This window comes from Erigeron canadensis, chromosome 3 (assembly GCF_010389155.1).
Source record: "Erigeron canadensis isolate Cc75 chromosome 3, C_canadensis_v1, whole genome shotgun sequence".
NCBI classification, from domain to species: Eukaryota; Viridiplantae; Streptophyta; class Magnoliopsida; order Asterales; family Asteraceae; genus Erigeron; species Erigeron canadensis.
In genome coordinates this window covers 15,642,339-15,714,427 of record NC_057763.1, presented here as the reverse complement: position 1 = coordinate 15,714,427, position 72,089 = coordinate 15,642,339, and the positions used below count along the sequence as shown (strand labels likewise).

The following is a 72,089-nucleotide window of genomic DNA, read 5'->3' as shown; positions in this document are numbered from 1 at the left end:
GCTTTCACCATCCTGGAAGTTCTTTATGGTTCACTTGGTGGAGAGTTTGGGAGGGAGTTCTGCTGGATTGGACCAGATAAACTCCTTTCAGGCAGAGATGGCTTACTGCCTCTGGAATGGACTGAGGGTGGACTTTGCAGGTATTCTGTTCAGAAGCCTGGTGTTTAAACTGAAGGGCAACAGGGGTCCTTGTGTCCCCTTTTCAAGATTCCTGTCCCTTTGTTTCATTCAGATTCTGGGCAGAGACGCAAACAACAACACTCAATCCTTGTTCTCTGTGCCAGAACTATTGAGGAATCTAGACAACCTGGTGTCCACTTCTGATGAAGTCCAGATGTCCCCGAGAATGATCTTTGCATTCTCTAAAACTGATGCACCACAATCTGGTGAGTCAGAAAGGCAACTGGGCGGGCCTCAAAATAATGAGGGACCCACCGGTTCGTCTACTGGAGCGGTAACTGTGGCTGAAGCAGGAGTCCAGGCGATTCCTAAAGCAAGAAGATCTTCTAAAAGCAGGAGATGAAGATCTGGACTTGCTGCACCTGACCAGTCACAATCTGTGATAGTGGTCTCTGAAGCCCATGCCTGTGATATTGCAACTGAGGATAGAGCAGTTGTAGTTGAGGCACCAGTCACCTCTGTCCAGGGAGAAGATGCTTCGGCAACGGATCCTAGAACTGATGATACTATTGAGGCAACTCAAACTGGTCATCAGGAGTCTGAACAACTTGTTTAGCCACCCCCAACATTTATAGATCTTGGCATAAATGAGGGTGTGTTTCAGCTTGAGTCTTCGGACTCATCTGAGACGGAATCTGACCAGGAGATGGCTGATGCAATTGTACTTGATCAGCTTAGATATACCTCCAAGAACCACATGTTTCAGTTTTCCCAACTAATGTACAAAGCTTAGATATACCTCCAACATTCGCCTCTCGCCAACTACTCTCTTCTATGGGTGTGCCTAGAAATAGACACATCCTAACCCCACCGTCGCCGTCGTTCACACCTGAGCATTCTCAGCATGAATGACACATTGAATCTCTTCCCTTCATTTCTACAACCCCTCATCTTCTATCAACTGATGCTACCGCAACTGGTGAACCAAATATTGTCATACCTCGTCCAGTTGCACCTGTAGCTTTTTCGGCTGGTCCAGTGACACCTTCTCCTCCATCATTGGACAGCCAATTCGTGTCTTTTCAAGCCGATCTCTCGAACCTTCTCGCGAGGGTGGAAGAGATTCAAAAGACACTCGATCGGAACACCAAGTCCCTCTCCAGGTACCACAAGGATCACTTGCAAAACATTAAAGTGGTTGACCTGGGGATCAACAAGTTCTCTGCCAATGAGGACTTGGTGTTTGGCATGCTGAACGAGTTAGTGGAATCCTCCAATCAACTGGCAACATCTTTAAGGGAGGCATTCGCACTGACTCAATCTGGAGTCACATCTTCAATATCCAACCTGTTGAACAGTATTGTCAGATCTTCAGAGGTTGATATTAAGAATCTGTAAAGGCAGGTGCAAGATTTGTGTAACAAACCTGGCCTAGATGTGACAGAGCTTGGAAATCAGTTGGCCTCTTCAGTTGGTCTCAAGATCGAAGAAACTTTGGCTGCCAGTGAGAACAATTTGATTGAAAAGGTGATGTCTGAGATCACTAAGAAATCTTCCAACCCCTGGTCAAAGAAAGGAAGAAACAAATGAAGGTGAACCAATTTGAATCTAGGAGAAATCTTCCAACCCCTCTTGTTGATATCACTGATGCTCAACTCCTTGGATTGACACTTGTTGAATACAAAAAGATCAAAGAAGATCCAAGAATAGTCAATGCACTGAAGGAGATGCTTGAAGTGGAACTGGACAAACACTACTAGGATGATGAGGCTGAACTGGATGCAAAGTGTTTGAATGTGTCGGTGGAGAAGGCCAGAGAGATTAGGTCTGAAGGGATTCTCAAGAGGACTAAACAAGTAAAGAAGGCAGTCACCAAAGTGTTGAATCCACCCAAGTCCAAAGGAAGAAAACAAAAAGCCTTGCCAAGAGATGAAAACAAAAGCACTTGACTTCAATTCTCTTAGAAGGTCCTTATGTTCCTATAAATGTTTCAACCGTTGTCTTAAACCAAGATGGGACCCCTAGGTTAACACCAAAGGAAAAAGATCATTGGTCAGAAGAAGACCATAGACTGGCTGACCTAGATTTAAAATTGCAAAACATAATACTTTTTGTTGTCCTTGAAAGTTTAAAACCCACTCTTGTTTTACTTGATAGTTCTAAGTTAATGTGGGAAGAGTTAATGTGGGAAGAGTTGTTTTACTTGATTGTTCAAAGAATTTTATTTTATTTTTTTTTTTTGAGGGGGAATTTTTGCCTCAGAAAATATTTTGTCTGAAATGATTCAGAAACTGAAAGACTTCAGAGTTTCAGAAAATGAGAAGGTTCAAATTGCACTTCCTTAACCTTTCTCAGAACTTTAAATTATTTAATCTGAAGTTCATCAAAACCTTTTATTACACAATGGATACCTAGCTGGCAAGTGGACACGTGATTTTTACTGTTCCAGGATACCTTTTTGCTGACGTGTCATACCACTTGCGCCGTAAAGAAAAATGATCATTGCTTTTGCATTAAAAACTGTTGAATATTTTTTGAAAAAGTGGGGTCATGGCCGTTGTTGCATTAAATGCGGACATGTCACCAAAAATTATTTCGGATTTCAAACCCGATCAAAATTACTTTCAATAAAATATCATTATATTTTATTGGGTGTGAATTTCAAAATCATTTTATTTATTTTCTTTGGAAAATCCTTTCGTATTCCTTTGAAAATATAAACCTTTTTCCAAAAACATTCCATCATTTATTTCATTTTTCATTTACTCCTAATCATATTTCTCTCTCATTCTCTCAACACTCAATCACTTTCCTTCATAATTTTCCAAACCCTAAATTCCTTCAAACACTTTCATTCTATCTTATATTTCAATGGCTACATCATCCACTGTAAAAGAACCCAAAACCCTTATTGCTTTTGAATATTCACCACCCAAATCGGCGGTAAAACCCAGTTCTCAATGGGCAAAGGACTTTGAGTCCAAAACTATCCGATTCAATATGAACAACTATAAGGCCGCATTAAATGTTAAATCTGATGGTTTGATGGGCAGGCTAAACACTTTTCTCCAAAGATGCTCAATTTCATATGCTCTTACCGCCGATCCAGAGCAGTTATATCATCGATATTTGTTGGAATTTTGGTATATGGCAGAAGTTGCCAAGGATGATAAGTCGATAGCATTCACGTTGAAAGAGGGTACGGTGAAGTGCGTATTGACACTTGATGGTTTCCGGGAGGCACTCCGGTTAAATTATTTGCCTCCCAACACCCCATATACAAAAAGACGAAAAGGGGTTAATTTTAGAGAGGTTTTGCTTGTCACCGGCCACAACCAAATTCTTGATGATGATGGCAACTTGAAGACATCGGCCACATCTTCATTGCGGGCTTCAAGAATTGTTGGAGATATTTCTGGACACAGATTATGGAGTGTCTTGGAGGAAATAGTTGCGGATTATATCAGATTTCCTTGATCCAAGTTGAGATGGGTTACTATTTGTGGCATGGGATGAAGGTAGATTTTGCTGAGATGTTCTTCGCTCAGTTATTGACAAAGTTGAAGGGGGAGAGGAGCATTCACATTGCCTTCCGAAGATTTCTGAGCTTGTGCTTTCTAGCAATTCTGGGAGAAGGATATTCTGACATCCTTCAGGAGAGCTCTCAGACTGAATTCTGCAAGGATCTCTCCAAACTCTCTGAGTCTGAGGATGAACCTGAGCTTTCCCCTGCTATGCTTCAGGTAATTGGTAATATTGATAAAACTGACGCAGCACGACCAACTGGCTCAAAAAGATCACTGAGCGGGTCACAAAAGAATGTGAGACCCATCAGTCGATCTGGTGGCAAAATGTTACACTTGTTTGAACCCAAAACAAGTTCTTCCCAGCCACCTTCATCTTCCACCGACCAACCTGAGGATCTCCAAAAGGGTTACTTAAACTGCGTCCTTATAGGCCATCCTTATAACCCGGGGATATTAGTACCCAAGCTCAGCCTTCTGAGATCTCAAAACAGGTCTCAGAAGAAGGTCAAATGGAAACTTGCAAGCAACCATCTTCGAAATTTCTTTAGGAGGAGATGGTGAAGATATAAGTGTGCCAGCCCAACACACATTAGAAGTTGAGTCTGCACGTGCACCCCCTGTAACTTCACAAATCTTACACTCTGCAAATGCACAAACTTTTGATGTTTCTCAGGTGATACCCAGAGAGATGAAGGTTTCAACTTCTGCGGCCGATGAAGGGACTCTTGGAACCAACACAGGAGTTACTGAGGCAACCCCGGTATCGACTGCAGCAGTTCTACTTCCGACCAATGACGATGCATTTGCTGAAGCAGCTGCTGAACTGGGTGCTGGCTTGGTTTCTGGGAATCAAGACCAGAGCATATCTGACCAAATAGTTAATATCTGGGATGACAATGAGCTTCCTGAGGGAAACCTCGAGGACTTTGAATTTGATGAGGATCTATTGGGGGAGAATCATTCGGATTCTGAGCCAACCCTCAACCTCATTGATGAACCTCTTTCTGAACAACAACAACAACAACAACAACAACAACAAAACATCCCACTCATTCCTCAAAATGTTATCAATCTTGATCCACCTTATCAACCACCACCAATTTCACATCAACATCCCTTGTTTCCCCAAGGCACAATACCAGCATATGTCACCTCTGCCGTTTTTCGACCACCACTTCAGTTTCTTCACCCTCAAATTCATGATGTTCCACCAAGGAGGACTTATGATCTGCCAGAAGATCAAGAAAAGGAATTGGATTCTGAGACCGAGTCTGATGGTCCCTCAGAAAGGATATTGGAGAAAACTCTGGCAGGCATCAAGACAGCTCCCTTTGTTGCTTCAGCTTCCACTTCATCTGCTGCACCTCTGAGCATGGAAGCTCAGCTAGAGAAATCACAAACCGAAGTCCAAAACCTACTTATTAAGGTTGAGGGCTTATCTAAATCTCTGGCTGCCAACACCAAGTCTCTGGCCGATCTGAAAGGTGCCCAGGTTGCTATGGGTACTGAATTTACCAAAGTTGCAGTTAATGAGAGCTTGGTGGTTGGGAAGTTACATGAATTGGTATCGGCATGTAATGGTTTGAGTAGGGCTATTGGTGAAGTTTTCAAGTTGAACAAGAGGGATGTGCAGATTTCAGTTGTTGCGAAGCTGCCATCCTGGATTCAAATGATTCAAAGATCATTCTTGTCTGTTGAAAAAGAAGTGGGTGAGTTGGTAAAAAAGCCAAGTGTGGATGAGAAAGTACTTGGTGAAAATATTAGTGAAAAGGTGTCTGAGACACTGAAATCTGTAATCACTCAGGATCTCATCTCTAAGATTTCAGTGTTGGTTTTTGAGAAGGTTGAAGAGAAGGTCAGGTTGCTGGTTTCTGAGCTCTCAAAAGAAGACTTCAGTGTCAACTCTTGATCAATCTGTTCAGAACCAGTCAAAGCAACTGGATGAAATCCTGGCCTTGCTCAAGAAAGAGCCTAAAGTTGTTACTCTTCCCCCTTCTGGTACATTATTTGAAGAAGAAAGGGAGTTACTGAAGGGAGTACTTGAGCATGAAAAGCTGAATCTGAACTCCTCTTTCAGATTGGGATCCCAGTTTGCAGCTATGGGAAAGGGATTCTCAGATATTGTTCTTGAACAAAGTTGGGAACCTCTCAGAGGCATGCAGAAGTCCATCGATTTATTTGCTCAGCTGCCTGTCAAGGTCCCCAAAGGGGGAAGTGAAATGCCTATTGGTTTGCTGTCTAGTACTCAAGAACTGAAGGAAGCAACCAAGAAGCAATCTGAGGGGGAACAACAGAAGAAACAATCTGAACCCCAACCATCTGAGCAAGCAAAGAAAGATAAAGGTAAAGCTCACATGGTTGAGGAACCAAAGAAAGGTGCCAAGGATTCTGGTTTGGTATCCATTGCCAGACTTAACTGCAGATGGAAAGAAGTTGGAAGCCCTTCAAAAACAAGTCTCCAATCAGTTTATCATCTGGAGAGAAAACAAAGAAAGGAAAAGGGCCCAACACTTGGCAATGGGTACCATTGATCTGATTGATGTTGCAGCTCTTGGTCTGACTGTGGAGCGTTATCAGAAGATCATACATTATCAAAGAGTGCAGAAGGCGTTGGAGGAAATGGCAGAGTATGAGTATGGGATGAAGTATTCTCCCATGGAACAAAAGCTGGACCATCTCACTTTCAAGTTGTCAATTGAAGACCTAGTAAGTCAAAGAAAGAAGGAGATGGAGATCAAAAAGAAGGAAGTCCTGGTGGAGAAGGAAATTTGCAAGCCTCCTCAGAAGCCTAAAGAAACTGGCACAAGGACCTCAAAGAAACAAGCTCGGGATTCTGACCTTTCTACCTTTAAGTCGATCTTAGAAGAAGCCTCCCAGGTCAAGGAAAAGCATGAAAGGGATCAGTATGATTATTTCATGAAGTATAGATGCAACCCTACAAAAATCCTTGATGTGCAGATTCTGAAGGAGGATGGTCTCAAAATGTTCAATCTGATTGTGAAAAGGGAAGCAAGGGTTGAGGAAGAGTACGAGCAGGTTTTGGTGTATAAGTTTGGGTACACTAAACATAAGGAAATGATCAATGCTTTAAAGGGAAAACCAAAGTCTTACTTAATTGGCGCCTGGATGCTGAAGATCCAACATAAAATGAAGGCCAAGGTTGAGATGGAGGAAAGACTATTTGGAAGGATCAGCTCTCCAAAGAGAAAGGCTACTGAAGCACCTTCTGGCTCAAGGCCTGCGAAGAAGTAGTTTTATCTCTTTTGTAAATATTTTTCCATTTTCATTTCTGTACTTGTAACTGAACAATCATCTCAGTATCTTTTATATAGTAGCAAGTTACTTCATATTATTTAACAAATAAGTTTAAGTTAGAAAACATCAAGTAAAATTTTCTTAAGGCATCATGATCTATGAGATGTCCTTAGAAATATTTTTACATCTTAAACAAACACTTGTAGTTTTAGACTTACAAACTTGTATAGATAGAAGTCTAAAATACATGAACTATTTTAGAACAAATAGGGGGAATTTGCTAGGTCGAAAATCGACCAAGTAAGATTTATTCAAAATAGTTGAAGTTCAGTGAAGAAAGCTTGCTCAGGATTCTGAAGGCATTTAGAATAAAGCTCACTGAAGCTTCACTTCAGATTCAGAATCAACCAACACTGAAGACGTTCAGACTAAGTCAAATACTGAAGATTGAAGAAGAAGATCATCTCAGAAGCAGAGCTCAGAGAAGATCTTACCTGATTGAAGAATCTGAAGAGGCTCAGTGAAAAAGTATTTACAACACTTTTTCACTGATTACGAGAAAAGTCTTTTTGCAGCTTTAACTACCTTTACCCGGTTAATTACCTTATACCTGGGATTGGGAAAGTTTTAGCAAAAGGTTGGGAATAAATTATGTCAAGTCACATCAAAGAAACTTACATACTTTACCTTAAACAAGCATGTTATGGATTTGTCCCACAAATCCATAAATCCATCCAACCATATTTGTACGGCATATTGCCATGTCATCAAGACATGTTTGCCTATAAATATAAGACTTCTCACACTTGTAAATTAGCTTGGAACTTTGGCAATTGCAACGTGTGATATTACTCTAAGTATTCTTACGAGTAATTCCTCGTCGCATAGATCATTTGTATTTCTAGGGTTGTTTAGATATTTTCACAAGTGTGATTATCTTTGTTCCGCGACAACTCTTGTATTTTGTTTATACAAATAAATAAAATACAATGAAAAATACATCTCGACTCATTGCCATAATACTTGAATATAAGTAGTATTTATATAGTTTCAAGCACTTGTTCTTTGTTGTTCATATCCATATTTGGATCGTGGTTCATAACTAGTCGTTATCTAGATTGGAACCACTTGCCAGTCGGGTTACTTGATATACTTGTGTTTATTATTAACCTATTTTATATCTTGTTATATCTTGTTCTCATTGTACATCTTGTGTAGTTGGACTCACATTTGGTATCAGAGCATCCCAGGTTGAATCAATAACTTGTTATACCTGTTTTGATCCTACAAGATGTCTGGAACTGAACAAACAAATCCAAACCCTAATGCTAATCCCAATGTCAACCAAAATCCACCACCACCACCAGCTCAACCTAGCCTACATGTTCACTTTCCAAATAATCCGGTACCAAAATTTAATGGAAATAGTTACACGTTTATTACTTGGAAGGCATGTATGCTCAAGTACATTGCTGGAGTTGAAAGGCACTTGACTTCAATTCTCTTAGAAGGTCCTTATGTTCCTATGAATGTTTCAACCGTTGTCTTAAACCAAGATGGGACCCCTAGGTTAACACCAAAGGAAAAAGATCATTGGTCAGAAGAAGACCATAGACTGGCTGACCTAGATTCAAAATTGCAAAACATAATACTTTTTGCTGTCCTTGAAAGTTTAAAACCCACTCTTGTTTTACTTGATAGTTCTAAGTTAATGTGGGAAGAGTTAATGTGGGAAGAGTTGTTTTACTTGATAATTCAAAGAAAAAAAATTTTTTTTTTTTTTGAGGGGAAATTTTTGCCTCAGAAAATATTTTGTCTGAAATGATTCAGAAACTGAAAGACTTCAGAGTTTCAGAAAATGAGAAGGTTCAGATTACACTTCCTTAACCTTTCTCAGAACTTTAAATTATTTAATCTGAAGTTCATCAAAACCTTTTATTACACAATGGATACCTAGCTGGCAAGTGGACACGTGATTTTTACTGTTCCAGGATACCTTTTTGCTGACGTGTCATACCACTTGCGCCGTAAAGAAAAATGATCATTGCTTTTGCATTAAAAACGGTTGAATATTTTTCGAAAAAGAGGGGTCATGGCCGTTGTTGCATTAAATGCGGACATGTCACCAAAAATTATTTCGGATTTCAAACCCGATCAAAATTACTTTCAATAAAATATCATTATATTTTATTGGGTTTGAATGTCAAAATCATTTTATTTATTTTCTTTGGAAAATCCTTTCGTATTCCTTTTAAAATATAAACCTTTTTCCAAAAACATTCTATCATTTATTTCATTTTTCATTTACTCCTAATCATATTTCTCTTTCATTCTCTCAACACTCAATCACTTTCCTTCATAATTTTCCAAACCCTAAATTCCTTCAAACACTTTCATTCTATCTTATATTTCAATGGCTACATCATCCACTGTAAAAGAACCCAAAACCCTTATTATTTTTGAATATTCACCACCCAAATCGGCGGTAAAACCCAGTTCTCAATGGGCAAAGGACTTTGAGTCCAAAACTATCCGATTCAATATGAACAACTATAAGGCCGCATTAAATGTTAAATCTGATGGTTTGATGGGCAGACTAAACACTTTTCTCCAAAGATGCCAAATTTCATATGCTCTTACCGCCGATCCAGAGCAGTTATATCATCGATATTTGTTGGAATTTTGGTATACGGCAGAAGTTGCCAAGGATGATAAGTCGATAGCATTCACGTTGAAAGAGGGTACGGTGAAGTGCGTATTGACACTTGATGGTTTCCGGGAGGCACTCCGGTTAAATTATTTGCCTCCGAACACCTCATATATAAAAAGACGAAAAGGGGTTAATTTTAGAGAGGTTTTGCTTGTCGCCGGCCACAACCAAATTCTTGATGATGATGGCAACTTGAAGACATCCGGCCACATCTTCATTGCGGGCTTCAAGAATTGTTGGAGATAATTCTGGACACAGATTGTGGAGTATCTTGGAGGAAATAGTGGCGGATTGGATCAGATTTCCTTGATCCAAGTTGAGATGGGTTACTATTTGTGGCATGGGATGAAGGTAGATTTTGCTGAGATGCTCTTCGCTCACTTATTGACAAAGTTGAAGGGGAAGAGGAGCATTCACATTGCCTTCCCAAGATTTCTGAGCTTGTGCTTTCTAGCAATTCTGGGAGAAGGATATTCTGACATCCTTCAGGAGAGCTCTCAGACTGAATTCTGCAAGGATCTCTCCAAACTCTCTGAGTCTGAGGATGAACCTGAGCTTTCCCCTGCTATGCTTCAGGTAATTGGTAATATTGATAAAACTGACGTAGCACGACCAACTGGCTCAAAAAGATCACTGAGCGGGTCACAAAAGAATGTGAGACCCATCAGTCGATCTGGTGGCAAAATGTTACACTTGTTTGAACCCAAAACAAGTTCTTCCCAGCCACCTTCATCTTCCACTGACCAACCTGAGGATCTCCCAAGAGACTCCTCAGGATCTCCAAAAGGGTTACTTAAACTGCGTCCTTATAGGCCATCCTTATAACCCGGGGATATTAGAACCCAAGCTCAGCCTTCTGAGATCTCAAAACAGGTCTCAGAAGAAGGTCAAATGGGAAACTTGCAAGCAACCATCTCTGAAACTTCACACATTAACTTCACAAATCTTAGTTGAGTCTGCACGTGCACCCCCTGTAACTTCACAAATCTTACACTCTGCAAATGTACAAACTTTTGATGTTTCTCAAGTGATACCCAGAGAGATGGAGGTTTCAACTTCTGCGGCCGATGAAGGGACTCTTGGAACCACCACAAGAGTTACTGAGGCAACCCCGGTATCGACTGAAGCAGTTCTACTTCCGACCAGTGATGATGCAACTGCTGAAGCAGCTGCTGAACTGGGTGCTGGCTTGGTTTCTGGGAATCAAGACCAGAGCATATCTAACTAGATAGTTAATATCTAGGATGACGATGAGCTTCCTGAGGGAAACCTCGAGGACTTTGAATTTGCTGAGGATCTATTGGGGGAGAATCATTCGGATTCTGAGCCAACCCTCAACCTCATTGATGAACCTCTTTTTGAACAACAACAACAACAACAACAACAACAAAACATCCCACTCATTCCTCAAAATGTTATCGATCTTGATCCACCTTATCAACCACCACAAATTTCACACCAACATCCTTTGTTTCCCCAAGGCACAACACCAACATATGTCACCTCCGCCGTTTTTCGACCACCACTTCAATTTCTTTACCCTCAAATTCATGATGTTCCACCAAGGAGGACTTATGATCTGCCAGAAGATCAAGAAAAGGAATTGGATTCTGAGACCGAGTCTGATGGTCCCTCAGAAAGGATATTGGAGAAAACTCTGGTAGGCCTCAAGACAACTCCCTTTGTTGCTTAGCTTCCACCTCATCTGCTGCACCTCTAAGCATGGAAGCTCAGCTAGAGAAATCACAAACCGTAGTCCAAAACCTACTTATTCAAGTTGAGGGCTTATCTAAATCTCTGGCTGCCAACACCAAGTCTCTGGCCGATCTGAAAGATGCCCAGGTTGCTATGGGTACTGAATTTACCAAAGTTGCAGTTAATGAGAGCTTGGTGGTTGGGAAGTTACATGAATTGGTATCGGCATGCAATAGTTTGAGTAGCGCTATTGGTGAAGCTTTCAAGTTGAACAAGAGGGATGTCCAGAGTTCAGTTGTTGCGAATCTGCCATCCTGGATTAAAATGATTCAAAGATCATTCTTGTCTGTTGAAAAAGAAGTGGGTGAGTTGGTAAAAAAGCCAAGTGTGGATGAGAAAGTACTTGGTGAAAATATTAGTGAAAAGGTGTCTGAGACACTGAAATCTGTAATCACTCAGGATCTCATCTCTAAGATTTCAGTGTCGGTTTCTGAGAAGGTTGAAGAGAAGGTCAGGTTGCTGGTTTCTGAGCTCTCAAAAGAAACATCTGACAAGGTTGACAAAGCCATCTCTGAAATGAAGACTTCAAAGTCAACTCTTGATCAATCTGTTCAGAACCAGTCAAAGCAACTGGATGAAATCCTGGCCTTGCTTAAGAAAGAGCCTAAAGTTGTTACTCTTCCCCCCTATGGTACATTATCTAAAGAAGAAAGGGAGTTACTGAAGGGAGTACTTGAGCATGAAAAGCTGAATCTGAACTCTTTCAGATTGAGATCCCAGTTTGCAGCTATGACAGAGGGATTCTCAGATAATGTTCTTGAACAAAGTTGGGAACCTCTCAGAGGCATGCAGAAGTCCATCGATTTATTTGCTCAGCTGCCTGTGAAGGTCCCCAAAGGGGGAAGTGAAATGCCTATTGGTTTGCTGTCAAGTACTCAAGAACTGAAGGAAGCAACCAAGAAGTAATCTGAGGGGGAACAACTGAAGAAACAATCTGAACCCCAACCATCTGAGCAAGCAAAGAAAGATAAAGGTAAAGCTCACATGGTTGACGAACCAAAGAAAGGTGCCAAGGATTCTGGTTTGGTGGTAGGTGAAAATGTTGATGAATATGGTTATCCATTGCCAGACTTAACTGCAAATGGAAAGAAGTTGGAAGCCCTTCAAAAACAAGTCTCCAATCAGTTTATCATGTGGAGAGAAAACAAAGAAAGGAAAAGGGCCCAACACTTGGCAATGGGTACCATTGATCTGATTGATGCTGCAGCTCTTGGTCTGACTGTGGAACGTTATCAGAAGATCAAGCATTATCAAAGAGTGCAGAAGGCATTGGAGGAAATGGCAGAGTATGAGTATGGGATGAAAAAGGCTACTGAAGCACCTTTTGGCTCAAGGCCTGCAAAGAAGTAGTTTTATCTCTTTTGTAAATATTTGTACTTGTAAATATTTTTCCATTTTCATCTCAGTATCTTTTATATAACTGTTACTTCATATTATTAGGAAATAAGTTTAGGTTAGAAAACATCAAGTAAAATTTTGTTAAGGCATCATGATCTATGAGATGTTCTTAGAAATATTTTTACAACTTAAACAAAAACTTGTATTTTTAGACTTACAAACTTATATAGATAGAAGTCTAAAATACATGAACTATTTTAGAACAAATAGGGGGATTTTGTTAGGTCAAAAATCGACCAAGTAAGATTTGTTCAAAATAGTTGAAGTTCAGTGAAGAAAGCTTGCTCAGGATTCTGAAGGCATTCAGAATAAAGCTCACTGAAGCTTTACTTCAGATTCAGAATCAACCAACACTGAAGACGTTCAGACTAAGTCAAAGACTAAAGACTGAAGAAGAAGATCATCTCAGAAGCAGAGCTCAGAGAAGATCTTACCTGATTGAATAATCTGAAGAGGCTCAGTGAAAAAGTATTTACAACACTTTTTCACTGATTACGAGGAAAGTCTTTTTGCAGCTTTAACTACCTTTACCCGGTTAATTACCTTATACCTGGGATTGGGAAAGTTTTAGCAAAAGGTTGGGAATAAAGTATGTCAAGTCACATCAAATAAACTTACATACTTTACTTTAAACAAGCATGTTATGAATTTGTCCCACAAATCCATAAATGCATCCAACCATATTTGTACGGCATATTGCCATGTCATCAAGACATGTTTGCCTATAAATATAAGACTTCTCACACTTGCAAATTAGCTTGGAACTTTGGCAAATGCAACGTGTGATATTACTCTAAGTATTCTTACGAGTAATTCCTCGTCGCAAGATCATTTGTATTTTTAGGGTTGTTTAGATATTTTCACAAGTGTGATTATCTTTGTTCCGCAACAACTCATGTATTTTGTTTATACAAATAAATAAAATACATTGAAAAATACATCTCGACTAATTGCCATAATACTTGTATATAATTAGTATTTATATAGTTTCAAGCACTTGTTCTTTGTTGTTCATATCCATATCTGGATCGTGGTTCATAACTAGTCGTTATCTAGATTCGAACCACTTGCCAGTCGGGTTACTTGATATACTTGTGTTTATTATTAACCTATTTTATATCTTGTTATATCTTGTTCTCATTGTACATCTTGTGTAGGTGGACTCACAGAAGGCCATAACTAATCCACACCTAACACCCGCACTTTCTCAATTCTTTACCGATCTCATTTTTTAATCGTTTAATTTCATCGACCATTATATCAAGAGCTGTCACAGATACAACACAAAGCAGGTCTTTCAAACATGGGTAGTTGTGTTTACCAGCTCTATAAATCCTGCTTTCCTCCAGTTGGCCCTTGATTTCTGTATCTTGTCCGAGGAGGATATCATTAACAAAATGAAACATTCTTTGAAATGTACATCTCCCCTGCAACTCGGACTTGAGGAGTGAATGCTCAGCCTCAACTCTGTTGGTAGTGTAGTTACGGTAGTTGAGGTGCTGATCGACCCAAAAGGACACAAACTTTTCCTTGTACGGGAAAAGCCACTCCTTCTGCAGGTACTTGTAAACCTCTGTCAATTTAACATTTGATTAGCTTGTGTGGGTATATGTGATTTACCAAAAATTAAAAAATTAAAAACTTCAAAAGCACTTCACTTACTGTCTAAACGGGGACCCATCTTCTCTTTCAAATCTTTTTCGTTGTTGGTGTACTCTTCTAGTGTGCGGGACTCGTAAAGTTTTTTCCACCATCCGTAAAAATGCCCCCATTTCCCTTCCCCTTTTAACGATGGCATGCTAAATTTGTCTATGTTCCTCCATATGTGCACTCTACACAGTAAATGGTATGCTTCAGGCATAACGGTTTTGCATGCTTTCATTAGCGCCAGATCCCTATCCATGAGTACCACGCGCACAACAAACCCTTCACCTAACGTCGACTTCAAACACTCCAACACCCATCTATAATTATGCTCTTGTTTGCTTATGATAAACGCATATGATATGCTAAAGGTCCTGTTTGTTAGAGTGACACCAACGATCTTGACCAACGGCATGTTGTACAAGTTGGTTTTGTACGTGGCGTCTATTTGGATAACATAAGGAAATGCACGCCACAACTTAAATGATGTCAGGTGTATAAAAAACAAATTCTCCAACCGACCAGATACACTGTTTGTTGTATGATAATACAAGTAATTATGCTCCTTAAGCAAACTGAACATAACCTGTTTCGTTTGAACAATATGGCGTACGTATATCGTTTCAGATACTCTATCATAGTAAATAAATAAAAAGATATGTAAATTTGATATAATATACCTGCATTGGAGTGTTCCCATGTTTTTCGGCCGCCTTCTTCCGCATAGCTTTTTGGAAATTGTAAATGTCATCACTGCGGGTCAAGTTTCCTGGAAATCTTTCTTTCAATAGCTTTAACATCTTACGGGGCATAGAACCGCGATGATATTCATCTTCCAGAAATGATCTCTCATCTTCAGTCAACCTTCTTGCGTACGCGTAACCCTCCAGATTCTCAGCTGGATAGTGATTATGTGTGTCGTCTATAACAGTTACCCTCCAACCATCATCAGTCAAAGGGCCGATTAATCTAAAGGGGCACTGACATTTAAGTGTCTTTTTAACGAGCCCGCTTTTCCTATCATCCATTTTCCCAGAAAGATTACAGACTATCGTCACTTTATTTTTTACACCAGCTAAGTTGGAATTTGTTTGTCGTTTGATTAACACATAACCAAGCTGCAATCCTGTACTTTTGGCCCAGTTGAACAATTCTTCGTGTGAATCGAACACCTAAATTAGTTTTTTTTTTTTAAATTATCATTAATTTGTATACTTATAAATATCTAACATTTTAAATATGCAATAAATTTAACAATGAAACACAAAATAAATAGTACTAAAATATAAATTGTTTAATGATATTTGGTATAAAAAGTAACGTGATTTCTTTTAATGCAAGTATTCTTTATATTAAGTGGGAAAGTAAGTGATTATAAAAGTTAACAAGGATACCTGATCGGTGTGGAAAACCCTAGCGTCATAGTCAAAATGAGGGGCCGCCTCTGATATCTCAAATTCTAAGTGAAGCTCAAAACCTTCCGCACCCATTTCGCCCCATATACTTTCAAAATCCATCTGAAATATATATACGTATACGTAAACAGGGGGAAAAAGAGGAATTTTAACTTGGATGGATTTTTTATTAAACTTCTGTTTTTCTATTAAATTGAAAATGTAACCACCTATTTTAATTCCTTGTACGTAAGAAAGAAACTACCATCCCTACTCTTCAATTTTAACTTGGATGCACATTTCGTTTGATATTAATTAATTAATAAAAACCAGAGGATGTATAAATGGCACAGATACAAAAACTTAAGAGAGGGTGTCATGTGTCCATGTACATCAATCGACTTTGTCAGAAATTAATAATTGATAGACAATTTATAGTATAGAGTCTGCCATATATTGAAAATCTAATGTATATCTATGTATCTATATCTATATATATAAATGAAAACAATAACATATACATTTATATATATATTGAAAACTATAGATTGAAAATGAAAATAATAGAACATACCTGTGGGAAAATGAAAATGATAGAAAGAACTGCCTGAAAACGATTGTGGGAAAATGACGCTACGAGTTTACATAGATAGAACTGCCCGTACATTGTGGACTTGATGGTCCACAGTGGACTTTTGTCTTTATTCACTTTTTGCAGCGAGGGTCGCTGCAATAAGTGGATAAAAACAAAAGTCCACTGTGGACCATCAAGTCCACAATGTACGGTTACGTACGATGCAATAAGTGTGGTCATTTTACTAAAAAACTGGTCGGGTCACCAGGAGCCATTATTAAAGAAAATGATATTTGTACCATAAATATTCATATATTTAGAATTTAGTACACCTTATATATGGTCTTGGTGCTTTGTTTAGCGAAATTTCTACTAAAAAAGGCAAGGGGTTATCCAACTAAATAAATCCTACCTTTTTTTTATAAAAAAAGGTGAATTTCGCTTTAAATTCGTGTTGCAATTCGACAGCGAGAGATCTAGCATACGTTGTCTTAACCGAATTCACGCTAGAAAGCTCTCTCGAAGTAGAAATGTCTATTTTAAATACCCAATAAGGGAAAAACCCCTACTAATCCACTTGAAGGCACGACAATTAATAGGGGTAAACCCTGTCTCCTCAGACTTGAACCTAGATATACTCAAGCCAAGCCTTTATAGAAGGAATACCTATCTCAAAGTTGGTGGAATGTAGATTCGAACCTAGGACTTATAGGTAACCATGAGAACTCCAAACCATGTGGGGCTTAGGCATAGGACGAAGTGGATGACCGGCTGAGGTCCGATTTTTTAGGGGTAAGTACAACTTACACATGTGTAAAATGAACATGATAAAAAAAATTAAATTTAAAAAGTCGTCAAAAGTATATCGAATCGCATCTCTAATGAAAGAGCACGAAGTTCTAAGACTATCCACGCTTTTCTTTTCGTCTAACGATTTACGGTTTGTGAAAAAAAAGTTTTTTAGTGAATTAGATAGAATTCTATTAAAGTAAGAGAGAGAGAAAAAAAGAGCTGACGAAAATACCCCTCTAGTGTTGAGAGGGGTTTTTTATTTTTAATCTTGTCCATCCATTTTCTTTAATTCAAGGTGTAGAAGAGTTCTTGGGTTCTTTTTTTTAGAAGTCCTCAAATAATCCTTCCTATATATATATATATATTGTTAACTAAGCTCGTTACAAATTTTAACAATTATCCAAAAATTAAACAATAGTACTTAGCAAAAATAACTCACCTACCAATTTGCTATAACATTTATCATCGTTTTTGTATTGTAGTTTGTATAATTATGATTATTGCACCAATCCTTAGAGACGGCGTTGCTCCAAACCACTACACCAACTTATCATCGATAAAATAAATCCTACTTAGTTTAAGTTAATAAACACAACACATCGATCCTTTAAGAGTTTAAGATGTACACGATCATAAAAAGCCGAGAACTGAAAATTCTATCTTAAAGACTTAAATTAATTGTACTCAAGAAACAAGCTTAACGTTTTCTGATCAAATTTGAGAAGGATCATGAGCTGGATTTTGTCCTAATTTTGCATAATACAATTCTCACCCAGAGATTCATGCATCCTGTATCGATATATCTGTTTGTGCACCGAATCACACTAGGGATTGATGGGGGGAAGGTTTGTGGCTTGATTGTTAGCGGTTCCCTGAAGGTAGAGTGTAAGCCTCTTTACGACAATCAAAGCCGCAGTGTAATGTGTGTGTTTTTCCTCTCGTATGCCTTTGTAAAGGTCTTATGTCTCTTTTTATAGTGGAAGAATCGTTGATAGAAAGGAGAGTCCATAGGAGGATGGAAATCTCCTTGTAGATAGGTTTTCCCATGATTAAAGGGATAGATTTAGCTTCCCAAATTAGTTGGAACTGATCGTCCTTATTTTAGGGAAGAAGAGATTTAGGCAATCTCTTCTTTATTTGTGTATTATTTCCAGCTGGGCGCCTTTCCCACGCAGGTTCCTTCATAACGTTGCGGGTTAGCACTTGTTCGTTTGACAGGCCTTTCGTAGCATAATATGGATATGCCATCAAGCCCCCCAAGTCCAAGGGGATGATTTTTGCCAAATAAACATTCCCTTGGACTATACTTTATAAATATTGATGTTTTTCAGGGACTTTCTTGCAAGTTTTCTGATTCTGAATTAATCCCTTGATTTGAAAGGTGTTAATTAGTATTTAAAAGTTGTAGTTCGGCGCGTATCTCAAGGCACGATTTCGACGTCCCTGATTAGCATGCAGCCTTCCATATAAAGCCGATTTTCATCTTCTTTTTGATTTTATTTTCGACTTCCACTTATTTATTTTTTCAAAACAAAATCCCTTTTTTTTCTAGGGTTTTCTGAACTTGTCTTCTCCAGTCATCACAGTAGGTACGCCATTCCTTTCCTTTAATTCTTCTATTTTTGTTCATCGTTTCTCTGTTCTGATGTCGAAAGAGGGTATAAAAATTACTGAGTCCACCGTTATTCGATCAAAGCTAACTGCTTTTGTTGATAAGTTCTTTCCTGGAAAAATATATTTGTTTAAAATACCTTCTGACGGTGACATCGTTTTGACCCCCCCTAACGGGTATCTAGGTTTTTATTTACAGTCAGTATCTGAGGGTAATGTTAGGTACCCCTTTTCTGCTTTTATGCTTGAAGTCCTTGACTTCTTTGAAATCCATATCTCCACCATCACTCCTTTAGGTTTATCTAGGATTATTGCTTTCGAGGTGATGTGTAGGGCATATGGTGGAGAGCCGTCATTAGATTTGTTTAGGTACTTTGTTCAAACTTGCCCCTCTGGTGATTGGACTACAGTAGGCAATCGCTCCAAGGCGGGTTGTTTTAAGAGGGGTGGTTTAGATATTCGTGACTGGAAAAGTCAATTTGTTTTCATGAAATCATCGTTAATTCCTAAGGAATACGAGTCTGTCACCGATAAAAAGTTACTGTGTGTCCATGCCAAATATGACAACCCTTTCCCAGACTATGCCGTTGATACATTGTGTCGAGAAATTCGGTTGCATCCCATAACAGTTGTAGCATATCCTGATGTTGTTTTGTATAAAGCCAAACTGATACCATCTCTGCCTGGTGGTGTGAATATTGATGGTAAGTATCACATCATCCTTTTTACCGCCTTTTTTGTTAATATTAAGTTTTTGATATCTGTTTTTGCAGATATGACATTTAGGAAATTTGTAAGGAAGGGAGTAAAGGAGGTTACTGTTGTGCCTCGCATTGAAGGAGAGGGGAGTGGTACTACTGATGCTCCTTCTCAGAATGCAGGATCTTCTAGCGTTCATAATGACAATCCTGAGGTGCAAAGTTCTGCAAATCCACCAATCCTGAATGTGGATTACTCTGATGTTGAAGTTCTTGAAGTGTCTGCTACTGATAGGAAGAAGAAGAAGTCAACTCCAAGTGCAAGTGTCCGTCAGTCTGTTGCAGGTCGATTGAAAAGAAGGAAGGTAGGTGATGAAGTAAAGGATTCTGAGTTCCGCAAGCCCTCTTCCCCTAAGACTGGTATCTTCTTTTTCCCATCCTGTTTTGTTGTCATTTTTCTCTTTCAATAGCTATGTTTTTTAATAGCTTTATTTTCCTGACATTCTTGTATTTTCCCCAAAATTCTTGTTTGGCTTTTCCCTTTTGCAACTTTACATGATCAAGAAATTCTAAATTGGCTAAATGGTGACAATATGAATGCTGAGGATGTGAAGAAAATTGACAATATGGACAATGAGACTTTCCTGAAGGTTTTCAAAAAAGATCGCCAGTTCCATGCTTATCTTGATGCTGTTGCTGCTAGGCGTTTTTCCAGGATGGCCGTTGATCTTAGATCTAAGAGTTTGGAGGTGCATTCGTTGACAACCACTGTTGAGGATTTGAAAGCTAGGGAGGCCAGGTTCGTGACCACTATTGAAGCATCCGATCTGGTTCAGAGTTTGAGGCAACAACTGAACATGTTGAAGGCAGACGTCGTTGTTCATGAAGAGTCTTTGGCCAAACTCCAAAAAGAAATTGATCAAGAAAAGGAAAGGAAAGTAGCCATTTGCTGCATGATCAGGTTGATTTGCTGAAGGTTGACGGAGCAAGGGTAGTGACTGAGGTGATCCCGTATGTTAGCAAGTCTTTGCTTTATAGCGATGAGGTTGGGCAGCTGTTGGGTGATTTGACCTCTGCTGAGAGGGCTGATGAGAGGTCCACTGTGTTGGAGGAGTTTTTGGCCGAGGGAAAGTGTGACCTGACCTGCAGGGGTGATTTTGTCCCCAATGCCTCTCATGAGCTAGAGGTGGCTGATCATAAGTGGAAGGAAGCTATTTTTCCTTTCTTGGGGAAGGTTGCTGCTGAACCCCATGCTGCTGTTGAAGACTTGCTCAAGATTGCTCCTGATGTGATTCAACCGAAAGACCATGAAGGACCCAGTGATCAAGCGTGTGTGCCTTGGTATTTGGCGTGTGTGCCAACTCAGACAATTTCATCTTTTTCTTTAACTATGGCGCCTGTGGTTTTAAAACAATTATCATATTTTGACAGCCTTATATGGCTGTGTTTATGAATATTTTGTGCAGCTCCTATAGTGCTACATCTATGAATATAATGCAGGGTGGTTATGACTTATATCTACAGTCTTTTACCAAGTCCTATTTATGCTATATATGCATAATTATTTGCAGCATATTGCATTTGTGCTACACTGTCTGCGAACCGTTATATGGTGTTATATACCATTTTATATAGTTTGAGAACCATTTGTTTTTATATAATTTTTCATAAAAGAAAAATTTTCCTTACATGGTTTGGGAACCATTTTACTTTTACATGGTTTAAGAACCAAAACCCTTTTTTATCGGCTAGCAAGTTATATTTTGCTATACATGGTTTGGGAACCACCTATGCGTAGCAAGGTACTTTATGCTACGTGCGGTTTGAGAACCGTCTTAGCATGCTTTACATGTCAACGTCCGTTGTGGCGGACGTTTGCAAGTTTCTCCGGAGATTTTTTATATATTTATGGGCGTCCCCATTTTCTTTTTGCATTGTATGCGAATTGATGTTGTGTCTCTTTTTCCTTGTGTTTTTAAATTTATGCGCAAATCTATGCACTTCTATTTAAATACGAAGGGAGATACACAAATAAAAGGAATATAAGCATTTATTTAATAATATATTTGAGGCTACATACCATATCCTCTAGGCTTTTCGAAATAGAAGATAATAATTATTAAAAAAGGTTTTTCCTTACTAAAATTGCCTTGTCTTCAAGAAGTGGCTTAGTATCCATCCATACGACCTAGGTAAGGTCCTTCGCTCCATGTCAGGTAATGGGGTCCATCCTGGCCTTCCTCAGATAGCTTCTTGTTCTTTGTTACTAAGGTTCCGATGCCTCTGTCCGATTGGTACTTGATCATGCCATGAATGATGGATGGGATCATTTCAAACTTTTGTATCCCAGGTCTTCCCAGGATTGCCTGAAACGGGGAAGTTCCACTAACTACCAGAAAACTGATTTGCTCAGTTCGCTTCCACCTTCCCTCTCCATGGGGTTACCTGTTTCTCTGAAGTACCCTTGTACCGAAGCTTCTGTCCTTTTGAGGTTCATTCGTGACACAGGGTGTAACTTCCAGAACGCCTTCTCGTACAGCACATTACATTCACTCCCTGTGTCTACCATTATTTCCTTAACTTTTGATATTTCCAAAATGGCAGTGATTAATAGTGGGTCACGGAAGACCTTGTATGTTGAAGGAAATGAGATATTGCTTACATCGCCCCGGTACATCTTTGGGAGTGGGCGCTTTTTCACAGGTTTTTTCTTTAAAATAGCATAGATAGTCTTTTCTGGGCCTTTTTTCTTTTCTCCTTGTTCATCCTCTTTTTTGGGGTTTTGCTGCCTCACACTTTTAACCAGGTGTGCCAGCTTTCCTTCACTAATAGCTTCTTCTACGGCCTTCTTTAGCTGCCAGCAGGTGTTAGTATCATGACCGTAATCCTGGTGAAACTCACAGTATTTGGAAGTGTCTCTTCTGCTCCTTGGGTTCAATCAGGGTGGTGTGGAGAAATTCTTTGCCACGCTTTCAGTGAGTAGGATTTCTTTTGGAGTCTTATTCAGTTCTGGTAGAATAGTCTTGTGGAATCCCCTATCTTCCTTTTGGTACGGGCTATATTTAGGTTTTTCCCTATCATTTCCCCATTTTCCCCTTTTTGCCAAAGCCTCTTTGTCATGTGGGGGACTATTGTCCCCCTTCGAAGCTATTTCTCTTGCATCTAAGAATACATGCGTTCTCTTTTGGACCTGTTCATAAGTATTTGGAGGATCCCTATATAGGAACTCCACCAGTGGTTTGTGCCGAAGGCCATGAATTAGTCCTGATATCCTTTGGGACTCAGCGAGGTCTACTATATCCTCTGTCTCAGTGGTAAACCTGTCGATAAATGATCTACAGCTTTCTGTCTCTCTATGTCTTATCCCGTGGGCCGCCACGTGGATTTTCTTGTGTTTCTCCTGTTGACTGAATCGGGCTCTAAATTTTTCCTTGAGGTCGTCAAAGCTAACAATTGACCCTTTCGTTACGCTTTTTAACCATTCTCTGGCATCCCCTTTGAGAGCATACCTAAACATTCGGCACGCAATGGGTACGTTCCATGCTTTCATTTCAGCTACTCCCTCGAATGCTTCCAGGAAATCATCTGGGTCGCTTTTTCCTTTGTAGGTCCCAAGGTGCGAAGGGTATTTCAAGTCTGTCGGGAGAGGGTAATTTTGTATCCAGGCTACGAAGGGTGAGTTTTCGACGCTTCCTCCAACCAAACTGAATTCTAAGGCATTTTGGTGCGTTGGAGCCCCCAGTTCTGAAGCCCGTATGGTCTTGGAATTGGTTCCGACCCGAAGGTCTGTGTTGCAAATTGGGGTGCAAAATACTGGTGTAGGGGTCCCATCGCCTGATTGCCATATGGCTGTGGATGATACTGCGGGCCGCTCATGCTTCCATAACCCTGCCCGGTGTATCCTTGGTTATATGGGCCTTGATACGTTTGGTCCGAAGGTCCTGTGAAGGTTAGTCCCGGAGGCCTTTGATAGGTGTAACCCGAAGGTGCCTGGTAGGTTTGGCCCGAAGGTCCTGTGTTTGTCCCTGAAAGGATGTTATGGTTTTGAGGCACACCACGTGATGAGCCATTGTTGTTTCCTACGGGATTTTCTGTAGCGTGTTACGGATTTTGATCTGGAGCGAGCTGTCCCCGCGGTGCTTCGGGTGCCATCTTGAGTCCTTCCTTCTGAGGGCACATCCCTAGGTCCGGAGCCCTCAGGTCTTCCTCGTGACTGATTTCGAGGATCTTGGCGTGCGAGTCCCCCGCTACCTAGGTCAAAGCCGTATCCGGCTCCGACTCGGGATCTTGGATTTCTGGGATATCTTCGAAGCCCTCTTGGTAGAGTTTCTGCATCGTAATCGTCATCTGTCTCGCCATCAAAATCTAGCACCCTACTGGTGCTACCTATTGCTCCAGTTCTCCTAAGATGGATCATGGTTTGCCGAATATGACTGTAATTTCTGATAATATAATCAGGGTCAAACAAGATTGGGTTTCTTGTCGAGGATCCCTGCGAGAATCTACCGTTGCCTTCTGGTTTCTGAGTAGTGCGCTCTGCGCCACCTTCAACGAGGGAACCTGTTTGTCGATTATCGCCAACAGGTGTTACAATTGCTGGACCAGAAGTGGGTGGGGTGTTCTCAACAGGCTCGATTCCAGTTGATCGCTGGACTTGCGATTCGAAACCTGGTGGTACGTCAGCCATTTTCCTAGCCTTAATTCGGTACAAAAAACTGGTTTATATGGTGTTTTTTGCAGGATCAAAATGCGGGGTCCCACGGATGGCGCCAATGTTTGTGCACCGAATCGCGCTAGGGATTGATGGGGGGAAGGTTTGTGGCTTGATTGTTAGCGGTTCCCCGAAGGTAGAGTGTAAGCCTCTTTACGCCAATCAAAGCCGGAGTGTAATGTGTGTGTTTTTCCTCTCGTATGCCTTTGTGAAGGTCTTATGTCTCTTTTTATACTGGAAGAATCGTTGATAGGAAGGAGAGTCCATAGGAGGATGGAAATCTCCTTGTAGATAGGTTTTCCCATGATTAAAGGGATAGATTTAGCTTCCCAAATTAGTTGGAACTGATCATCCTTATTTTAGGGAAGAAGTGATTTAGGCAATCTCTTCTTTATTTGGGTATTATTTCCAGCTGTGCGCCTTTCCCACGCAGGTTCCTTCATAACGCTGCGGGTTAGCACTTGTTCGTTTGACAGGCCTTTCGTAGCGTAGTATGGATACGCCATCAGTATCTACATATGGTTCTTGTACTATTCTGCTTAATTGAGAGAACGAAGTTAATTCATGATATCCTTGACTTACATATATACCCCAAATACCAGGGATTTCCCGTTCCAGTCTTGGTATCGTCCCTATCCCGTCTTATATGGGGCGGGACGGGTACCACATTTTTGTGATTTTGGGACCGGTATCTTTGGTACTTGGATCGGTACGGGACGAGACCGCCAATGTCATACAATTTGACCAAATATATATGATACAAAATAAATGATTTTATCAAGTAGATTAAGTGTCGATAATTGTACAGACTTTAACACACTTTCAAGTATTCAAACATGTGGAAGAAGCTGCGTTTATGTGAACGTACGGAACGGAATCAACCTACAAATTTCCACTCCAATCCTTCTTTTCTTTTGATCTATAGCTGTAGTAAAGCGTGTTTAACCAACATGGGAGGCTTAATTAGGCATGGGGAAAAGTGGGCCATCAGACCACATTTTTCGAGGGGCCTGATTTGTAAACTTTGCATTCTGGTCTCCAACTTGGATTTTTTCCCGCTCATCGTTAGCTCATAAATCCTCAGAGCTGGCCGCCCAAGAATTACCAAGAGGGGTTCATATGTTCTGATCCATCACGGTGTACAAAGGTACTTCAATATAGCCAAAACAAATGACAATAGATGATCAAAATTAAGCACACATCCGTGACATACACTTGAAATGGAATTGGGATAGATTTCTCCCGAATCAAGTGGAAACTTAGTAGAACACAAGTCCTTGCACCATAACTTCATTGCACACACTTGATTGAGATTTAGGCTTTCTGTTAGAATATGAGCACATAAACATATAACAATTCACGAGTACGCAGCGGAAGGAAACGTATATGTAATCAAATTAATTAACAAAGAGAAAATTGAAGCGAATACCTTTTCGCAAAGCTTACAATAATATTATTAATAATAAGATGATTATTAGTTAGGGTTTAAAGCAAAACCCCTCTACGATCGCACACTAGACACCCCTTATACCGTATGATAGTACCCCGATCATGAACTTCACAAGCCTTTATGTATCTCCCTTAATGTCGAAACCCCCTTAGAACGGAAACCAATTTGTTAAAAGTGTTTATGATATGAACTTCTTGACTGTCACTTTTCATTGGTGCATAAAACCCTTTAAATAGGGAGAATACAATACAGATAATGGAAACGATCTACAATGATAATCTATTCCTAATTTAGAGGAATAAGACACGGTTAATCTATTCCTAAACAATAATAATCTATTCCTAAAATAAAGGAATAATACACAACTAAGACTCCCTCGCAGTTTGAGCGGGCGAAGGACAAAGGTTCAAGCTAGAGCGAAAAGACTGAAACAACTGTCGAGCAAGTCCTTTAGTGAAGATGTCTGCATACTGAAAAGCAGATGGCACATGTAAAACCCGAATTTGGCCGACTCAAACTTTCTCCCGAACAAAGTGTATATCAATCTCAATGTGTTTTGTTCGTTGATGCTAGACAGGATTGTCAGACATATATACCGCGGAAATATCATCACAATAACTCACGGTGGCCTGCCGAAGCGGGATCTACAATTCAAGAATTAAATTCCGAAGCCAGGTGGCCTCAGCCACGGCGTTGGCCACTCCTCTATACTCTGCTTCAGCACTAAAACGTGAAATAGTAGGTTGCCGCTCAGAGGACCAGGAAATCAAATTATCACCGAGGAAAACACAATAACCACTAGTAGAACGATGGGAATCAGGGCATCCCTCCCAATCTGCATCTGAGTAGGCAACTAAAGAATGTGTACTGGTCTTGCCAATACGTATGCCATAATCAACGGTGCCCTGTAAATACCTTAGAATACGTTTCAGGAAAACATAGTGAGGATCCAGAGGTTCATGCATGAAGAGGCAAATCTGTTGAACAGCATATGAGATGTTCGGGCGTGTAAATGTTAGGTATTGTAATGCTCCAGCAAGGCTGCGGTAGAATGTCGGGTCATGAAAAAGAGGACCATCAGAAGCACTCAACTTTGTTGATAAGTCAACAGGAGTGGCACAAGGTTTGCAAGTGGACATGGAAGCACGTGAAATAATGTCCTTCCAAAAATAACCCACCAGATGTCCGAGTTACTTTGATCCCCAAAAAATGGTGTAAATGACCTAAGTCAGTCATTGCAAACTCTCGAGAGAGCATGAGAATGATATCCTGTAATAACTTATCAAAAGATGCAGTAAGCACTATATCATCTACATAAAGAAGAAAATAAGCAATCTCAGTCCCTCGTGAGAAAACAAACAGGGAAATGTCACACACACTACTGCGAAAGCCTTGAGATAGCAAATGAGTAGCAAATCGGGTGTACCATGCTCGAGGTGCCTGTTTAAGCCCATAAAGGGACTTTTTCAATCTGCACACAAAGTTGGGGCAACGCCTATCTACAAAACCTGGAGGCTTATACATGAATACAGTTTCATTCAAATGCCCATGTAAAAAGGCGTTCTTGGCATCTAGCTGATGAATGGGCCACGAACGGGAAACTGCAATAGATAAGATGGTCCTTATAGTAGCTGGTTTTACAAGTGGACTGAAAGTGTCCTCACAATCTATGCCAACCGTTTGAGATTTCCCATTAACTACCACACGTGCTTTGTATCGTTCAAGTGACCCATCAGATTTGAACTTATGTCAGAAGAGCCACATATAACGGATGACTGGTCGATCTAATGGTCTGGGTACGAGTTCCCATGTATCATTTTCCTACAAAGCACTGAACTCGGTCTGCATAGCATGTAACCAATGAGGGTCGGCAAAGGCCTTGGCATAAGAGGTGGGCACAGGGGAAATAGGGGCAAACACGGGGGTATGGTCAGCTTTAGACCGGGTGGTCATGGGATGGGTATTAGTCTATGGAGAAGGTCTAGATGGACGAGATGGTATAGATATTGCGGCGGGCTGGGTTGGTTGCTAAAAAGGTGTAGGTGCAGTAGTGGTTTGGGGCTGTATAGGTGTCGTATCAGCCTTAGATTGAGCAGGGTTGGGAGTTTTGGTCTTGGGCGTCAGGTATAGACGATGGTAATTGAGAAGTAGAGCAGGGATGTGGTTAGGAGGTGGAGTGGAGTGGAGATAGAACGCATAAAGGTAAACCCTGGTGGTGTGGTATCATCTAGGAATGTGTAGGTGGTGGGCGAGGTAGGAATGGTGTATGGAAAAGTATTTTCATCAAAGGTTACGTTACGAGAGATGAGAACCTTTCCGGTGGTAGGGTCAAAGCATCGGTAACCCCTAAAGTCAGGAGGGTATCCTAGAAAGATGCATCGAACCGATCGTGGGTGCAATTTGTGGGGTTGTGTGGAGGAAGTGTTTGGATAACAAGCACACTCGAACACACATAAGTGATCGTATGTGGGGTGACGGAGATACAACGCAAAGGTCGGTGTGAAAAAGTTGAGGCGTTTGGTGGGAAGAATGATGTGGAGGTAGGCAGTAGTGTGGAGAGCCTCAACCCAAAACATAGGTGGTAACTGTGCATGGATGAGAAGTGAACGAATGATGTCATTAAGGCGACGAATCATATGTTCAGCATGGCCATTTTGGGAAGATGTTTGAGGGCAGGAAAAACAGAATAGAAGGTCGTGTTGGTGGGCAAATTGTTTAAAGGCGTGGTTATCGAATTCGCCACCCAAGTCGCATTGAAAGGTTTTTATGTAACGGTTAAATTGAGTGGCTATCAGTCGATGGAATTTGGTAAAGGTAGTAAATGCTTCAGATTTGAATTTTAGAGGATACACCCACACAAAATTAGAAAAGTTGTCAATCAATACCATGTAGTATTTATAGCCGGTGTTGCTATGGATAGGGGATGTCCACAAGTCACAATGTATAATATCAAAAGGAGAAAAAGTGAAGGAATTTGATTCATAAAAGGGTAAACATTTACTATTAGATAAATGACAAGAATTGCAAAATGAAGAATGCATGTTCTTATTACAAGAAAAACCAAAATTTCTACTTAAAACATCTAAAACTTGTGAGCCAGGATGCCCAAGGCGGTCGTGCCATGGTAAAGTGGTAGATGTGATTGAACAAGCTTGAGGCGGAAGGATAGGTGGAGTGACTGGATAAAGATCTCCCGTGCTATTATGGCGCGAAAAGAGTCGTTTAGTTTTGAGATCCTTCAAAGAGAAACCAAAAGGATCAAATTCAACAGAAACATTGTATGCTGGGAAGGATATAGGTACGGTTAAAAATAGGAAGGTAACCGGTGCCTGAACCCTCAATTGGTAAACAATGTCCATTGCCGACTAAAAAGTTAGTGTCAACAGGAAAAGAATTAGGGCGTCGAATCATACCATGATTTTTGGAGACATGTCGTTCAGCCCCAGTGTCCATGATTAAGTTCGGATCTGTGTAGTTAAGTTGCATTGTGTTGAAAGCTTGACTGAGTTCTGAAGGGCTTAGTGCATCAAACCCAGCTGCAGGTGGGACGGGATATGTTGGTGTTGGGCTGAAATTTGGTTGGACTGAGTAACCAGTGTACTGAGCGAAAGGGCTGTTTTGGTTCTGGTTTGGTCGCTAATTGGTCTGGGCTGGATATGGGCACGGTGGAGTGTTCCACCAGGCCCATTGTGGGTACTACTGCTGACCAGTTAGAATTGGGTTCTGAAAATCCCAAGGACCTGGTGAAAACTGACCACGATATCCCCTGCCACGGTTACCACATCCCCGGTGGTTCTGGTCGCGCCCCCGTCTACGACCTCGGTAATTTGAATAGTTGAAATTGTTCAGACCAGTGGGATTAATATTAGGAGGCTGGCTGCTGTTGATGGGGGTGGGTTGAGAGGTGGTGTTGTTGTTGGTAGCCGTGTGGGCGATAAGAACCGAAGTATTCTGTTGTTGTCATGCAGATTGGCGGATAACCTCATCTTTTAACATGGTTTGTGCGAGATCCCAGTCTGCTTCTTATGAGTGGATCAACTGGGCTGTTGAATCAAATTCCTGTGACAAGCCACGTGCGAGCTGTAATACTAGGCGATTGTCAGTGACGGGCTGGTCAACATCAGTCAATTGATTCGCGAGTTCCTTCAAGTGCAGTAGTCATCTACTGAGTCGCAGGTTGCTAAGGTGAGGTTAACAAACCGAGTTTCAAGTGCAGCGGCTCTGGCTTGTTTATTGCTTAAGAAAATCTTTTCAAGTTTGAGCCATGTGGCATGGGCTGTGGCTTCTGTATCAAGAATGCGAGTGAGCAGATCATCCGAAACAGTGCTATAGATCCATTGAGAGACCAAGGCATCTAGTTTTTTCCAAACAGGATAGGCTGGATCCTTGGATTTTGGTGGTGGTGTGGTGTCGATATGGTCCAAGACGCGGTAGGCTATGGCCTGAAACTTGAAAAGTTTTACCTATGAAGAGTATGTAACAGTGGTGCCATCTAGGGTTCGAATTTTGGATTGAATATTGTTTACAGAATATGCAGGGTGTAATGAGACATGATTTGGATTGGTTGAGGAGGATGGTTGTTCATCAGATGTCGTCATGGGTAATAATAATAATAAAATTAAAAATCTAAAGAAAAAATAAATAAATAAAAGATATTTTCAGAACCGTAGCTCTCTGATACCATAAAAGTGTTTATGATATGAACTTCTTGACTGCCCCTTTTCATTGATGCATAAAACCCTTTAAATAGGGAGAATACAATACATATAATGGAAACGATCTACAATGATAATCTATTCCTAATTTAGAGGAATAATACATGGTTAATCTATTCCTAAACAATAATAATCTATTCCTAAAATAAAGGAATAATACACAGTTAAGATTTGTTTCTATTGGAAACAAAATATATCACACCTAATGACATGCATTAAATATGCAAGTGTCATGTGGAGTTTTGTACGACACAAAAACCGAATATCCTTTAAAAGGAATCGGTCGAAATAGAGATAAAAGAAAGAGAAATTTCTCATGTGAATATATATATATAACCCTTAAGCCTAAGCCCTTTATTTATAGAGTTTTTAACTTGGTGACCAAGCAATCTCAAAGGCTAAAAGCCCATGACAATTGTCGGCCCCCCAATTAGAAATTAGAGCCCTAATTTGATTTCCTTATTTCACATTAAACATCTTTTTAATTAATTAAATACAATTAACTCTTTAATTTATTTAAATTAATTATTTCGTGATCAATTAATTATTATATTACATTAATATAATAACTAATAGTATAGAGTTACCGTGTCATTTCGTGTGACCCCGTAGGCTTAAATTATTTCCGGACATGCGTTTATTATTTAATATGATCACACTCCAACAGCTCCCACTTGACCATGTTATTTATAAAAGCAATAACATTGGTTAGCGTCTAGCAACACGCCAATACTCCCGGAAATATTTAAGAATAGTTTCTTAAAATGCTAATTTGAAATGATTTAGTCTTTAATATCCCTTTGTTCAGATACCATTGTTAATTATGAATATGGATCAATGTCATTTCATAAATTAATGATTATGTTTTTTATTTCTACAATTAGTAAAGATTACGAAATTAGTCAAGACCTCTTCTTGAGTTCATTTGGGTATGGCCATACAAACATCTTAACTAATCAACTAGGGGCCCAAATGGTATCATACTTCAGTTGCAAATTGAAGGAACAAATCCTATATTGACTACAAGTGTCTGGCCATGTCGTTTCTTAACATTTCTGAAAATAGCTCTTTATTACTACCTTGTTTAGGACAATTAGGAACTATATCTAAAAATGCAATCCACACATGCATAACTCACTTGTACGTCAAGTCAAATGATAAATAAAGTAACCATTTCACGAATTTCACTTAATGACGCTGATCCATAAAATGATAATTCGTTATGTGGGGTAAGTCCAATATTCCTTTTGAATATCATGTGCGTTTGGTACGAAATTCACCATCTTCAAAATATTCCCTTAAATATTTTCACCAATCTCTCACAATTGTCTTACTTTAACTATATTCCCATATAATTAATCGACAATGGAAATTTAGAATATTTTAAATATTCATGGATCTAAATATGCAAATATAGGATACATTTATTATAAAATGAAATAACTTATACCGCGTATAAAAATCTATTTATTAAAATAACAATTGTTGAACATCCCATTATCCAAATACCAACAACAGATTTACATGATATAACTTAGCAATATCTAAGACCCATGCCCTCAGCATGCTTATTAAGCTCTCCTTTGTAAAAGGATCCGCTAAGTTATAATATGTGTGAACTTTGAGTAATTTGATTTCACGCAATTCGTTTTGCTTACGAACGTAGTGATATTTTCTTAGGTAATGTCTGGCACCTTTTTGAACCCAGGTTCATTGGCAATGATAATTGCTCCCGAATTATCATAGTACAGATCCATAAATGTGTTATTTGAGGATTATCATGTTAAAATCCAAAAATAAACTTTTTAATCCAGACAACCTTCATGTCGTCTTCTCTGAGACGACAATATACTCAGACTCTGTCACATACATAGCAACTGTGGTTTGGTTTTAGCTTAAAGCATTCCATCGTGTCTTCATTTAAAATGAAGATGTATCCCGACTGATATTTTGAATCATCTTCATCAGTCATGAAATCCAACATCACAAATTCTATTACCATTTGAGTTTTGATCGGGATTTCAACCATACACCAAGAATAATTCTTTAGTAGCCCGCATGTACTTAAGAATATTCTTTACAGCAGTTCATTGATCCACTCCTGGATTTTGCTGATATCGGCTAAAAAAATTTTGAGCGAACACAACTTCAGGTCTAGTGCATCTTACCGCATACATGATAGATCTCACAGTCGAAACATAAGGAACTCTTTGCATACGCTCCACCTTTTCAGGTGTAGAAGCACCATTCTTGCTAGATGAATTAAGTCCTTCTTGCATCGGCAAATTCCCGGGCTTAGAATTTTCCATCTTGAATCTCTTCAAGATCTTATCTATATACGCACTTTGACTTAATCTAATCAACCGTTTACTTCTATCTCTATAGATCTTGATTCCAAGTATGAATGCCACTTCACCCAAGTCTTTCATAGCGAAACACTTTCCAAGATAAGATTTAACTTCTTTCAACATTGGAATGTGATTTCCTATTATCAATATGCCATCGACATACAAGACAAGGAAAGTAACATTACTCCCACTAGCTTTGCGAATACATGGCTCACCAGGATTTTGAACAAAACCAAACTTGTTGATCTCTTCATTAAACCTTTTGTTCCAACTCCTTGATGCTTGCTTCAATCCATAAATGGACCTTTGAAGTTTGCACACTTTGTTGGGATGTTTTGGATCAATAAAACCTTATGGTTGTACGATATAGACATCCTCATCTAGAAAACCATTCAAGAAAGCGGTTTTGACATCCATTTGTCATATCTCAAAGTCATAGTAAGCTGTTATGTCTAAGATGATCCTAATAGCTCTAATGTCCGCAATGAGAGAAAAGGTTTCCTCATAATCAACTCTAAAAAGTTGAGTATAACCTTTTGCCACAAGACGAGCTTTATAGGTGTGTACATTTCCATCCATGTCGGTCTTTTTCTTGAAGATCCATTTACACCCAACGGTTCTTCCATTTGGTGGAAGATCAACCAAGCTCCATACTTGATTATCTTTCATGGATTTCATTTCCACATTCGCAGCTTCAAGCCATTTGTCGGACTCCGGATCCGATAATGCAACTTTGAAATTAGGAGGTTCATTCAAATCTCCTAATACGTGTTCTTCATATTCAACCATAAGGTTTAATCTTTCACGAGAACGTATTGTCCTTGAGGACCTACGAATTGGAATCGCTTCATTATAATCTTCAACTTGTAGTTCATCTAGAGATTCATCTCTTTGAACATTCCCCCCCCCCCCCAAGTTGAAGATTGCTAGTCTTTTCAGAAGTTGACACATCTTCTTGAGCCTCATCAAGTTCAACAATCCTCCCATTGTCCTCTTGGGATATGAGTTTCCTTTCAAGGAACTTAGCAAATCAAAAAATACTTTGACAGCGTTTCCGGCAGGAAAGTAGAAGTAGTAACTCATTGTTTCCTTTGAGTATTCTACAAAGATGCACTTAACACCACATTCATGCGGTGTCTTGTCAACCCTCTTGGTTGGAACCATATTAAGATTGCATGCAACAATCTCTGGAGCATAATCCCAAAATGAAATGGGGGAGTCTTAAGATTCATCATTTATCTCACCATGTTGAACAAGGTTCGATGTCTCCTTTCAAATATACCTTTATATAGGAGTAAACTCTTGGATAAATCCACAAGCTTTTAGATGATCCTTAAACTTTTGCTTAGGTATTTCCCATCTTAATCTGAACGAAGAATCTTGATGGTTTTACTGAGTTAATTCTCTGCTTCACTTTTAAATTCCTTGAATGTTTCGAAGACTTCATGTTTATGCTTAATCAAATAAACATAACCATAACGACTGAAATCATCCGTAAAAGTGACGAAGTAGCTAGCACCTCTCCTTGACACATGTCTAAATGGGCCACATACATCCGTATGTATTAGTCCAAGTAGTTCTTTAGCCCTCTCCGGTTTTATGCGGAAAAGGTATTCTTGTCATCTTTCCGAAACCTCAAGAAATGCATTTGCCAAATGATACATCATTTGTAAAATCCCTTCATATTGAAGTATGCGTTTCTTGCTAACAATAATGTCAAAAACATGCATTTATCAAATAATTCATCATTTGACTGTAGGACACCGTCCCTTTGAAGTCATTAAATGCTTTTCTTGACAAAATTAAACAAGATGACAATGTCAAAGATAGTTAGAGTCCAAGTTAAACTTGACTCTTTTGCTATTGAATTATTATCTGTATAACAACACATATAATTCAGTTTTGAAGATACCTGAAGCACTTGCCGAACCAGCTTGCTTCTTCTTCGCATTCAACTCAGCTAGATACTTTAGCCGTATGCTCTTTTTACCAAAAAGGTCTTTTAAGGTTTTTGAGACTAACACAACTTGTTTTCTCTTACCAAAAATCTTGCCCTTAGCTTACGGTTGTTTTGCTTTCTGAACCTTTCCTCCTTTGATCATAAGAACTCGAGGTGTAGCAGATTTCCTTGGAAGCTCTTTCTCATACTCAATTAACATGGCATGAAGTTTAGCTATGGTTTTACTCATGCTATGCATATTATAATTGCGCACGAACTCATAAAAATTCCTCTTTTTAGGTTCATGCCAATAGTAATAGGCAGATGATAAGCATAGTTAAACCTTTCCAATTGCTCATGAGTACCTCTTCAACTAGACTACATGAGGACTAACCGATGTTCCATGCTCGTGTCTCAAGTCATGAAGTTGATCAACAAGGTCAAACAACTCCACTCCTACTTGTTTTTCGTACAAAGACTTGAGCTTGTTAATCATATCACGAGGAAAATAATTTTGAAATTGCTTTTGAAGGTCGACATTCATGCTTCCCAACATTAAACAAGCAACCTCATTGTGTCTATCGCACCGAGCATTGTATGCAGCCAACTTTTAAGTTGAAGCATTCGCTCCCAGAACAACGGAGTCTGCTCATCAATGACTTGAAACCAATCATTGAAGTTTGGCTCCAGAAAGTCTTTCCCTTTCTAGTATCGACCCGAAAGCCGATTGGTGGATGTTTTGAGAAGGATTTGTTGTTGCCATCTTCAAAACAGACAAAAGTTCAATTATCGGTATTTTTGATAATTAATTCTTAAGAAATGTAATTTACCCTTGTTAAATTCATCTAACAAATTACTTTCACTAAGGCTAGGATCCAACTTGACATACAATCATTTCATCTGTTGATCAGCTAGAAACGACGGTATTCAAAAGGTAATCATGAAAACGATAATTGCATTCATGCAACTCCTAGAGTTATGGGACTTACAACAACACTTTAAAGGGGTATTAAGTGTTTTGTAAACATGTTTTGTCTCATCTTATGCCATGAGTCAATGATCTCACCTCTTAACTCGTTTTAAGTCCCCCAATTAAGAACATGTAGATAGTCCACCGCTGTCTCACAACGAGTGGTAATCTACCTTGAAGAGATACAATTTGCCTACGGTCTCTCGCAGAGCGAAAAACACTGACAAGTGTTCTAATCAAAGTGGGTGACAATGACTTAACTTTAAATGGGTAATGCATTTGATGTGAATCAAAAGTTTATGTATGAAGACTCATGCATAATCTTCATAACATAATAATTAATAAAATCATTTGTATATTCTTAACAACACAAGAGAGCTCGGTAACTCCATTTGAACGCACAAATAAGCGCAAGGGAAAAGGTTTGCAATGGACGCAATTAAAAACCCGCCCTTTTAGATGGCTTATACCTCTCTCAGAGTTTGTTCAAATGGGTGAGCCGGTGTATCTCAAGGTTGTAAGACTCCAAGAAATCTTTATTTCGATAGTTCTTAGTCAAGTTTATATTTTTCCAAGAAAAAAATTTTTGCATCACCTTTATACAACTTAGAAACAAGCAAAAATTAATAAACTTACTAATTCCGAACTACTTAAGCATGTAACAAGTTAAGGTAGGCCACCTAAACATGGTCACTATGGTTCATGCATATGTTTAAATTCCGGCTCCCCCTTCCGAAGAAGAGGACCAAATACATCAAGTTACCTTGATTGCGTAAGACTTTAAATAATTTTAATTAACAAGTAATAACACATAAACACATAAACATGCTGACTGGAAATTTCCAGCAGCTTGACGACTAGTTTAGACCTGTTTCTGGTCCGATTCAGCTTTTGGCCAGAACTACAAAGTTTTAGCCCTATGTATTGAGCATCTACTGTCCAAAGCACAACTTCTAACTCATTACCCGTTAAAAGATATGAATTTTTTAGTAAACTGTCGCAAATCAGGAAAATCACACGAAAAATTCACATAGTCACACAGTTATCTAATAATTAACTCTAATTATTTGATCATCATGCTTTGCCATATATATATCTCTATATATTCAGTAAACTCATAATTAATTTTGCATGAATTCCTTGTGATTTTACAATTATTTAACAACTTTAAATAATTAAGAAACACATAACATGCAATTTATAACACATAAATCATGTCAATTCACAAACTCAAAACTTGCCATGAGGGTTTCAATCTTACATTGAATTAGGTTAAATTAATTAAACAAAACCCTAGATTTTATTTAATTAAAATCGATTTAATTAAAAAATAAAATAAGAAAACTCTTTTAATTATTTAACATTTAATTAAATATAAACCAACCCTTAACCCCCTATTCAAGTTTTGATCTTTGTAACTAATAGATCACATATGTGGCTCGTGATACCACTGTTAGAATATGAGCACATAAACATATAACAATTCACGAGTACGTAGCGGAAAGAAACGTATATGTAATCAAATTAATTAACAAAGTGAGAATTGAAACGTGTATCTTTACGCAAAGCTTCCAATAATATTATTAATAATAAGATTATTATTAGTTAGGGTTTAAAGCAAAACCCCTCTACGATCGCACACTAGACACCCCTTATACCGTATGTTAGTACCCCGATCACGAACTTCACAACCCTTTGTGTATCTCTGTTAATGTCGAAACCCCCTTATAACCGAAACCAATTTGTTCCTATCGGAAACAAATTATATCACAACTAATGACATGCATTAAATATGCAAGTGTCATGTGGAGTTTTGTACTACACAAAAACCGAATATCCTTTAAAAGGAGTCGGTCGAAATAGAGAGAAAAGAAAGAGAGATTTCTCATGTGAATATATATATATATATATATATAAAACCCTTAAGCGTAAGTCCTCTATTTATAAGCTTAATTAATAGGGTTTTTAACTTGGTAACCAAGCAATCTCAAAGGCTAAAAGCCCATGACAATTTTCGGCCCCCCATTAGAAATTAGAGCCCTACTCTAATTTCCTTATTTCACATTAAACCTTTTTTTAATTAATTAAATACAATTAACTTTTTAATTTATTTAAATTAATTATTTCGTGATCAATTAATTATTATATTACATTAATATAATAACTAATAGTATAAAGTTACCGTGCCATTTCGTGTGACCTCGTAAGCTTAAATTATTTCCGAACATGCATTTATTATTTAACATGATTACACTCCAACATTTTCTTCCAATCAAGTGAACTTTAATAGGATATTAATCCTTAAACTTGATTAACTAATGTAACCATCCAAACATAATCGACACTAGTATAACAATGTATTCATCAATTTCGCTACAACTTTTGAGTTTTTAACTTATACAACAATTTGACCATAAGTATATCAGCAACAAATTTGTGTCAAAAGAATTGAAGAAAAAATAATTGGACCCACTTTCACAACAAATAGGACTCACAACCACATTTTCATTCTACAGCTTCATATAAATGGGCACCTAAAACCCCAAAATATTAAACGAATAGGCCCTAAACAACAATTTTATATTACTAGCAACCAACCCGGTCTCGATACTCAAGGAACACAACTGCAGCACCATAATGAGCCAATGCACCCATGATCACAAAGCAGTGAAAGATTTGGTGGCTATGACCAGCCAGATCAAACCAACCAGGCTTCCATCTTTCCGGGATTCTTGTGATATAAAACATAGTACCGGTTAAGTATGAAACCGCCATTGCAATTTCATAGGCTAAAATCCCATTCCTTTGAGGTTCATACCAGTTAACCATGACAGCATGAATAGCAGGCACAGTCCCAAAGAGGCCCATTCCCATAAAAAGAAAAGCACGAAATGAACGGAACTTTCCACTAGACATAGCTGGTGCTAGTAAAGTTACTACAGTAAAAACACCCATAGATGTAATCCCACCAAGATATACAAATTGCCATAAGGGTTCACATTGGAAAATGTAGTAGATTGGTGGGAAGAATGAGGTTATGATCATAATTGTTATACCAACATAATCCATTTGCAGGAGTAGAAGGTTTAGATGATGCGAGTGACAGCCGAAGAGGTGGCACGTGCTGCTAGAGAGAAGGCAGAACATTGAGCCACCTAAGAACACAAAGAATGGCCATCGTGTTGCCATCGTTAGTGGTGGTCCAAACTCCATCTCTAACGGTGATTCATGCTTTAGATCAATAAGTTTTGGTGTACCCTGTAGAATGAAAAAGTTTAGTTCTATATACATATGGTTTTATCTTCACATAAAAGATTTATTCCAAAGATCTTGTTGTCATGTAGTTTGTCAAAAATTACATGCTTCTTTCCCTGTTTCTCATAAATTACAATTTTAGTCCTTAAATTTGGAGCCACATCAATCGTTTTGACTTTTTGAACAAAAGTTATGACTTTTGGATCGAAAGTGTAAATGGAGGTCAAAAATCAGGAATCAGAACCATAATTTATAAAGATAGCTAGGGATGAAACCTGCCATTTTTAACAAACCTCAATAACAATTTTTGCAATAAACTAAGATTCCTATATGGAAACCGGGGCTTTTTGTAAGATTACTACTTTTCGTTAGTTAAGTTCCGAACATTTGACCATGGGTAATTGGGGATCTCAAGTTTGCGTTGGGGCTAAAGACTTAATTCAAGATGTATAGTGGTTTTTTCATATGTATACACAATACCGTGTGTATTATTATTAAAAAAAATTAATGACCATCAAAACTTTTATTTCAATTTAAACGACTACTAAGTTGACAATCGCCACCAAATAGTAATTCATACCCTTGAAACACCCCTGCATTGCATTTTGCAAATGATACCTATGGTTTTCATCAAACTTGGATAATTCTACATAGTTTTTTATTCAAAGCAAAAACAATTTGGCTTAATAAATGTGTCATGAGGACAAAACAATCACTTACCATAATCGAATCATGTGATGCATTTCCGCGTGGGGTTAACGGGAAAGACCTGAAATTTCATTAAAATTAAAGCCAGAAATCTAATTATTACATTATTATAAACTAATATAGAACATTACAATTCTTTGAGAAAATCATTATAATCATCGATTAAAAAACCTTGCTTTACACGTTTTACAACCTGTTTCAAGAATATTTCCTTGAATAATTTTATAATTTCTTTCCGGTCCAAGACAGCAAGTTATGGGTCACAGTGTTCTTTTATAGGTCGGTCCAGGCTATTATACTAAACGTTAAACTATATCTATCTCTCTAATAGGAAGAATACTTAAGACATTCAACCAGCTAAAAACATTGAAGAATATTTAAGACATTTAACCAATCAAAAACATTGAAGAATATTTTAGACAATAATTTTCTTTTTGCATGTCCTAAACTAAAACGAAAAGCAAAATTTCAAGCCAGTAAAGCTTTTTCTGGTCTATTATTTTATTTATTTTATGATTTGGGTCCACAAGATAGCATCTTATTTTGTCATTGTTATATAAGCATAGCTTCTTTGTTGTCATTGTTATAAGCAGATTCTTAGAATATGCGACCTATAGTTAAACCAATATCATCAAGACATTAAGCTATGTACCTTTGCATCTATTAATACTACGCAACACAAGCAACTCACTACTAATCAACCACTAATACGAGACCCACCATCTATTTAACTTTATACTTTAAATGACAACTTAACAAAAACAAAATGCCGTTAAAGTGTAATCAGAAAAAAAATAGCCCAAAAGGCTCGTGACCACAACCACAAACACTGGACCACCAAACACCAGCAGCCCACCACGAGTCCCACACAATAACTGAGTGCACCACCAGCGGACCACCAGTAGTTAAAATTGTAACCGCTCTAATAGGGAAAGTAAAACATATATTAAGTGCCCTTGAATCAAATGCTTCATGTAAATGTAAAAAGGGAGGAGAAATAACCTATACTTACCAAGTTAATAAATTAAGGAACTCTGAAACTTGAGGCACATGCATCAAATTTGTAATGGTCAATCCCACGAATACAACAAATCCAATTAAATGCCTACACATGACGAAGAAGCAAACAGCCAAATATATCAGCAAAAACAATATTATAACATGATAAAATTAAGCCTGATAAACATAAAAGCAACAATAAATAACAAGTAAAATTACCAAAAGCAAAACATATGTTGTATGGAAAATATGTGCAAAACATGAAGAATTATTGCATATAGTACAAGTTTTGTCAAATATCATTGATTAGCTTTTGAACTATCAACATCTCACGAGATATCAAACGATAAAAAGGACAATGATAAAGACAATATACAAACTCACATCACATGTATGATGTATCACAAACTGTGAAGACTTTCAACTTTTTTTTTTCAACTTACCCACAAATAAGAAAGGTCAAGTAAAAAGGTACAAGTACTGAAGCACATGATACAAGATCATAAAACACCTAAAAAATAATCATTTCTACATGGCAGACTGAACAAAAATGAAATCAAGAGGATACCCAGAACAAATATCAACAGATGCAAAACTCCAACAAAATGGGAATGAAGTAGAGCTAGATATGTACAGGTATCTCTGCATATTGTACATACATAACATGCAATGAACACATACATTGAACCTTGTAAATCATCAAACATATACCCAAAATAGTGTAACAAGGATCAAATCATTATCATACAACTAAAGATCATCCATGAGCTCCCACTAAATGGGAATCAAGTGGAATGAATAATGATAATTTATTTATGCCCATCATAAAAAAAACTACTATATTTTTTCTTAATGTGATTTATTAGAAGTTAGGTTTTACTAGTAATTAAAGATGTTCCAATTTGAATCCTGAACAACCCTCCCACTTCCTTTTGGACCATCACACCAAAAATATTTCAATTCAGATACTTGAAATCTATTCAACATTTCTAGATTAACAAACTTTCCCTAAATACGAAAATAGCCAACATATATATCTATAAAAACAAAAATAATGAATAAAATCATAAAATTTGAAATACTTAAAAGAGAGATAGAAAAATGATACTTACGTCCAAACATTTAAGGTTTCATTGTGCCAATGAAAAAGACTTAAAAAGGCTTGTTTCAAAGGCCAATCACTTCTGTAATAATTCAATATAAACTCATTATCCTTCATATAGTCTGGTAATTCTTCAAATCTCAATAAAGGGTATTCTTTTTGGGTGATGTTTTTCTTATTATTCACAAACTTTTTGTTCTTGATCTTGGTTCTGTTTTTCTTGTTATTTGTTGCGATATGTGATTTTTCATCATCAGTCAAGATCTCTTTAGATCTTCTTCTTTTCCAAACAGAGACATCATTTGAGTTCATTTCTTGAATTGGTCTGTGTACACACAAATCACAAACACATATTCATACACAAGAGCCAAGACAGATGTGTATGTATGTATTTATTTATATATAATGTGTAGTTATACTTAATGATATATAATGGAGATGGAAATGATGGAAACAATGAAATAAAATGTACGTATGTATTTATGGAATGAAAGTTGGGTAATGGGAAAGAAGAGATGGAGAGATTTGAAGGGCAATTAAGGCTTATTGGAACAACTACTACCTATAACATCCACATTAAAGGTACCCACTTTTTTTTTTCCTAATTTTTTTTTTTCTTTTGGTTAGAAGACTTGTTACTACAGCTCTATAAATTACTAATATTAATATTTTATTAATTTAGTGAGTTATTAATTTAACGAGGGTTGATTTCCACTAATCTCTTAAGTTGGTTCTGGATAAATTATTAATTTTATTGAGGTAATAATTTATCGAGTATTAATTTATAGAGGTTTAAATGTATATCCTTTTAAGATATTCTATTCCTTTTGTTCATACACACTTATATGTATATTTTGTGCAAGACAAAAACATAGCAGTTGTTTCAATGAGTAAACCCTTATATTTTTTGAAAAGTTCGTTATTGATCCAATGAGTAAACCCATATATTTTTTTTCCACATAGCAGTTTTATTTGGAAATTAAAAACATTTAAACGACTACTATTGATAAACAAGTTAAGGATCGGTAAACCATGTGTAAGTTTTACTAGTTTGCGGGATCATTACAGTTGTTTCTTGCGCAATATTGTATAAAAGGAAAAATTCATTTATTTTATTTTTTTAAAAGTAAAAATCATCATTAACATTAATATTACACTACTCTACAATTGCAGAGTAGCAAGATACAGTTACAAAAGAGGACTAGTTACATTAAAATAATTCCAATCTTCCCAATTAATAGTTCATTTTTTTAATCTACTTTTATACCATAAGAACCCGATTACTTTAATGTCGAGAAAGACCTTGTCCTTACAAAGAGGAATATGATTAAAAATCTTATTGTTTCTTGCCTTCCATAGACACCAACAAGTAACGAAGATGATGCCTTTGAAGATCTCCCTTTCTTTCTTCCCCAAACCCACTTTGTCATAGTATTCGGTTAATTCCTTTACTGAAGAGAACATGAGGCTACCCACCTTACACCAAACTCCAATGTGGCTCCAAATAAATGATGAGCATGGGCAGTAACAAAGTAAGTGCTCGATGGTCTCATCCTACGAGTCACATAAACCGCAAAGAGTAGTCACAAAGTGACAATTACGTACCTGGAGCGGCTTGTATGTAGGTAAACCGTTGAGAGCAGCACGCCACATAATAATGTTACACTTTTTAAGAACCCCGGAAACCCATTTAAAAACAAACCTGCCACTATAATATGTGCCGCTTCGAATGAACCTTTTCACGCTTTTTACCGAGAAAACGTTTTGACTGTCGCCCAACCAAACCCATCTATCATTAGCTTCAGAAGTACGAATATCATATATGAGGTCCCGAAATCTCAACCATTCTGATATCATATTAGGAGACATACGCATTGAATACCAACTCGGTTCACCAATAAACCTTTTAGAATCACTACAAAAACGATCTTGAATAACACAACGTTTATCCTTTTCCAAACTAAAAAGCAAGGAAAAACATCCTTCGGGCAGGAGTTATCGACCCAAGGGTCCAACCAAAAACGAATTAAGTCGCCTTTTCCACACACTCCTTTAATTAAGTCGTTTAGCCTCTTATCAACCACCTTTACCTTGTCGATCTGAGACACAATCGTCTTCCACACACTTGAAAGAGAATGATTGACGGGAAAAAATCTCCATCCTATACACGAGCCATGAATTGAGTCAATAACCTTTCTCCAGAGGGCCCCTTGTTGAGTTCTATAGTGCCAAATCCATTTGGCAAGAAGTGCCAAATTCGAATCTCTTAACTTTGAAATACCCAAACCACCAACCTTCATCGGAGAAGCAACCGTATCCCAAGAAACCCAATTAATTTTCCGAGACTCAATAGATCCACTCGAAAGAAATCTTCTAATGATGGACTCAATACCATCAATAACCGTTGATGGCACCGCAAAAAGGGAAAAATAGTACGTGGGCAGGCTTTCTAACACGACTTTCATAAGTGTAACCCTCCCTCCCATCGATAATGTATTAGCCTTCCAAGATGTAAGTCGCTTTTCAAAAATATCGAATAAAAAGTTCCAATTCGACACTCTATTCATGTTACCACCAATTTGTAACCCAAGATAAGTGAAAGGTAAAGAGCCTTCCTTACATTTAAACATAGCAGCAGCTTGTTTAACCTCAAGATTGTCGACCCCAACCCCAAAAAGGATCGATTTCCCAAGGTTTATCTTCAGTTCGGAGCACAAGAAGAAAACTCTAAGAACTCTAGCCACTTTGTGCAAGTTTTCTACAGACCATTCTCCCACAAACGTACAATCATCGGCGTATAGAAGATGAGAAATAACAGGACCATTGTTAGGTAACTTCAAACCGTTTAATAATCCCGAACCAGCCGCCATGTTTATCAACCGTGAAAAACCTTCCTTGACAATCAAAAGAAGAAAAGGAGATATAGGATCGCCTTGACGCATACCTTTGTGACATTGGAACTTGAATGTAGGAGATCCATTAACAAGCACAGTTGCCCTAGCCGACGATAAGATACCATGAATCCATTTACACCATTTCGCCGGGAATCCCATTTAATCCATGATAGCTAGTAAGAACTTCCAATTCATGTTGTCATGGGCCTTCTGGAAGTCGACTTTGAGAATGAACGCTTGTTTCTTTTTCTTTTTTAACCATGACACCATCTCATTCAAGATTAAAGGGCCATCCAAGATTAATCTATCACTTAGAAAGGCCGTTTGAGAGTTTTAGATTAAAGAACTCAACACTTTCTTCAGCCGCTCACTTAGCACTTTGGATACCACCTTGCTTATCACTCCTACTAAAGTAATTGGCCTATAATCATTTAAATTTACAGGATCAATAGTCTTTGGGATTAAGGTGATGAATGCCGAATTTACTCCATGACTAATCTTTCCTGTATGAAAAAAAGAATTGAAAATCGCTACAAAGTCAGGAGCAAATCTATTCCAATATCTTTTAATAAACTTGAAATTAAACCCGTCAGGACCCGGGGCCTTGTCATCTCCACATAAATGAACTGCTTCTTTGATCTCTGTCTAAGAGAAAGCAGCAACCAAAATATCAGCTTCCATGGTTGATAAAGTCAAACCTTGCTGTAACTCTGGAAAGGGCCTGGAGGCCCAATCTACCTTGAACTTGTCCCGAAAAAATTGGAACACCTGCTTTTTAAATCTGTTCGGTTTAGAAATCCACTTGCCATCAACCATCAACCCGGGGATCCCATTGTTCCTTTTCCTGTTATTGACAAGACCATGAAAGAACTTGCTATTTTCATCCCTGTCGAGAGCCCACTTACATCAAGATTTTTGTTGGATATCCATAGCTCGAATTCTTTCATTCTCCATCAATTTACGTTTACATTCGCCCCGTGTCCATTTCTCTTCCTCTGATAAATCCGTCTCCTCCATTTTTCAAATCAATCTCGTGTAATTCTTTTTTGCAAATTTCCGACTCTTCTCCTTCATGCCGAATGATATCATCTCGCCACTCTTTTATTTTATCCCGTAACCACCTAAACTTCAACAAGAGTCTCTTATTAGGAGTACCATAACCCACGAAAGAATCAAATGCCTCATTGACCATTTCATCGAAATCGTGTCTTTTCATCCAAGAGTTAAAAAAGCGAAACGGTTTCGGGCCAAAATTAGTGTCTGCCATCTTAAGTACAAAAACCTAGGAAGGGCTCGCAAAACTGCATCAGGCCACATATCCATAACCTCTCTACTAACTAACACTCAATCAATCTTATTAAACTTCTTTCCTATATCACCATCTATCAAAACTGTGAACTTACTCCCTTTCATATGATATTCATGAAGATCAGACAAGGCGATGAAGTGATTAAAATCTCTAGCACATGTATTTTCAAATCTGGAGCCCAAACGTGCCTCAGTACACCTTACTGTATTAAAGTCACAAACTATAAACCAGAAGTCGGGTGGGACCGACTTCAAGCTAGAAATGGCGTTCCATAAACACTTTTTTTCATTGCTATTTTGAGGAGCATAAACATTGACAACATAAACGAACTTATCACATCCTTTTTTTGCTCCTGTAATAAGAAGAAAGTTATTATTTTTTATACAATCCACCTTCCTAAAAATGCAAGGATTCCAAATACTTACGAGACCCCCTGAACGACCACAAGGATCCACCGCTTCAAAATCCATTTCCGACACAACCCAAAAACCACGAAAAACATCATCCGACAGGCCACTACATTGAATTTATTGCATGGCAATAAAAGACACTCCCTCTTGAATTTTGATCCCTTTTATCCAACTACTTTTGCCACTAGCTCTAATTACTCTAATATTGGAAGATAAAATATTCATTGGGGACCAGCATTATTACCTTCGTCTTGGATGTGTAACGTCCTAAATTTTTTAAGTTAATGAAAATTAAACTTTATTATAGTTTTAATATTAAAATAGTTTCCCATTATATTATTTTTAGATACGGGGTTAATTTAGTTGAAACTTTAGCGGATAACGGGTAAAATACCCACAAAAACTCATATTGGTCGTGGCACTTAGGGAAGTTTCCAGACACTTCCATCTTGTTGAATCACAATTCCACCAACCCTTTTGATCATTCTTCTTCTTTTCTTCATTCCATTCTTCAATTTAGTGTTTCATAATCTCCATCTAAATTCTTTATAATCTTCCAAACAATAATAACAATAATAATCATCAAGTTGCTAGCAATAGAAATTGAAAGATTAAGAGTAGGATTGTATGGGTGAGGGCCGAATTTAGCAAGGAAAAAGGAGGAAGAAACTTGTGACTTTTTCATTGTAATCATATTGATAATTCTTACTAAAGGTATGTTCTTGATTATTTTGAATGTGAAAATTAGGGTTCTTATTATGAACTAAATTGGGGGTTTTACTTAAAAACAAGTTACTTGCATTATTTCAATTTAGGGTTCTTGCAACCTATCTAATTTGGGGGTTTTGATGAACTGGGTCATTTAGATTAATTTCAATTTAGGGTTCTTGAATTGATAAGAATTGGGGTTTTTCTTAAAATGGGTTATTTACTTAAAATCAAGCTAGGGTTCATGAAAATTGATAAATTGGGGAATTTTTTAAGTAGAAGACTATGTTGTAATGCTATTTTAAATTCTTGCTTTTAATGGAGCATATTGATATGTGGTTGCATGAATATTTTGATAAAAGTGTTTTTACTACTTGTTATGGCCAAAGTAAGAAAATGAAGATTTTGAGTAGTAATGTAGTATGACCTTATAGAAGTAGTTATGAAAAGATGAAAAGAATGATTTTTGAGTAAAATGTCGTATGGTCATATTGACGAGATAACGGAATGGTGATTTTTGTATTAAAATGAGTTATGGCCATGATGTTGTGAAGGTAAAATGAAACTTTTAAAGAAGCCAACTTTAGAGAATGATGAGAACGTAAATTACGTAAAAGTTGGGTTGGGGCATTGAGATGCTAGTAAAGATAATAAAGTATGGCTTGTTAGCCTTGTGTATGAAGCATTTGAGCATGATGACCTTATATGTGTAAAGTGTGAATTATTGCTAGGTGAAAAGCAATATGATTGTTAGATGGTCATCATGGATTTGGTTGTCGCGAAGGAGGTCAGTACTCTTTCATACTCTTATATGTGTGTTGGGTCGATTACCATATGATTGTGGAATCCATGTATGGTAATCGATTCGGCGTTAGGGCCTAATTTTGAGGTCGGGGCCTAAGATTCCCATAGTTGAGTTGAGATAAAGGCCTAAGAACCTCTTGAGATTATTGTTTAGCGTATATGGATCCATGTATGTTTTGTTAGCGCAAAGGTGAGTATGCAAGTGATGGTATGACGATGCCATTGGCTACATGTGATACTCCTTTGTGTGTTTGCCCTCCTTCGTGTATATAAGCGTATGCAATAGTATTCACTAAGCTTTGGCTTATTCTTTTAGTTGTAACCTTTTTATAGGTTGTCCCAAAATTGGAACAAGATTAGTGCTCGAAGAGTATGGACGATTTGGATTGTGAAATCTTGACTTTTGCGGAAGTTTGGTAATGTATTTAGAGCCCCTAGTGGTCTCCTTTGAATTCTCGGCTCTTAGTATAAGTTGTGTCCTTTTGATAACCTTGTTGTAAAGTCAAGCATTTGAGTCTTGGAGTCTTGAACTAAAATGATTTGTATGGTGAATTAGTGTAAAAGATGTATTTTGTCAAGTTGGGTAAAGGTGGGTAAACGACCCGTTTCGTTGTAAATTGCACACTTGATTAAATGAAAGCTTTTCGAATGTTGAATCATGTATCTTTAACTGATTTTCAAGTTTGGCAAGTTGGTTTAAGGTTTGAAAATGATTGGTAAAAGTTTGCAAGTCATTTGAAGTGTCAAAGTGGGTTTTGTAAATTTTGGACAGAATTTTTCCACTGAGGCGCATTGGGAGGGTGCAGTTCCCACTGAGGTGCAGTGGGGAATGGACCTTCCCACTGCGGCGCAGTGGGATTCCTTTGTAAAAATTAAAAAAATTCTCGTTTCTTTCATATATCAAGTCCAGTCGTTTCAGGATGGCCCGCAAAGCCTTTTCCTGCGCATTTTCCATGTTGACTCATTCAAAAGCCAGCTATTATTGTTTCTTGGGCTTCCATGATCATATCTTCAGAATACGATCTTTATATGCTATTATTGCTCTTCGTTGAATTACCAACCGATTTTAAGGCAGAATAGTTTTCTCTTTGAACTGATCCTTCAACAACAGTAGTACCATGATCCTGTAAGTCGAGTGGCCCCCCAACTTCGTCCAAAAATAAAGGTGCAGCCTCCCTAGGCCTTTTATTTGGTCTTGACGAATTAATAGCCATGTTAAAATTCCAATCAGTCTTCTTTGAAACTTTATTAAAGTCTTTGCCACATTAGACACGGGAGTTGAGAAAACGAAATTGTTTTTTTCTCCACCTTCAAGATCCTTGTTATACCCATTCCTTTTCTCATACAATGGTTCTTGTTCTTTATTATTGCTATATCGTAACTCTCCTTCCTCCAAATCCTGATGATCATAATTGCTAGAGGGCGGTACGGGCTTTAGAATACTACAAGGAGGGCACCAGTCGGACTTCTTTTCTTCGATCCAAATTCTAAAGGTTTTAGTGCACCACTTTAACACAATCACCTTTTTAATTTCCAGTCCATCACCCACCAGGATTCCAATGTAATCTCTTGCTTTATTAGCATCTATATCAGAAGCCACAGAATGAACAATCACTTTTCCAATCTTAGCACCAACTTTATTGTAGGGTCCTACGGTTGCGCGAATCGTAATAAGACGTGATTCGTTATGTCAAGAGTGCGGAATCCTCTTGAGATAACTAGATTGCTATTGGCTTTTGCTGATTAATGAGTAATTAATCAACCCCAGGAGATGCACAAGGCTTATAGTTCGTGTAGGAGGTCACACGAAGGAACAAGTAACCTTAATTCGTGTCTATTAAAAGATTTACTAAGATTAACCTAATTCCGTAGATTAGGTCTTGTATTTATGCTAGAAGTGTTTTGGTTCGTGTGGGCTTAGGCCTTAATCGAAGATTAGGCCCGAAATAAGCATCCAATCGATCTCCCTCGTGCTGACGTCAGCACGATGTCAGTCATACATGCTGATGACGTCAAGACGAGGTTTGACCCCTTGATGCTTTGTTTTACTTTGTTTGGCTCGTACATAACATTCAATCATCGTTTAAGTGTTCTACGACACTTATAAACCTTATGTTCTTGCACCTGCAAAACAATATATAACACACAAACACAATACAAAACACAAACAGATATAATATTGAAGTTCAACTGTAATCATTAAATATCAACACAAGTTCTTATTTAAATGATTACAAACATACTTCCTAAAACATAAACGATAATCAAATCTATGTTGCGATTGTCACAACGAATCTGCATCTACAGACTCCCCCTTGACAGTTGCAACTAGATTTTTTTAAAGTCTTTGAACTTCAAAGCTATCCGTTAAACAAAAGTCTTGTGCTATTCGCATGAATTCTCTCTTGTAAACAATGTGCGAGAATGTTGCGATAGCGCCTTTCTTCAACTTTCCAAAATCTCACTGTTTAGCAAGGTGTGTTCAAAAGTCTTCTTCGATCACCTCTTGACAAATTGACAACCTGTATTGGATCATACATGCGTAGCAACATTTGTTCCTTTGAATCATCAACAAACATCTGTGCTTCGCCTGACTTGATATCCATTTGCCAAAATGTCATCGCTGTCAGCATAGCAGGAACCTTCTTAACACATTTAATCCTTCGCTATTTAAAATGAAATGTGCCATCTTTATTCTTAATCTTCTTCAAAGGTGTTGGCTTAATCAACCTCTCTTCTGGCTTCAGACCTCTATCACTGAAATTTCTAATTCTTTCATCTCTGAATCTATTCCAGTAGAAATCTGCAAGTCCATTGCTCTGAAGATTAACGAACCATCGTCTTCCCAAATCTATCATATCAGAATCACTGAGAGAGTGGAAGTGTCTTTGACTCATTGACATGTACTGGCATCCCTCCTTTCTCTTGATAATAAACATTTTGATTCTGTGATCATAGAACCAACTTTGTATCACTGAGAAGTACTTGGGTGCATCCTTGTCTGAGATAAACTCCCAATACATTGATGGTTTCAAATTTCCACCCACATGAAAACCAGCACGAGTTACAACCACTGGAACCCTTCTGTCAATAATAAACTCAGGGTCTTGCTGCACCGGAGGTATATTGAATCTTCTAAGATCAATCTCTTGTGTAGCATCAATATTCCAGTATAACTCAAAAATATTGTCATGTCCTTCATCAATTATGTTTGCAGATACAGCAAACCTCAAATTTGCTGCATTCCTAAGTTCATCTGGACTTTCTCTAATTGGATTAAGATTGAGATGTTCTACTTCAGCTATTGGTTCAACTTGGATGACTTCATCTTCATTAAAGACGCGATTAAAGTCATAAGGTAAATCAAGCAACCTTTTTCTATCATCTTCTGAAGTAATGAACTCTCCTTCTTCCATATCTTCACCATTGATACTTTCTAAGTCATCTTCAGTATCAAGATCGTCCAATGCACCTATCCTTTGAAGCTTATTTGCAATTCAATCAATTCACATATACAAAGATAAAGAACATAAATCATAAGTCAAAACATAATAGTATAAATACATAAAATAAATTAAAATAAATAATACTATATCATAAATAAAATGCAACAATTACATTAATATTTATCTTATAATCTTTATCTATTTTAACTTACAACAATAATATTATATCATAAATATAATGTAACAAATACATTCATATTTATCTTATAATCATTACAAAAACAAGAATCATTAGCACTAAGGTTCATAATCCGAATCTGAATCCGAATCTGACTCTAACTCTGAAGATGTATGAGTTAACCCTGACCGTTCTTTCATTTGATCCCTAAGTGATCCTGGATCATAATAATCATCATAATCCATAATCTCTGCTCTAGCTCTCATATGAGCCTGTCAATCATAACCCAATCTCTTTTCTAGTCTATGCATAACCAATGGGTGCAAATCTGAATCTGTAGAGGCATTGGTAGTAGAATCAGTCTTAGTTGACTCACTATCCTGAGTAGAATTTCCTTTGCTAAGATTTTCTTTTTCTATATGATTATGAGGATCATTCACTATCTTTTCTCGAATCTCCCTTTCTACTCTATTAGACTTAGAATTGGAGTTACCTGAATTGGAATCTTCCTCGTCATCATCATTAGGATCATCAGGATCTGCACCTGGAGTGGCCATCACAACTTTACCTTTATCTTGAGTCCCAGAAGTACTAGCACCAGCTGTACCCGCAATCTCCGACTCTCTTTGTCTTGGCGACTCCCCCTGAATATCTGCAGTCGCTGTATCCATAGCATCACCAGCAGCATCTTGACCTTGACTTCTATTCTCTGGCTCACCAACATCTGGTTGTCGTTGATTTAGATCTTGAGCTCGATCTTGATCTTCATGATCATCATCTCTAGTCTTCTTTGCTAGCTCATCATCCTTACAACCACTCTTATCTCCCCCTTGAGCCAGGAATTGGTCAAGTCTAGAACCAAGATAATGAACAAGTGTTGTCATTAAGTTCATCTCTTCTTGATGCTTAGCAGCTTGTAGCTTTAGCTGACTCTCCAAAGCTGTAACCCTCATTTCTAACATCTTCTTCTCAGAAAACATACGACTCAGCTGCACTTAAACAGGAGCAACTGGATGTGACGTATAAGCAAGATCAGATGCAGAGGCATGAGGTGGCATCATAGCTTCAAAAGAAGGCATACGAGCACTAAAAGTTCCTGTGGGAGGCATCTGAGGTCTTTGCAGAGGGGCCAACAGACGTCCCATGATTGTAGAAACAGGAACTGTAGCCTGAATAGGAGCAGACGAAGGTCTAGCATCAACTGTCGGTTCTGGCTCTTGATGAACTGTAGACTTCGGAGCAGTAGGAATCGTAATAGTTGTAGCCTCAGTGACAACTTGTGCGCGAGAACCAATTCCTCTTATAATAAACTTTGGTCTCGACCTTTTCTCCCCAACAACAACACCAGCAGAAGTAGTAGACACAGAAACAGGAACATCAGAAACTGAAGCTCTTAAAGCAGCAACTGACGGAGTAGCTTGAGATCTCTCCATGGCAGCTTGATATGCAGCAAACTCCCTATCAACTTTAGCCTGAGATCGCTGAGAAGTTGGAAGTCTTTCCACAGCATCAACTCCTTTTCCCTGTCTTCTTCCTCGCTTCGGCAATCTTTCAACCTCTTCTTCATCAACTTCTGAGTCATCACCAGCATTAACAGTAACTGGTAGCCTAGAAGGACCAACATCATCACCAACTGGAGTAGAGGTAGAAGTAGAAACTCCCGTGGTTGGTGGCATAAGATTTGCAGGATCATCAATATCTCTCATAAGAGCATCCATATCTGGATCATCCTCCAGATTTCCAGCAAATAAAAAAACTTCATTAAGTCCTTCAAACGGATCAGCTCGCTCTTCTTGAGGATCATCTTGAGCCTGATCATCACCATCACCAGCAGCAGCAACGGGTTCTCCATCCTCCCAACCTTGTCTAGGTGCAACATAGTTAGGATTGATCAAATGTCCGAACAATGGTGGATTATCAACATGTATCGGATGATCTCTACCCGACAAGTGCTTCAGACTTTCAACAAATGCCTTATAAGTAAGACGACCTAAATTGAACGTAGGACCATCAAATGGCAATTCAGCTGCAAAGTGACGAATGATTATCATCACAAATCTTGGAAACAGAAAGAATTTCTTGTCTGTACCAAATGACCTCAACTGTTTCTTTAAATTATCAAAAACGTACTGAGAAAAGCTGTACGGCTTGTTAAGCACCAAGGCAACCATCTGAGATGCGTTCTGGATATTCATCTGGTCATAGCCTGTACTCCGATGACTAATGGACCTCCACAAATAGTAAGCTAGCAACTTCCATTTGCCACGAAGATGATTCCTGAAGTATGGGTGAGTAACAGCACCAGTATAACCCATACGACGTAGAGCACCGTCACAAAATTCCTCTGAAAAGTCAGTCGGACCTTGCTCTATCTCGACATCACCTAAGTGTAATATCGTCCGTAAGTCTCCAGCCGAGAACGAGAACGAACATCCTCCAACAGTAGTGCGAACGTACATATGATCACCCATCTGCACTGAACGGGCTGAGTTCCAAAATTCCCTAATGAGACTTATCACCAACAGAGGGTTCTCTGTCACAGCAAAATGAACACGAGAACGTGCAAGAAACTGTAGGACTCCGTGAAACTCTGATGTGCACCCCGTCTGCATAATACTAAGATCGAGTGCTGCATTGTGCTCCTTGACGAACACGCGAGCTCCTGCACCTTGTCCTGCCATACCTGCACAAAAACAGACAAGAACGACAAGAAAACAAAAAAGTTAGAAACTAAAAACATAAATTTTTCTAAGTGTCACGACCACCTTCGTGTGACGTCATCACGAGGTAAACCTCTTCGTGTGATGTCAGCACGAAGTGTTCTTCGTGAACCCAGAAACACGAGGCATAAACACCTCCATTTGACAATTTAATGAAGTTAAATCATCAACTTGGACTTGTTTTCGATTCGTGTATGCCTAGAAAAACAAAAATCAAAACAAATTCGAATTAGATGAACACAAAGTGGATGTTCTTCGTGTTCTTCATCTGCTTCATGTGAATAGTGAACGAGCCATAGATTCTTCGATTAATCTTGATTTTAAACATGTTAATGTGAACTTTTATTAGATTTAAAGTGTACAAACATCTATTAATCCAATTTTAATTCCAATTTTAGTCCAAATCATCAAAAATCAAAGATTCAATCCTTAGTTCGTTCGTGGTACTGTTCACGTGAAGAACAAGTCATAAATTGGGCAGCATAATGACTTGTAATAGATGAATTTCGAAGTTAAAACATTAAACTATCCTAGATCATGACTTTACCAACAAATCTGGATAAGAAACGAAAAAGGGGAATGAAATCGATCAAATAGAGAGGACGAATGAATAGTGCACGAAGGAGGTAGTTCGTGTGGATTACTTAGGGTTAATTTTCGGATAAAAGTAATTAATGTAGATTAAACCCGTATTTATATTCGAATCTCATGGACCGGGCCGAAGAACAAACTTCGTGGGCTTCGTGATGACGTAAGCGCGAGGCATGCTGACGTCAGCACGAGGTGATTTGAATTTTTTAGATTAAAATACACACAAGCTTCATTCCTTATCCAAATTTCGTGAATTTTCCAGAAAACTTATCATAGAAAAATTTCAGAATACATAAACCTGTAGATACTCGTTACCAAAAACCTGTATCTGCTCGAATATGTACTCGTAAATCATCCGTACTAACTTGTCATCAAAATAATGTACCAAATTAATCTTACACTATAATCTTGACATAAAATTGATCATTTCTTCATTGATGTTTAACTCAACAAATGCAAACTTACATCAAAACATATTTAATGTATAATGCATTACAATTACATCAAAATATCATATCAACAACCTATCACATTGCATCTTAGGTTGTGATCTTGATAATACAGAAGTAACCTATCACACTAAGTCTTAGGCTATTCTAAAAAGGCAATGATGCATTCCACATATAGATTAATCGTGATTTAACCTATCCTACTTGTTTCAACATGGTATTCAAATGAAATTTGATATCTGTAACCTGCATATTTAACAAACTTCATCAATGCATCAATATCGATAAAATATCATAAATATGCAAAACAACCAAAATCTTAACCTAGCGATTAAAAATCTAAGTCAAGTCCAATCTTTGTCAAGCATACTTATCAACCAAAAAACAATTGAAATTTCAAAAAAATTTACTTGAAACACATTTAAAAATAGTTTGACTTTTCAATTTACAAGAATCATTTCATTTTCTAACCTTTAACAACTTATGTCGATATTAGAAAATCCATCTTTTAAACATTTATACTGTAAGCAATAAGACTTATGTAATTCACTAAGAATTATAACTTTTAATGCTTATCAGATCTCTCGTGCAATAAGAACTAGTTTGACATACAAGCTGACACTTATTACAAAAATAAAAAATTAAAATAAAACAAAATAAAAATAAACTAAAACAAAATAAAAATTAAACTAATTTATTTATTTACAAGAAAACTTAAGTTTCTGCAGATTAGATCAGATTAGCATTTACATAAGCCTGCGGGTGAGAAACAATTCTCTTTTTATTAGTTATGAACAGTAACCCAACAACGATTACCGGTATATTTGTCATCTTAAACACTCGGTACTTCCAGTTTCCTTTGAGTTGTGACACTTTCGACATACCGTGGCCAAGGACAGTCACCATGTAACCCGAGTAGCCTAATATGCCACTGAATAGTTTGCGAACTTATGTGACCCACATTCAGATATACTTTTTAGATAACAAAATTTAATTACTTTGTGATTTAACTTATTTGCTTTTGCATTTCATTATTTATAAGAAACCCGTGATTTTCTATGAGACCCATGTAGTGAACTTTCTTACAACCTATCCCAAGTTGGAAGCTTTAGGTAGGCTAGGTATACAAAGACACCCCGAGTACATACTTGTCCGAATCTCAAAGACCACATTAGCCCCTTAATTAACATTCATTTCATTTGCATAAACAATATCACATTTAACTTTCATGCTCATGAGTTGTAGAGGTTTTTGCCTATATTTTGAACAAATCCTATAGTAATGCTAGATCTTTCACAAAATTTAAAGACTAGATCAATTCATTACTGAAAAGCAAGCATTCTCAGCCATATCTCTGAATATGTTTCTCACAATAACATTGTATATTTTAAGTTCAGATTAAGGAAACCTTGCTACTTTGTGTCTACCAATATATCCCAAATTGTAATCACTGAACTAAGCAGTTATATTACGAATAAGCAGACTTAAAAGCTAAGTATCCTCACTTCTAATCATCTTACAGCATTAACTTAAATCTCTTCATACTTTTGTCATTTTCAGATTTTTCACATTTTTATGAGTTTTTATGACACTAAGAACTCTTTTTGTATTTTTTTATGACTCTAGCTATTTACAGACACAAACTTACAAAATCAGTTCTTTGAGAGAATTAATATGAATCAGCATTCTTCATCCCATTGAAAAGAATTAACTTTTCAACGAATCTGTATTGAATTTGTTCTGGATCGTCAACAGATTGTTGTTTTGCTCTGATACCACATGTAATATACCAGAAACCGTTCATGTTCAGGTGCGGAAGTAAGGTGTATAACAATGGTGGATGTGTGTGTGTTAGTGTGTGTAATGAGAGAGACGATCTGTGTGGAAAGCTTGGGAAATATTATTGGGTAAAAATGTGACAAAAGGTTACAAAAGGTTAAGGCTTGAGGGGTATTTATACTCTAAGTAAAATACATAAGCTCCCCCTCAACCTTATATTAAACATACAAATTAACAATGTAAAGAAATACAACTAAGCACTATTTTGAATTTCTAACAACAACTCGTAATTAATTAGCGACGAGTTAGTCTTAATCTCGTTTAAGATTAGTCATTATGATAATCTCGTCTAATTTAAACGGTCTTTGACGTGGAAATTATTAGACAGTTGGACTTTTGACTTAGTCCAGCTAGACGTATCCTGATGACGTAGACTATTAGCTACCTAGACGAATGCCGAGTCTTAAAAGTAACTTTAAATGAATATTTAAAGGTTATGTATTGTACAAAATAAATAGACTATCTAGACTTAATAAATTAAAGTTTACTTTGACGAAATTTTATTGACTTGTCTTAATTAAATAACATGAGGAAAAATACTTTTACTTTAAATTATAACCTTTTAGTCATATGGTATTTAATCGTAAGCATTTTACCAAATTAAAGGTACAAAATATCTCAAATTAGGCCACATGGGCCGGTCCTCTAATTGTGTGGAGGGAAAAGGAACACAAGCCCCCCTTTTTCTTTCTTTCTTTACTGCGTCGAGACACCCACACAAAACACTTTCCTATCTAAATCAATTTATGGCAAGAAGAAATCAATGGGAAATAAGTCTTGTGATTAGCATCATCAACTTTATCTTTTCAATTTTATTTCAAGAACTTCATATTCGTAAGTAACTTTTCTCTAAACTTTTGATTATATTAAATCCAATCTAAAGATTTAACTTCATTTATGTTGAGTGAACTAGTAGGCCTTGATGCTAGATGAAGTTTTATTAAAAATAGGTCTTGGAAATCAACAGTGTGGAATTGTTTTTGGTAAGTAAAATGGACATTTTTTTAGTTCTGAGAACATGTATCTAGTCATTGCGCTAAAAAGGTTTCATTAGTGTTAGAAATATAAATAGTGTTTAGTTGTAGTTAAAAACTATGTATGTTTATGTACTTATTGTAAGGTTGAGGGGGAGCTTTTGTAAGTTTCCTTAGATTATAAATACCCCTCAAACCTTTCTTCCTTGTAACTAGATAACTCATTTCCCACACATTTTTACACTCTTTCATTCCTCTTCCCCCAAATCTTCCAATTAAGCTAAGCTAAAATCTTGAAGGTAAGGTTTGCCAGCGGCGGGGCATTTTCGGGGAGTAGCCCGCTTCCCATTACTCAATAGGCAATTCCTCGCGCATAATTAAGGGAGCCATTGAAAGGTGACGTAGAATGTAAGAGAAATTCAAATGTTAGAACTCCAGTACGTATGAAATCAAAAGAAAAAAGACTTTCTAGCTTGCGCTACTCCTTTCTCTTTCTCTTCCACACACATATCTTTCTCTCTCAAGAACACACACTTACACACACTAATCACCATTTTTGAATATCTTAATTCCGAATCAAAACACGAATCAATTACACTTTTACATTTGGTATCAGAGCAAAACAACAATCTGTTGAAGATCCAGAACAAACTCTATACAGATTTGTGTTGATTTTGTTCAAAAATTCAAAATTCATGTTCAAACAAAACCGTCTCTGCTCTTCATCATTTCTACATCAATTTTCACTCAATTTTCCTGTTTTTGTTCACGAAACCATTCTAAATCATCTCAGAAAACATCATGTTAAAATTCAAAATCCAATTCACTGTATTCATCAAAATCCGAAATTGTGGGAAAACCGCCAAAATTTTGGGTTTGAATTTAAGTTGATTTGAGCTATAATTTTGTTTCTAGGGTTGTGCGCGATCATATTCTGAACATTTCTGTTTTTGAATCAAGTTCTAACTCTCAAAACTGAGTGAGAAAATAAAGATTTAGTGATTCTGCACGACTATTTTGTCTTATCTGCTGTTCTTGAGGAAAGTCCTTAAAACGATCTTCAAATAGACCATTTTACTTAAGTGGTTCTAAGACTATCTCCCAAGATCGTCCTAGTCATTTTTTTTTGTATTTGTTGTTAAGACGATCTTGCCAAGATCGTCCTAACATTCTTGGTTATGTGTGAACTGTGTGTGGTGATTTAATCATTTGAAGTTGTTGTGATTGGGAATCACACACTTCCTGGGTAACTAATCTCTTTGAGATTGGTTTTGCTCAACAATCTTGAAATCATAACCATCATTCTGTCCAAATTTCCAAGATTTTCTGTACTTAGTAAATTTAACCCAAGTTCTTCTAAGACGATCTTCCCTCAAGACCGTCTTATTATTCCTTTACAAATTTTTCTAAGACGATCTTTCCCAAGACCGTCTTATCTTCCTGTCTTCCATACTTAGAATTTTTTTTCTGTCACTCGTTCTAAGACGATCTTATTCAAGATCGTCCTAGCTTTCTTTCTTCAAAACAATCTTCATCAAGATCGTTTTGTCTGCTAAAATTCAAAATCAACAAAAACAATTTTCAAATCTTTGTTCAGTCATTTCAAAGACAACAATCAACATTGATCCAATGATGTCAATCATCAGACCCCCAATTCTTCACAAAAATTCTTTTGTCCAATGGCAAAACGAATTCATGGATTTTCTTGATACTAAATCAAATGGTGCCCTTGGAATTCTCCTTACCAATGACCAACTCACTGATGCTCAAAAAACAAGAATTCAAGCTAACAAACAAGCAAAATCCTATATCTATCAATCTCTTTCTGACGAGATTTTCTCTGCTATCAATAATGATCACAATGCAAAAGAGATATGGGATGCATTACCAAAGATTGCTGATTCTGAAGATGTCAACTGCTTGATGACTTCAATAACCAGTTCTTCACAAACTATCTCACAAGCAACACCAAGTGTGGTAGAGTTCATTTCTAAAGATGATTTCTTGTCTGACCAAATAACTGCTGACACTCTGACAAAGCAAAACATCACTTTGAAAAACAATTTGAAAATGGCTAAACAAGAGTTTGATAAAATCAATGAAAATTTTTCAGAACTCTCAATAGCTCATGAAGCTCTCAAAGTGAATTATGATTCTTTGAAAGAAATGCATTTGTCAAGTGCCAGTTCTCAGGTTATTTCTCCCAATGCTCATTTAACTAACAAATGTCAAGACCTTGAAGACACTGTCCATTCACTCAAGCAAACAATTGAGACCCTAAAGCTTGAGAAGACCAATGAGTGGATAAGAGCAAATGCAAGACAAGCTGATGTTGAGTTTCTCACAAATAAAATGAAAGATTTTAAACCCAATTGTGAAAAACATGAACGGCAAATTTCTGATCTAAACAGTACTTGTTTTCTCAAAGGAGTTGAAATTGAAACTCTTAAAAAGTAAATTGAGGATTTGAAAGCAAATGTCTTGTTTTATCAAGAGAAAATCTATAAAATTGAACAAAATCCTCTTTGAATTTCACTGCTTTTTACAACAAGTCAAAGATAGATAGATCAGAACTTCTTCTTGGGTTGGGATATGAGAATCCAACACACTTGGCAAAAGCTCAAAAAGAAGACCTTGGTCCTTTGTATGATGAAAACCTTCTGAGACTTGGCATGATTCAAACTTTTGTTAGACCATCTGAGAATGATTTTGAGTCAGATGATGTTGAAAGACCACAAACAAATCAAATTGGTATTGATTATGTTGCTCTAAATGATACGTATAAGAAAACTCATAAAAGAACCATCTATGAGTTAGAAGAAATAGACAACATTTCAATTCCTGAAAATGATTCTCAAAAAGATTGTTTAAAACCAGTTTCAATAAGAACTTATATTCCAACTACCATATTGGAAAAGGAAATTGAAGGTTTAAAACAAAAAATTGAGTCTCAACAAAAGGTCATTGAACATTTGAAAACTCAAGATCTTACTCTAAAGGTAAGTGAGACCACCCCTGTTCAAATGTTGCATGTTTTTAATTCTCCTGATTGCTCCACTCAGTTCAAAGAGTGTGAGATTTCTAACAAAGCTGTGCAGGGTGAAAGAATCTCTCCTCAAGAGATTCATGATATGTCTACTTCAATGTTCTCATCTTTTCTCCAGATTGAAGACAAGGTTAAAGCTTTGAAAACCAAGAATCTTTCTTCTGTGAAAAAGATACTCTCTTTTGATACTCCTGTGATCACCCCTGTTGACCAAAATAGAGTGAATTTAGAGCACAAGATTGAGATTCCTAAAGATCTTAAGGCTAAAGCAAAAGCATTAATTGAAAAGATTACAAACAAAACTGTTTCCAAACCCAAAGTTCAACAAAAAGTTTCACCATTTTCTTTTCCAGATTTTTCTGTTAAAAAACTTGATAAGTTTTTGGAAACTGAACATGTTTTTGCACCTGAAGTAGAGAAAGAACTTGCAAAACTTTCACCAAAAAGGCCTAAAATTGAAACAAAGAAGGAATCTAGGTCTAAGATTGCTCCAACTTCATTTTATTCACCCAAAGGTCAGCATGCACCAGCTGTCAAAGGTAAGAAGACCATTTCAAATACCTCAAAGAACAAGGTTGATTCTTCATCTGTATCTAGAACCACTGCTCCTAGAGTTGACTCACAATCTAGTCCTTTACCTAAGATGTCAAATCTAACAAAGATTTTCTAATCACAGATACATCTAATGGTAAAACCAGATATAGAGATCAGTATGGTTGGTTCACTGTTGGAAACCCAAAGAAACAGAACATCAAATCTTCCGAGAAAACCAACAATCAAAATGCTAAAACACATGTGTCTATTAAACCACCAGTTAGAAGAAGTTGGACAGCTAATGTTTACAAGAATAAAGTTCCTAATAGGAAATTTGTTTCAAATTTGAGTAATTCAGCTGAACCATGGTCTGTAATAAATTCTAAATCTTCTAATGTGATTTCTAAACCATTGATTGTTGATTTTAAGGGGATTGTGATGAATTTTAAGAAAAACCTCTTGTTCGAAAACCCCATTTGTATACCTTGAATGTTTCCTCTAACCCAAAAGGACCCATTCAAAAGTGGGTACCTAAAAAGACCTAATTATGTTTTGTAGGTAATAAAGGTCTGTGTTTAGCATTTCATACCTGGATGCTTTTCAACACATGATCCTGGAATGAGTTTCTTTTCAAAGAAACAATCTCGAATAAGTGCTCATTACCAATGCACTTACTTGCCTATGCATGTTTTGTACAATTCCTTCATCTCTTTCTTTCATTCATTATGTAATCAACACGATTTTATCAACCGAATTCACATCAACAATGGTGTTTGGTTAGTGTGTGTTCTTGGTGTTTGTGTGTGTGTTGAGAGAGAATTGGGATCAAGAGTGTGTTATTCAGGTGTAATAATATGGAAAATTATGTCAAAAGTTATGCTTATGTTATGCAAAAGTCATGATTTCTAAAGAATTGAGGGCTATTTATAGTCTAAACTATCCAACTATGCTAATTAACACTATTAGCCCCTCAACCTTAGAAATCATCAACTCATGACTTAACAACAAGTATGTCCATAACTTAAATTACAATGTATCACTATTTTTGGATTTCTAACATTCTCCCCCTTAGTGATATATTGTTCGGTCTGAAGTACGTGTTGTTTTGTCTTGTAGGAATGAGTTTGATGAGCCCGGTGATGAAGACAATTGGTGTGTTGAAACAAGTCTTCAAAGCTTTCTCATTGTCTTTGGAGAACTTGATTCAGTCTAGGTCTTGGACTTCTTGAAGTTAAATAATTTGTTGATTCTCAATGTTCTTATAGAACAGAGAATGATGAGTGTGTGTATATCTTGAATCTTTGAAGATTGTTGAACCATGAATCAGAGTTGTCTTTTGAGGTGCGGAAGGTATGAACTTGTCTTGAATTCTTCAATCTTTGAATCTTGAATTCTTTTCTTTGAAATCTTGAAATGAATTTTCAGAAACATGTACTCTCCCCCTTGATGTGTGCCATGTAGCTTTAGATAAAGTGTTTGTTGAATGACGTGAAGATCTTTAATTTGATGAAGACTCTTTTTTAGGCTTTTCTTCTTTGTCACATTATCTTAAGCACTTTTGAGAGTAAATATTTGAATGAGGATTTGACAAGTCTCTTATGAATTAATCATGCTTCCCTTTAATCCATGAGTAATCACAGTCTCTTTGATTTTTGAAACTGAATGATAGTATTTCTGAAAGCAATTGAAACAACTAAACACAAACTTTTCTTCTTGTCCTTATAAATCATTCTAATTTCTTCTCCTAATCAATAATCAATCATATTATTTTCTCCCCCTCATAATGACAAAGTTGGGAACCAATGTCATTATGCAAACATTGATTGATTTGATTGTTTGAAAGAAATAATCATGACTAAGATCTAGACATTATGCTCATGGAGAATTATCAACCATCAAAACATCAATCTAACCATATAATCCAACCCAATTGTTCCTATGGATGACTAAAATGTGAGATTGAAGTTGTTGGGATAAACATTGTATCATGGTGTTGGTGTTTTTTGTGTTCGGGTGATGAGAAAAGAAACCGGATAAGAAAGATCCGTTTGCATTCAAAAATCGAAAGGATTAATGAAATGACCGAAAGAAATCCGTTTACTCCCTCCATCCTAGTTGCACGAAATCATCATCACTCAAAATATCGTTACAATCTAAAGAAAAAAGTGAATACTCCTGGGTTAGAACTCATCGGTGATGATGAAGTTCATGGAGTGAACGAATCGCTCAAGTGCAAACTAAACACCGAACTTCAATTGATGAAAATCATTTGAAAAATCATCAAATGTGTGTAAAAAAAATGATTTGAAAACACATTTGAAGTTTTGAAATTTTGAAATCACAAACTCCCCCTTAATCTATGCAAAGGTAAATCTTGAAAGTTTTCATAGAAAAGGTGGAGCAAAAATGATTTGTGTGAAATCAAAACAGGTTTTATGAAAAAATGAACTCAATCAATTGTTCAAAATGAGATAACTCAGGAGTACACAAAGGCGTTCAATCATTTGCTTCTCATATCAACAACTGAGAGTTTTTGAAACAGGTGTAACAAAATCTTGCAATTAACATCTTGTTTTACACATATACATTCATATAAGATCACTTGAAAGTACACAAAGGCGTTCAATTCCATGTTATCTTATATCAATTTATATGTATAACAACATGAGTTAATTTTCAATTTGGAAACATAAATAAGTTTTCTTTTTAAAACCAGGTTGCATACATAGTATATGCAAGCTATTTATAAAATAAATAACAAAAATAAGCATGGGTTATACACTGAGTATGCATAAGCCACGAAGTAATAAATACATCATTTAAACACGTGCTACATATAGAGTATATGTAAACCACTTTTAAAATAAATAGTTTAATGAAGAACGGGTTGCATACAGAATATATGCAAGCCACTTTAAAGTAAAAGGAAAGAAAAATTAAAAAAAATCTTTTTGTTATTTTTCAAAATTTTATATTTTTTGTATTTGATTTTTGGTTTTTCAAATTTTTTTTTTTAATTTTTTAAACAATGAACCAAGAAGTCCTTCCATGATAAAGGTAATTAAGGATCAAGATTTAGCATACCAAGTTTAGAGATTAAGAAATTAAACCTCTTTTCGTCCAGTGGTTTTGTGAACAAATCAGCGAGTTGGTGGTCAGTTCCCAGAAAGTAGAGTTCAATGTCACCTTTCTCAACATGATCTTTGAGAAAATGATATCTCACATCGATGTGCTTTGAGCGTGAGTGATTGACTGAGTTGACAGCAATTGCAATGGCACTTTGTGAATCACAATAGATAGGGACACGATCATATTTCAGACTATAGTCGGTAAGTTGTGTTTTCATCCATAACACTTGAGCACAACAACTAGTAGCAGCTACATATTCAGCTTCTACTGTTGACAGTGATACGCAATTTTGCTTCTTGGATGACCACTTTACAATCTTATCCCCTAAGAATTGTAAAGTACCAGATGTGCTCTTGCGATCAAGCTTACAACCTGCATGATCTGCATCTGAATAGGCAGTTAAATTGTATCCAGTATCCCTTGGATACCAGAGACCAAGATTGGGTGTACCTTTCAGATAACGAAAAATTCGCTTTACAGCTTGGTAATGTAAATCAGTTGGAGCGGCTTGATACCTAGCACACATACATGTTGCAAACATTATATCTGGGCGAGATGCTGTAAGATACAACAACGAACCAATCATGCTTCTATACCTCTTTTGGTCAAATGGTTTCCCATTTTTATCAGCATTTATGTTTGTACGAGCAGCCATTGGGGTTGAAATTAAAGAACATGTAGTCATATCAAACTTTTTCAACATATCCTGTATGTACTTACCTTGTGATATAAAATTACCAGTTGGTAATTCTTTGATTTGTAAACCCAAAAAGTAATTTATTTCCACAATCATGCTCATTTCAAAATGATTGACCATTAGAGATGAAAAATTTTGACAAAAAATTTGACTGGTTGACCCAAAAATAATGTCATCAACATATATTCGGACAAGTAAAACATGTTTACCTTGCTTACGAATAAACAGGGTAGGGTCAATAGTACCTTTCGTAAAGTCTCCTTTGAGTAAGAAAGTAGATAAGGAATCATACCATGCTCGGGGTGCCTGCTTCAAGCCATAGAGGGCCTTGTCTAACCTGTAGACATGGTTTGGCTTCTTAGGATCAACAAAACCTTTAGGTTGCTCCACGTAAACTTCTTCTTTCAGTTCTCCATTCAAGAATGCTGTCTTCACATCCATTTGAAATACTGTGAAGTTTCTGAATGTGGCATAAGCTAAGAATATACGAATGGCCTCCATTCTTGCAACAGGAGCGAATGTTTCGTCAAAATCTACACCAGGTTGTTGGCAGTAACCCTTTGCAACCAATCTAGCTTTGTTCCTTACTACAACTCCATTTTCATCCTTCTTGTTCTTGAAAATCCACTTGGTGCGAATTGTTTCTTCTTTCCTTGGACTTGTAACCAATCTCCATACCTTCAATCTCTCAAACTGAGCTAATTCATCTTGCATTGCTTTAACCCACTCTGGATCACAAAGAGCTTCAGAGACGGTTTTGGGTTCAATGTTACTCAGTGAAAGTGCAACAAGACACTCATTGACTGTAGTACGGGTAGAAACACCAGCTTGTGGATCTCCGATGATCTGTTCTGTAGAATGATCTTTGTGCATACGTGACCACTTGTTGTCATGAGGAAGAGGATCTTGTTGATGAATGTCAACATTATCATCATTAAATCTAGAGTTCTGTTGAGAAATGGAATCATAGCTTGGAAGAACTCTTTCCTCAAAATTTGGATGATCAAAATCCAGTGGCACATACACATTTGGAGTATTTGATGGATTTGTTGTTTGGGTGATTTGAGAAGGTTGTTCTTGAACATTCTTTTGAGAATAAATATCACTTGAAGATGATTCTTCTTGTTCTGTAGAATTTGAAGATGATTCATGATTGTTGTCAGGAACTGATTCACTTGTTTGAATGGGGTCATTATTCGGAATTGGTTCATTGATGACTTGAGGTTCCTTTTCTTGAATTGGTTTTGAGTTGTAGAATTGTTCGAAAAGAATATCTAGCTCTTCACTTGTTGGAGTTGGATATTTCTTGAATTTTGAGGCTAAGGTAGACGTCCTTGAGGAAGCACTTGAAGTACTTGGATCACTAATTGTTGGTAGCAAACTTTCTTGTTCAAATATCATGCCAGACATCTCATCAAACCAAACATTCATGGTTTCTTGAATCGTGTTTGTTCGACGATTGAAGATGCGATATGCAATCGATGTCTTTGAGTAACCAACAAAGTAACCTTCGTCACCTTTCCTTTCAAACTTTCCAACATTTTCCCGATCATTCAAGGTATAACAGACACACCCAAAAATATGGAAGTAATTGATGTTGGGTTTACGTTTGTTAATAACCTCATAAGGAGTCTTCTCATGACGGTGATTAATGATGGACCGATGTTGAGTATGACAAGCAGTGTCAACAGCTTCAGCCCACATGTTTGATGGTAACTTGGAATAAGCAAGCATTGTTCTTGCTGCTTCCACCAGCGTACGGTTTCTCCTTTCAACAACACCATTTTGTTGCGGGGTACGAACAGCAGAGAATTGGTGAGTAATGCCTTTTGATTTGCAAAATTCATTGAAAATGGCATTTTTGAACTCAGTACCGTTATCTGGACGGATATAACGGACTGGAAGTTGAAGATTCACTTGAGTGGAAGTGATGAAATCGATCAGAATTTGAGTTGTTTCATCTTTTAAAGCAAGAAACTTGACCCAAGTGTATCTAGAATAATCATCAATGATAACCAGAATATATCTCTTCCCGTTTCTACTTTGTACTTTCATAGGCCCACAAAGATCCATGTGAATCAAATGAAGAGGTGCCAAAGTGTGTGGAGTTTTCTTTAGTTTATGAGAAGTTCTCTTGATCTTCCCAACTGCACAAGAAGGACAGACATGCTCACTTTCATATTTGTAGTCAGGCAAGCCTTCAACAAGTTGCTTGTTGACTAAAGCATTGATGGTTTGATAATTCAAGTGAGAAAGCCTTCTGTGCCACAACCAAGAATTTTCGAAGTAGCTTTTGAAACAAGACAGATATTATCAGTTGGTTGGTTATCATCAAGATTAACTGTGAAAAGATTGTCTTCACGATCTCCGCATAGGATATCAACTCCATCTAGAGTTTGGACTTTGCACATAGATTGTCGAAAAAGAACTTGAAGATTGTTGTCACAGAACTGTCCAACACTGAACAAGTTATGACTCAGGCCTTCAACATAATGAACTTTCTTGATGACAATTCCGTTTCTTTCAATATCTCCATAACCTAGAATTGGAGCGAAATTGTTGTTTCCGAAACGAACAGTTCCCATGAATCTTTCAACAAAATTCTTGAGCAATGATTTATTGCCAGTCATGTGTTTTGAACACCCGGAATCGAGTATCCATACACAGATGGTTATTTCCTGCAAACAAAAATTTAACCGACTTTAGGTACCTACTTAAAGACGGGTCCTTTGTGGTTAGTTAATACATGCAGGGGGTTTAACTTAGGAGATGCATACAAACATGCTTTCATGTCAACATACTTGTTAACAAGCACATTATCAACAAGCACATTTGGATTAAACAACCGAATATTAACGCATGAATCAAAAGTAACATGTTTACCAGCATTCAAACCATGCATATAAGAACAAGAAATAACATTGTTTACAACATCACAAGGCCTAGCCTTGGCACCATTAACATTGTTTAACACAGAGGACTTAAAAGATAAATTGTTTGACTCAACAGAAACATGCTTCTTCTTTCTACCATCTTTTCTTCTTCGCCTTTTCTTCTTTTTATCAACATTAGTGATCTTAGGTACTAATGACTTAGCTACCCATTTAGACTCACTAATCAAGCTCTTTCCACCTATTGGATTGGCATTAAGAAGATTAGAATGAGAGTTTTGAAGCACTTTTATCTTTTTAGACTCTTTTGGTGGTGCGGAAACTTCTTGTTTCTTAGGTTTATCATGAGAAAACCAGCCATATCTATCCCTATATCTAGTTGCACCATTTGAAGCATCCCTAGTTAGCAAAACTGAGCTAGACTTAGACACTTTAGAATTTGAACTAGAATGAGAGCTGGACAAAGAAACATTTGAATTGATTTCCAGAAGTTTCACTTTGTTGTATTTTATTTTGGGATTGGTCTCATCTTGCTTAGTTTTAACATGCTTTTCTGGGGTAGGACACTTTGTTTTTAACTTATTGATTCTTGGTTTGGTGACAGTCTTTGGTTCAGTCTTGATGGGTTTGGAAATAATCCGTTTCTTTGAATAATATGAAGTTGGAGCTTTGAAAAACGATTTTGGAGATTCCTCTTTTGATCCAACTTTGATTTTGGTAGATTCAATCTTTTTCTCAGTTTCAGAATCAAAAACATATTCTCCCTCCATGAATTTATCAAAATCAGATTTGTTGAATGGTGAAACCGGGGATTATTTTGAAAAATCAGGAGTTTTGTTCTCCAACTTCACACTATTGGTTGTCTCAGGAATAAAATCAACTTGAACTGACTCTTCTTTGGTTTCACAAGAAAATTGAGTAGAAGTAGCAACACCTATACTAGCACAAGGCTTAGGGTGAACAACTTACTCTTCAGGAAACTCACAAGTGAAAAACCTAAAGTAGTACCATATCAAAACTAAACTATGCGCAAGTTCGTCATTCGATAAATAAGATTGCATATAATCATCAGCTATTTCAGTAGCAGTATTTTGACATGAATATTCAAAAGAATCAGTCAAGGTTTGAGTGGAGGAACCAGTAGATGAAACACAAGCAGTCTGAGTGGAATGATCTACTAAAAGACTGAAATCAGTTTGTGTAGAAACATTCACACAGACTTTCTTGATATCAACAACAATTGATTCATTCTTTGAATTCGGATTTTGTGACTTTAGATTATTGATAAGGTTTTGTTGAGATTCCACCTTTTGTTGTAAACCTTCTATTTGTTTTTCCAAAAATGTGGGTGGAACATACACTTTAGTTGGTTTAGGTGGGGAAACGACAGATTCTTGGTTTTGAAAATTAGACGCAATCTCTTCTAATTCAAAAATTGATGACTTTTTCATTACGTAAGAAGTGTTGATGGCATCATAATTAACCAAAAATTTATTGTTTTGAATTTTCTCAACTTCATCAGTCTCAAATTCGTCATCCAATGGACGTATGAATTGTTGAACCATACCAAGTCTCAAAAACTTTTCATCATACAAGGGTTCGATCTGGTCTTTGGCTTTTTGCAGTGGAGTGATATTCTTAAATCCCAACCCAAGAAGAAGTTCTGATTTATCAATTTTTGACTTATTGAAATAGGCAGTGAAATCCAAAAGAGGGTTTTGTTCAACTTTGTACAACTTTTCTTGATAGAAAAGTATATTCTTTTTATGTTCCTCAATTTGTCTTCCAAGATTTTCAATCTCAATGCCTTTTAAAAAACAGTTATGATTTAAATCAGAAACTTTTCTTTCAAGTTCAATTGTTTTTGGTGTAGCTTCTCGAAGCTTCTTATTAAGAATATCAACATCCATTTGTCTTGCATTTGCACGAAGCCATTCATTGGTTTTTTGAACTTCAAGATCTTGATTGGCCTTTTCAAGATCAAGAATGGTCTTTTCTAAATTATGACATTTTTCCAACAACTTAGAGTCAGGAGACGCATTCATTTCACATTCTTTAACCAACATTTGTTCTTTATAGTTTTGAAATTCTTGTTTCATAGCATCATATTCAAAAAGTAGTTTAGAATTTTCTTCAAGAAGTTTTGTGTACCCCCTTTTTGAAAATACAATGCTATTTTTCAATTTCTTGTTTTTGTTGGCTAAAGAAGTGTAATGATTCGTCAGGTTTGATAAGGCAATTCTACAAGACTCTTTATCCTTAATTGATGAAAAAGTAGAGTCGAGATTTACCTCATCATCGGGATATTCCTCGTCAGTGTTTTCAGCCTCCAACATTTTGTCTTTGCTCAACCTTGCCATGAAACATACATTGGCAGACAAATTTTCATCTTCATCATCAGTGAGCAAAAGCCACTTGTCATCTTCAGCAATCAAGGCTTGACCAGCTTCAACTTGTTTTGCCAGAAGCATCTTCTGCTTGTAATATTCATAAGTCTTCTTGCGAGGCAGCTTGCAATCCACAGCAAAATGACCAGGAATTCCACAGTTGTAACACTTTTTGTCAGAAGTCTTTTCTTTCTCCATGATTTGTTTCTCAGTTTCTGCTTTCTTGTCTCTTTTCTTGGAACCAGTTGTTTCACCTTGTTCAAAACTCTTGTGATGATATTGTTCCTTCTTTGGAAATGCACTTGTTGATGAAGTTCGAAGATTGTTGTTAGTTGGCCTCGCTTTGAAATACTTTTTCTTGAAATGCTTGGTCACAGCGGCAAGAGCTTGGTAGAATTCATCAGGAATACCATCTTTTGGAGCCAAGTAATCTTCTTCCTCCTCATCAAACGAAGAAACAATAGTCATTTGTCTTTTAAGAGCCTCAGAAAATTTTCTTTCAACGACCAATGCCAAAGGATCAGTAGATACAACTTCTGGCACTTTGTTGAATGAATTTTTGCTTAGAACTTTGCTCTCATTCAACTTGAAAGATTCATAAAGAGTATGAATGGTGAATTTGGTCAGATCTTGATGTTGTTTGATTTGAGTTCCATATTCTTCCCATTCGGAACCAAGTGCTTTGATAAACTTGATGTTCAACTCAATCTCATCTTTCTTGACCTTGTTCTTTCTCAGTTCATTGATCACATTGCAAAATCTGTAGTAGACGGACTCAAGAGATTCATTTGGAGATTTCTGAAAATTGTCAAACTCAGTTAAGACATTTGTCAGTCGAATTGTTGAGGTTACATCAGAACCTTCCATTTGTCTAGCAACTTCATCCCAAATCTCCTTTGCTGTGTCGTAAAAGTCAACTGAGCCATAGATCTCATCAGGAAGTGCTTGGTACAAGCATGACCTAGCTCTGTTGTCAGCAGCAGTACGATCTCTTTGTTCGGCGTTCAAAAGATCAGGAGTCAAAATAGTGCGGGTAGTAGGATGACGATGCATAGCAAGTCCATTGATGATTGAGTCCTTAAGCATGTGACCATTTGTCTGACGTTCAATGTAATCCATGAACCTTTTCTTCCAAAGTCCATAATTACCACGATAAAGAACTGGTGGTCTTGTATCAGTACCCAGAGATAATGCTTCACGAGTAGTCATTTGAAATTGATTTGTGTTGAGAATTGAATTGATTTTGAAGAAATTGGGAAACTCTGAAACGATCTAATTTTGGAATGAAATGAAACGATCTGAATTGAAATGAAAATGAAACGATTTGATTTGAAGTAAGAATGAAACGATCTGAATTGGAATTAAAATAAAACGATCTGATTTGAGATAAGAATAAAACGATCTGAAT

The 72,089-nt window shown here is 37.2% G+C and overlaps 3 protein-coding genes and 1 long non-coding RNA gene across 4 annotated transcripts; 1 reads left to right on the top strand and 3 right to left on the bottom strand.

Annotated features, from left to right (window-relative positions):
- Window positions 1-29,784: 29,784 nt before the first annotated feature.
- LOC122591559 lies at window positions 29,785-30,237 on the bottom strand. The gene is made up of 2 exons (XM_043763820.1): window positions 30,166-30,237; window positions 29,785-30,081 (listed from the first exon to the last, which is right to left on the bottom strand). The coding sequence occupies exons 1-2, from the start codon at window positions 30,235-30,237 to the stop codon at window positions 29,785-29,787; spliced, it is 369 nt and encodes a 122-aa protein (XP_043619755.1).
- A 7,695-nt stretch (window positions 30,238-37,932) lies between these two features.
- Window positions 37,933-42,160, bottom strand: LOC122593075 (heptahelical transmembrane protein ADIPOR1-like). Its single transcript, XM_043765419.1, has 4 exons — window positions 41,686-42,160; window positions 40,587-40,679; window positions 39,587-39,635; window positions 37,933-38,869 (listed from the first exon to the last, which is right to left on the bottom strand). Exons 1-4 carry the CDS (start codon window positions 41,985-41,987, stop codon window positions 38,198-38,200), a joined length of 1,116 nt encoding a protein of 371 aa, XP_043621354.1. The 5' UTR covers window positions 41,988-42,160; the 3' UTR covers window positions 37,933-38,197.
- A 963-nt stretch (window positions 42,161-43,123) lies between these two features.
- LOC122591558 lies at window positions 43,124-44,728 on the bottom strand. Its single transcript, XM_043763819.1, has 3 exons — window positions 43,692-44,728; window positions 43,378-43,590; window positions 43,124-43,229 (listed from the first exon to the last, which is right to left on the bottom strand). The coding sequence occupies exons 1-3, from the start codon at window positions 44,726-44,728 to the stop codon at window positions 43,124-43,126; spliced, it is 1,356 nt and encodes a 451-aa protein (XP_043619754.1).
- Window positions 44,729-46,822: 2,094 nt separating this feature from the next.
- On the top strand, window positions 46,823-62,722 carry LOC122590603. The gene is made up of 3 exons (XR_006322549.1): window positions 46,823-47,002; window positions 47,728-47,783; window positions 62,694-62,722. It is a non-coding gene; the product is annotated as an uncharacterized LOC122590603 (long non-coding RNA).
- The last annotated feature ends 9,367 nt before the right edge of the window (window positions 62,723-72,089 follow it).

Bases quoted from the DNA above. Each gene is read 5' to 3' on its own strand.
- LOC122591558 (XM_043763819.1), bottom strand. From the start codon at position 44,728: ATGGGATTCCCGGCGAAATGGTGTAAATGGATTCATGGTATCTTATCG. The intron at 43,591-43,691 runs GTTGGACCCTTG...TCGTTTTTGTAG, and splicing joins GGCGACTTAATTCGTTTTTG to TGATTCTAAAAGGTTTATTG. The intron at 43,230-43,377 runs GTTTGTTTTTAA...TGTGACTCGTAG, and splicing joins GGCACATATTATAGTGGCAG to GATGAGACCATCGAGCACTT.
- LOC122591559 (XM_043763820.1), bottom strand. From the start codon at position 30,237: ATGACGACATCTGATGAACAACCATCCTCCTCAACCAATCCAAATCAT. The intron at 30,082-30,165 runs GTAAACAATATT...TTCAAGTTTCAG, and splicing joins CATTACACCCTGCATATTCT to GCCATAGCCTACCGCGTCTT.
- LOC122593075 (XM_043765419.1), bottom strand. From the start codon at position 41,987: ATGAACTCAAATGATGTCTCTGTTTGGAAAAGAAGAAGATCTAAAGAG. The intron at 40,680-41,685 runs GTAAGTATCATT...CGTCATGTGTAG, and splicing joins GAAACCTTAAATGTTTGGAC to GCATTTAATTGGATTTGTTG. The intron at 39,636-40,586 runs GTAAGTATAGGT...ATGAAATTTCAG, and splicing joins TTCCTTAATTTATTAACTTG to GTCTTTCCCGTTAACCCCAC.